The sequence below is a fragment of the Chiloscyllium plagiosum genome, unplaced genomic scaffold (genome assembly GCF_037043375.1).
Source record: "Chiloscyllium plagiosum isolate Xiang-an unplaced genomic scaffold, Cpla_swu_hap1 HiC_scaffold_16, whole genome shotgun sequence".
NCBI lineage: Eukaryota > Metazoa > Chordata > Chondrichthyes > Orectolobiformes > Hemiscylliidae > Chiloscyllium > Chiloscyllium plagiosum.
In genome coordinates this window covers 16,472,120-16,533,067 of record NW_028270154.1, presented here as the reverse complement: position 1 = coordinate 16,533,067, position 60,948 = coordinate 16,472,120, and the positions used below count along the sequence as shown (strand labels likewise).

The 60,948-nt window shown below is 43.2% G+C and overlaps 3 protein-coding genes across 3 annotated transcripts in view; all 3 read left to right on the top strand.

The window, feature by feature from the left end:
* Positions 1-291: 291 nt before the first annotated feature.
* On the top strand, positions 292-13,673 carry LOC148147488 (15-hydroxyprostaglandin dehydrogenase [NAD(+)]-like). Its single transcript, XM_087995551.1, has 7 exons — positions 292-390; positions 2,633-2,756; positions 3,846-3,952; positions 7,407-7,503; positions 9,696-9,772; positions 12,756-12,904; positions 13,586-13,673. Exons 1-7 carry the CDS (start codon positions 292-294, stop codon positions 13,671-13,673), a joined length of 741 nt encoding a protein of 246 aa, XP_087851677.1.
* Positions 13,674-16,874: 3,201 nt separating this feature from the next.
* Positions 16,875-35,911, top strand: LOC148147487 (15-hydroxyprostaglandin dehydrogenase [NAD(+)]-like). Its single transcript, XM_087995153.1, has 7 exons — positions 16,875-16,987; positions 25,102-25,225; positions 26,645-26,751; positions 30,244-30,340; positions 32,618-32,694; positions 35,138-35,286; positions 35,674-35,911. The coding sequence occupies exons 1-7, from the start codon at positions 16,895-16,897 to the stop codon at positions 35,813-35,815; spliced, it is 789 nt and encodes a 262-aa protein (XP_087851279.1). The 5' UTR covers positions 16,875-16,894; the 3' UTR covers positions 35,816-35,911.
* Positions 35,912-57,275: 21,364 nt separating this feature from the next.
* The window catches only part of LOC148147486 (uncharacterized), a 5,531-nt gene continuing 1,858 nt past the window's right edge, over positions 57,276-60,948 (top strand). The window contains exon 1 of the mRNA XM_087995550.1: positions 57,276-57,899. Coding sequence (XP_087851676.1) covers positions 57,276-57,899 — 624 coding nt within the window. The remainder of the gene's footprint in view (positions 57,900-60,948) is intronic.

Below are 60,948 nucleotides of genomic sequence, written 5' to 3'. Positions count from 1 at the left end.
ACTGCCCCATGATAGGATCCTTATTGAATATGTTGGAGATGTCCTCAGCTGCTTCATAATGACCAATGACCACCCCTCTATCATAAGGTCAGAAATTGACATGTTCTCCGAAGGTGAACTGGCTTAGGACTGATGAACTGTATTTGACAAATGGCTTTCTATTTTTCTTATTCGATAAACAAAAAAAAAAGGCGCAGAATCATGGTATCAGGAGAAAACATTTTCACTATATTTTACTCTTTCTGACCATAAAGTAACGTGAGATTACATCCATTCATTCATGATTGCACAATGTTCAGCATCAATCGAGACTCCTCAAATACTAACGCAGTCTATGTTCTAAGGCAAACAAAGCTGGATGAGATCCAGGCTTGGATTAACAACGGGCAAGTAACATTGGTGCCACAAAAATGCTAGACTATGACCATTATGGGGAGGCAATGGCCTAGTGGTGGAATCGCTGGACTGCTCAACCAGAGACCTACATAATATTCTGGGGACCCAGGTTCAAAACACGCCACAGCAGTTGGTAGAGTTTGAATTCAATAAATATCTGAAATTAAGAATCTAATGATGACCATGAATCCATTGTTGATTGTTGGCAAAGCCCATCTGGGTCACTAATGTCCTTTAGGGAAGGAAACTACCATCCTTACCTGGTCTGGCCTACATTTGACTCCAGATCCACAGAACTGTGATTGACGCTTATCTGCCCTTCGGACAATTAGGGATGGGCAATAAATCCTGGCTTGGGCAGTGATAATCTCTTCACATGAATGAAGACCATCACTGATAATTTACAATCTAACTACCACCCCTTGATTTCTGTGGTGTCACTATCACTGAATCCCCCACTATCTTTAAGGTTAACATTGACCAGAAACTCAACTGGACCTGAGGCATAAACACAATGCCATGGTAAGAATATAGTGATGAGTAACTCACCCCTTGGATCCCCAAAGCATGACCATTATCTACAAGGCACAAATCAGGAATGTGATGGAATACTCCCAACTAGCCTGGATGGGTGCAGCTCCAACAACACTCAAGAACCTTGACACCTTTCAGGACAAAACAGCCCACTTGATTGGCACCACAACCACAAGCATTGACTCCTTCCACCACTGATGCTCAGAAGCAGCAGTGTGTGCTAAAAATAAAATGCACTGCAGCAGTTCACCAAGCATCCTTGAACAGCACCTTCCAAATCTTTGATAACTTCTATCTCAAAGGATAAGGGCAGCAGATATATGGGAACACTAAATGTGAAAGTTGCCCTCCAAGCTACTCACATGCTGACTTGGAAAGATATCACTGTTCCGTCTTTGGATCAAAACCCTGCAGCTCCCTTCCCAATGGCATTGTGGGTTAAACCACAGACGGGTGCACAGTAGTGGTTCAAGAAAGCTGCTCACCACCACCTCCTCAAGGGCAAAGAGGACCAGGCATTAAATGGTGGTCTAGCCAGCAACACCTACATCTCCAGAAAAAGCTTGGATTTCATGCCGCTGAGTTTCGTTGTGTCACAATACATGTCTAGATAATTACCCCGGAAATGTCTGACAGTAAAGTCTTTCACCTCCAGGAGAACAATACAACTGAACCCCAATCATTCACGTTGACCACCCAACCAAGCTTCCCCTTGACATCCAACAACTAGCCTGTCACCACGACTACCAAAATTACCTCAGTAGTCAACTAATCCTCTGGCACAACTCCTGACCTATTTACCTTGCTACCATCCTACCTCTTAATCTGTATATTTCACTCACCCTTCCCCAAATACCACTTATACATTACACACTTGCTTACTTATCACAGAATCATAGATTCACACTGAACAGAAGAGGCCCTTAGACTCATCAGGTCTCCTCTGATAAAAACTACATTAAACCTACAGTTACCCCACTCTCCAGCACTTGGCCCATAGCCTTCAATATTATACCATTTCAAGAGCTCATTCAAGTACTTATTAAAAGTTGCGAGATTTTGCGTATCAACCAACCTCCAGCACATGCAGACTGCATCTCCACCATGCTCTTGGTGAAAACAAAAACCTTCCTCAAATCTCCTCTAAATCTTCTGCATTTCATTTTAACAGAATGCCCCTTATTACTGACCCTTCAACTAAGAGGAACAGATACTTGATGTCCATCCAGTCCATGCCTCTCATAAGCTATGACACCTCCAACAGGTCACCTCTCAACTTTAAAACACCACCAGCTCACTAGGTGCCATTTGAACCCAAATCCCTTGAGAATTACACTGCTCCCCTGGGTTAATAACACAATGATGTTACACCTACACACCTTCTTCATCCACTGTTGCTTTTGAAGAAGCTTTGAGTCAACTGAACTCTTTACTCATTCTAATCCAGCAGCTAATGCCACAGTAAGGAAAAATCTCTGCACTATGTCCTCTGAGGAATGCTGCAACAAATCAGTGCTGAAGGATCGTCCATCAGGGGTGCATTCAGAAAATATCAGTATAGTTTGAGTGTGTAGTTTCCAATTGTCTGGTCAGAGTTGGAAAGTGAGTTTGAAATGAGCCATTGACTGACCCAAGCTCTCCTCAGACACATTGACCAACCCACATGTTTACTTTAGGACTCAACCATGTTTTCTTCCTTTAGGTGAGTCTCTTGGATATCAGTGTATCCAGAGGGGAAGCTACCAAAGCTGCCTTTGGACCGACCTATGGAGCTGAGAATATTTTGTTCCTTCCATGTGATGTAACATCTGAGAATCAGCTGAAAGGTACCAATTCAAACATTAATTTTATCAACATGCCACTGACTTGTTCAATCTGACTGACTGGTTTCTTAATAGACACTTTGCTGCAACCAGTGGGTGTAATAATTAGCTGGAGTGAGTGTGAATGGGAGTTACATTGTTGGCATTAGTAAGCTTATACACTGCAATATGATTAAATATAATCAGTACAGCATTGAGGATAACCTTCCATGTGCTGAAAAGGAGCACAAGAATGCATTTACAATTAAAAACTGTGCCCTCAGAACAGGGAGCAAATATCTACATAGAAATGGGATGCTTCATTGGGAGCACAGATTCCAGAATTCAATACTCAGTCTGTGCTCAGACACCAATTGATACTGCTCAGCTTTTCATCTTCCTCGGTGTGAGGGTCTCAGTGTTCCTGGTCGAGGATCTCAGTCCAGGTGATCCTTCTTTAGACCCTTGTCGTTTAATAACATGCCTCTAGTGTAGGTCTTGGTTCATATGGTCCTGGTTTAGTGTCCGAGTAGTGAGTACATGTTCTACTTTAGTGTCTTAGTTCTATATATATATTTCCTCAGTGATATATTTCCTCAGATGGGATTATTTTCCCTGCAGCAGAGATGTTTGAGGGCTGATCTGAATTAGGTACACAAACCTTTGGAGGCAACAACAGAGAAACCATGAAATCTTCCTCCCCATCACAGATATATCTCAGACCAAAGGTCGAAAGCATATTGTGAGAAGTAGGTGATTTCCAGAAGACCTGAGGAATGACATTCCTCTCAGACGCTGATGGAAATATGGAATTCACTGGTTGAGAGGATGATGGAGTCAGGTGGTCTTAAAATATTTAAGAAGCATCTGAATGAGCACTTGAAAAGCCAGAGCAAAGCAAGTTATGGACCAAGTGCAGGTCAATAGGTTTAACATAGTTTGGCGTTTGTTGGTCAGCATAGATATGGTGGACTGAAGGGCTTGTTTCTATGCTGCATCTCACTGTGACTCAGTGACTGAATGAGTCATTCTGAGGAATGTGCTTAGTGTTGTTATGCTTGGTCAAAGACATTGCAAACTTTGGTAATCAATTCCATTTTCTGTCTTTTCCAGATTGTTTCAACAAAACTCTTGAAAAATTTCAGAGATTGGATATAGTATGCAACAATGCAGGGATCTTTGATGAGCAAAACTGGGAGAACTGCCTCAGTATAAACCTGGTTTGTGTCAATTGTACTTTGTTTATATTTATTGGGATTTGTGTGAGCACATTAATTAACACTTCTTGAAACTGGGATGCGGTTGAGTTTGAAGATGAAAGTTTTTAAGGCCTCATTCTGTAAATCAATGTAATAGTCAGCAATGGATGGTTCCAATAACATCCTTGACTCAGTAGATTGCAACAGTATGCACTCCTCTGGCTGGTTGCTGAGGCTTAGGTTACATCCTCAGTCCCTCACTACCAGAAGTATCTCTATCTGACAACGATGGTGGCACAACACAGTCTCTTGTCAGTGATGGAGACACTCATGTGAAACCCCAAGGTTCTAACTAACACTAACCAATGATGGATAGGGAAGTCTTTACCCAGAATGTTCGGAAGCTTTCGGTTCCTCAGAACAAGATATCTTTATCATGAATGTGCTGCCATCTGAGAGTGTTGGGAGAATGGGATGTGGGAGAGAGAGATATAATACAGAAGGATGGGAGCTGGTAACCAGCAATACTTTCCCTTGATTTGTTGAGCTCACATCATGACCATTTTTTAATTTACTCATGATTTGTGGGTGTAGGTGTCTATGGACATTTGAGAAGGTGGTGAAGAGCTCCTTATTACATTGTGCAGTTGATGATCTTTAGGTCCATCCACAACGCCAATAGAGCAGGAATTCCAGGATTTAGACCCAGCAACACTGAAGAAACAGTGATATATTTCCAAGTCAGGACAGCAGTGGCTTGGAGTAGACGTTGCAGGTTGTGGTATTTCCATTGATTTGGAAGATTTTAACTGTTCTTATAGAACAGCAGAAGACATTTGTTCAGCTGATGGCATATGTCTGCTTATAGTTTTTATGTTCTTGTGACATTTCCCACAACATGAAGAAATTCTGAAGGGTAGGCTTGGGTTCTGTGAATTTATCTGTTGCGCCATGAAGGAAATACCCATGAAGGTGTCGGAGGAATGTGGTCTGTTAATGGATAGTTATGGTTCAGTACTTACAACTTCCTGGCACATTCCTGAACAATCTACTTTTGACAATTATGATCTCCTTCATATGCTGCAGCATCAAAACTGCAACTAAGAAAATTTAGTGAACAATTCAGTCCCTTTCAGTCTATTATAGAGGTAAGTTAAGTATCCATATACAGCAAGGCTTGAACTACATCCAGACTTGGTCTGATATGTGGCAAGTAACATTTAAAACATGCAAGTACAAGGCAGTGATCATCTCAAACATGAGAAAATCTTACCCTCACATTCTGATATGCAATGGTATTGCCATCACTGAATTCTGCACTGTCAATTCCCTGGGTTATTCTTTCTCAAAGATGTTAGGAATTGGCAATAAGTAATGACCTGTTCAGCAATGCCCACATCCTACAAACAAATTAAAAGTGGAATGTTTCTATGTTTCTAAAGAGACCAGTCAACATGTTGATCCTGTTTCACAACTCAGTTAGATTAGAGATAATCTCTACATTGATTGCATTTGAATGATTTTGCTTCTTATTATCAGATAACCTCACCCAGCAACAAATTATCTTTCTCTTCAAAGGTCAAAATTGTTCCCCTCAGCATTAGTTGTTTGGAAGAAAGAATAAAATTTTAATTAATACTTGCATGAAGAAATGTTTTTATTTTTGTTCCACAAAGGTCTTGCTCTCATTTTAAATTATTCCCTGCCAGTGGGAAGAATTTCTCCATATCTACCTAACCTAACCAAATCATTTTCAAAATTCAAAACCTTAAGGGGAAGAGGAGCATTGCGGGAATGTTACTAGACTAGTAAACTAATGACCCACGCTTAATGTCCGAATGCCAGTTGTACAAATCTGACCATTATAACTTGGCAAAACGCAGCTCAAATGAATGGAGATCATGAAAATACCAGATAGTCATAAAAACCAGTCTACTTCTCTTGCGTTCCACAGGAAAGGAAATCTGGTGGGAAATCTGATGATCTTACCCGGTCTGCCTGTGTATGATTCTACACCCACGGCATTGTGGTTGACTCTAAAATGGCCTCCCACAGCATATAGCTGCACAAAGCTCCACAGCAAAGATGAATAAAAGGGAATGGTGAAGGTCCTTCTGACATCACCTTAAGTATCAAAAATGACAAAAACAGCAAACTTAATACAGCAAAGTCCTCCTCAGGACTATCAACTCGGGATGTGTGCCAAAATTGAGAGAGGTGTCACACACGCTGTTCAAGCACCAGCCTCACATAAATATACTCACCGCTTTTGTGTGTTAATTATGACGTCACTAAATAGTAGCCACTAAGGCTTAATGTTCTGGAGACCTGGGTTCAAGTCCTATCAGGGCACATGGTGACATTTAAATTCAACAAAACAAAATCTGGAATTAAAAGCTGGTATAATTCTTACCATGAACTTTTTGTCAATTGTTGAAAAAATCCATCTGGTTCACTAACATCCTTTAGGGGTAAAAGTCCAATGCCTTTCTATATTCTGGCCGATGTGTGATTCCAGGGCCAAATTGTTCAGTGATTAACTGCATTCTGAGCAATTAGGAATGGGCAATAGATACTGGCGAGGCCAGCGATGCCCACATTTCATGAATGAATAAATAATAAAAGGAAATCTTACCTCTATCACTTTCTCAAAGGAAATGAGGACAGGCAATCAAAGTTGACCTGGGCGAAGACCACTCCATCCAGGAATGAATAAAAACCCAACTCATTGCTAAGTGCGATGAATAGCTGAAGCTTGAGACCAGTCGCTGCAAAACACCATCACCAATCACATATTGCACACCAGACCGTGTGCTTCTTATCTCTGCTCTCTGTCAGCTGTCTGCTAATCAATTTCCTGTTGATTCAGTGGACTACTACCACACCCCATTTAACATAATCAACTCGGAGAAAATGAGGACTGCAGATGCTGCAGATAAGAGTCAAAAAGTGTGGTGCTTGAATACCCAGTACACTTTGGTCATTATATTTCTTCATAAACAGATTTGCTCAAAACTCACCACATTAATGTGAATCTGGACTGTAAATCCATTCCATTAACCAAGTCACTGGTTGATCTCTTTCATTTTACGAACTGTTGATCCACCCACTGACCAATCTTCACATCACAGTAACCAATTTGCTCATTCCACTAAATATCCTCTTCATTTATGGATCAATCGTTTTTTCAAGTAACCAGGTTGCCAACCCCGAGTTGGTCCATCCTGTTTAATAGACTGCCAAGTCCACAAATAATCCTGCATCTTTCCAGTGTTTTACTGTTTATTGTCCTACAAGCACCTGAATTTTTCTGTGTTCTGCTAATGCTTGAATGTACTCTTGTTGGGTGAATTTGAATGTAGCTTGCTATCCATTTGCATCTCTCTGCATTTTGCAACTGTCTGTATATGTCAGTATTTTCACATTAACTGAATGGGCCTGCTCCCTGATGATTCCTATGATGCTTGTATTGCAGGTCAGTGTAATTAAAGGAACCTATCTGGGAATACAGCACATGAGTAAAGGGACTGGAGGGAAAGGAGGAGTGATTGTTAATATCGCCTCCATTGCAGGTAAGTCAGCAAAGTAACAATAGTTTATCAATGAAAATTCGAAGTGCTGCCTGAGGATTTTGGAAAGCATCCACATTTTGGAAAGCAAGTACAATTTCGGTGGAAGCTCACTTTTCACATAATGTACAGCAAGCTTCCACACAAGCTGCCGGTCATCTGATTCAACTCACAACATCATTCAACTTCTTTAACTTCCCTTCAAGTGTCATTCACCTCAAGCCATTTTCTCACAATCTCAAGATGATTACATTTGAATCACTTCGGGTTTTTCCTTTGTTCCTCATTGGATTTGGTGGTGACAGTTTCATAGTCCATAGAATCACATAGAACAGGAGAGGCTCATCGGGTCTGTACTGCCGTAAATATACTGAATCTACACTAGCCTCACTTTCCACGACAAGTCCGATCAGAGGCCCACCACAGTTATTGCACGTCTCTGGGAGACAACAGGATATACATAGACAAAGATATAACAGAGACACTTACAGCTCTAAAAATTGCAATTAATTTATAAAAGACATAAACAAATAACACACGCTGCCTGGGATGGAATTCCTCTCACTGTCTTCACCACACCTCCTGACCACGGGTAGCTCTTGTAGAATTATTTTTTAAAGTCTTGCTAAATATGAAGGACTTCCTGGGCTGATTCATAAAGAGATCTGTGTCAAGTATATGCCTTACTTTGAATTTTCTGTGTACCTGATCAAACCTGAATGTTTTGTCCTTATTTGAAAGTAACAGTCGTCAATGATTAGCAGACATGCATGAATCAGCATAATTACATTCACATAACAGCCCATTGTCAAGCTTCCGATCAGTTCCTGGTATCTTCAGCCTTATCCAACACAGTTGACGTCTATTCCACAGCCTTCTCTTTCCTAAAAATATGAGCCAAGCCTAACTTTTCATCCCAACAATTTGCACTGACACTTCAGCTTAGCAATAAGGGAGTGTGGATCAGCTATTAGTCGCTGAGATGTTAAAATGAGACTATGCCTGCCCACTCAGGGATAGGAACATTACCATTGCTACCATTGCTACTGTTTCAAAGAAGATCGGGGATAGTGTCCTGACTAGCATTTATCTAGACTATCCTTTTGTAGCACATAAATACTTTGTATAGCTGAATAACAACCCGTTTTGTCTTACACTCATCAGGACAAGTCTCAATGAAAACCAAAGTAAGGGAAAAATTATATTTATACCATATGTGAGGAATGTGCAGATTGGGTGACAAGAGAACCGTCTTCATAGAATCCATACAGTGTGAACGCATGCCATTTGGCCCAGGGAGTCCCCACCGACCCTCTGAAGAGCATCTCACCCAAATTCACCCTAACCTTGTAACCCTCCATTGCGAATGGCTAATCCATCCAGTCTACACATTTCTGAACATTTTAGCATTTGCCAATCCAACTAACCTGCATATTCTTGGAACTGTGGAAGGAAACCAACATGTCCGGACGAGGTCCACGCAGAGAAGGAGAGAATGCACAAATGCCACACAGACAATCGCCTGAGGCTGGAATCGAACCCAGGTCCCTGGCGCTGTGAGATAGCAGTGCTAATCACTGAGCCTTCATGCCACCCTCTGGGTAGAAGCGTTGCAATGGAGAGGTTAATTATGGAGAATCCACATACATTCCTTCCATTTCTTTAGCTTTGCTTGTTACATTCTCTGTCACCAAGTCCTTTGTCCCCGCATCCCTCTTCAGTGGGACTGCCTGCTCTTTCCGGTCTGGCACTTAGACACACCATTGTTCTGCCGATCTCACATTCTGATCGCTTTATCTGAACTATCAAATTCCTTTCCCCGCCAGGCTCTCCACACCCCAAACCCCACAATATAGCATAAATGCTGCCTCCTTCACAGTTCACACTTCACTTAAGCTCTCGACTCAAAATGTTAGCCTGATCTCTCACCAAGCCCACTGCCTCTTGCTCTAATGACCAGCACTTTTTGTTTTCAGAAAAGTTATTTATGACTGACAGTTTCTTGCTTAGCTTTCCTTTACATTTTAAATTCAATTAATACTGGCAAATGTAATCAGGACTATTTCTTCATGTAAGGGATAAATGTTGACATGAATTAGGTGACCTGTTTCCATGCTAATGCATTTCCATATATTCACAAGTTTCTGTTTGATGGAGTGTTTGTTGCTAATACTTTGCTATTTCATGGTGAACAGGTCTGATTCCTTTCTTCCGTGGACCAGTTTATGCAGCCTCAAAGTATGGAGTTGTGGGATTCACTGCATCATTGTCTGTGAGTGCTATACTATCATGCAAAGCGTAAAGGTTATCTCGATAAATAATGCACTAATACCTTGTCAGAATCTCAGAACAAGCAGCAGCTGTAGAACAAGTAACAGGCCACATGGTCCCTCAAGCTTGCTCTGCTCTCAGTAAGATGAGAGCTCAGTTAGCACCTTGACTTAATTTTCTCACCCTCCCTCTTGATTACCTTAGTGCCCCAAACTCTGTCAATGTTGACCTTGAATGTCATCAGTAACTGAGGATCCACAGTTTCACATAGTGGGCAGGGTGGATAATACCATATTCTGGATTAGCGGTGCTGGACCGAAACGTCGATTTTACTGCTTCTCGGATGCTGCCTGAACTGCTGTGCTCTTCCAGCACCAATAATCCAGAATCTGGTTTCCAGCATCTGCAGTCATTGTTTTTACCTGGATAATGCCATACATTGGCACAGAGGTTACAAAAGCAATTGTGCTGCCTGTGCAAGCCAAATTGGGATCTGCAAGAATGGTACTGCCGGCCCATGGACTGAGCTTGTTTCAAACTCCATGGCTTTGTTTCTTCTGCAATCCCAGCAGCTGCTCCCAAGTGGCACTGCTGGTTTATGGAATCGGAGATTTTGTTGAATTATGTTTGTGCCTAAACCAGAACAATCATGACTGGTTTTGGGCTTCTACATCACTTTCCTGCCTTATCCTCATATCCAGTGATTCTGAGGGACCAAAGACCTATCTCATCCTGAAATGTATTCAACAATGGAACTGTCATCTTCAGGGATGGAGAGCTCCAAAGATTCACTAACCTTTGACAGAATTTCCTCAATTCTCCTCATTTCAGGCCAAAATGATTGACCCTCATGCTCACTGTGTTATAGATTCCTAAGGCAGGTGAAACAATCTCGATATCTACTCTTGATGTAGATCTGCTGGTATTGAACTGGTTTAGGCAAAGTCAGAAGTCACACAACACCAGGTTATAGACCTACAGGTTTGTCTGAAATCACAAGCTTTTGGAGCATTGCTCCACTACACCTGACCAATGAACTGTGCCCCAAAAGCTTGTCTGATTTCGCATAAACCTGATGGATAACCTGGTGTCGTATGCAACGTCTGATTCGATGTCTACTCTGACAAGCTCTGTCAGAAATTTGCAAAGATCAATTAGACCACCTCTCATTTTTCTAAAGATAGGAGAATGTCATACAGGGACCTCACCTATCACTAGGAGAACCATTAAGACCCTGGCATTGCTTCTCTACTGGAGGCCCAACACAATGTCCTGGTATTCAGGCACTCCTCTGAACAGCTTCATGCCTTCCAATTCATTAATGGAAAGATGGTCATTGTCAATACTCCATGTGGGTGTGGAGGAGGGTGGATCCCTAGATAGAGGTGAGTGTTGATGAGATGCAGCTTGTGGGGTGGGGGTTGGTAGGAAGTTGGAAGTAATTTGTGTGTAGTGGCATTCAAAACTACAGTCCCAACTACAGCCCCAACTACAGGGGGTTTACAAGATGATTAGGGGGTTAGATAGGGTTGACAGTGTGAACCTTTTCCCGCGTATGGAGTCGGGTATTACAAGGGGGCATAGCTTTAAATTAAGGGGGGTATAAATAGGACTGAAGTTAGGGGTAGGTTCTTCACTCAGCGAGTCGTAAGTTCATGGAATGCCCTGCCAGTAGCAGTGGTGGACTCCCCCTCTTTATGGGCATTTAAGCGGGCATTGGATAGGTATATGGAGGATAGTGGGTTAGTATAGGTTAGGTGGGCTTGGATCGGCGCAACATCGAGGGCCAAAGGGCCTGTACTGCGCTGTATTCTTCTATGTTCTATGTTCTATGTAACTCCCTGATACAGGATCCTTTAGTCAAACACAATGTGGATATGAGCGATGCTTCCACCAATGATTTCCTCATTCCTATAATCTAATCTCCTTGCAATCAAGGTCAACACGCTGTTTGCCTTCCTGATTGTTTGCTGGGAAGAGAGCTTGGTGCTGGGAAAGCACAGCAGGTCAGGCAGTATCTGAGGGCAGGAGAATCGATATTTTGGGCATAAGCCCTTCACCAGGACCTACATGCGAACCTCCATCACTTTGTTATACAATTTTATTTAACCTGCTTAAGCATTATTGCAATTGCTTTATGACCTCCTCACAGCTGCCATTTTTATCTAGCTTTGAATGGATAGCAAATGTATATATAATATTCTGTCTCTTTGATAAATTCATTAACATTGAGTGCAAATAGCTGAGGCCCCAGCATTGATCATTGTGGCCGTCCTAATGACATAGTCTGTCAACTCAAAAATGAACATCTTCCTTCCTAATTGTTTATGCATGTTAATATATTAACCACAATCCCATGAACTCTTCTGATAGCTTTACAGTGAAATCCAAATATACTATATTGCTTGGTTCTCATTTATCGACACTGGCAGTTAGATCGAGGGTGTAGTGCTGGAAAAGCACAACAGGTCAGGCAGCATCCGAGGAACAGGAGAATCGACGTTCCGGGCATAAGCCCTTCACATTACACTCTTGAGTCAGATCTCCAGCGTCTCCATTCCTCACTTTCTTCACTGGTGGTTAGATCATCATACATGGGGCAGGAGACACACCACAAATTGATTATTGGTAAAAGGCTGTGGGGCTATGTTCAGGTCGACTTGCTCCAAGCGTTTCATATCACCCAACTAAAGATGAACACAGGGTATGGGTTTGAGAGGCAAGTCTAATCAGATTGAATGTGTTAATGACCCTAATAGTTGTGCGTGTTTGAATTGTGCTGCCTCTCAGGTGAACCTCACACAAAGCACAAACACTTTCCAGGAACTTGGACTGGATTCCTGATTTCCCCAGTCTGCTGCAGTCAGGATGGGCCCTCATCACAAAACTCCACATAAACTAACATCTGAGAGCTTCCTGTCAGGAAGTTGTAAAGTTCTATAAAACTCAAAGAGTATGAGACATTACAAGGTTTCTGCTTTCAGCTGACCTGCCTTGAGAAGCATGGGGTTCGATTACAAGCGCTGTGTCCTGTTTTTGTTGACACTAAGCTTCTGACAGATCTGAAATCAGTGAAGGCTCCAGACCACAAGGAGAAGCTTGAGATGATGATAGCCAACCTTGGAGTTCTGAAGTGAGTTTGAACATAATCAGGAAGTGGGGTGAGAATTGATAGGGTGAAAATGTGTTCAGCATGTCTACATGGAGCATTTGTAGAGGAATATTTTACAGAAATAACTGGTGTGATATCCACAAAATATCACAGCTTGAATTCTGAATCTTCAGCATTAACCTGAGAATTTGCATGTTTGATTTGATGAGTCTGCAGAATGATGAGAGAGTCGATACGCAAACTACCCTGGAATGTCTATTGGAAATCAATGATGTTGGCTGTTTCTCCTTCATCAGTCCTGCTAGTTAGATCTCCCAGATTGGGTAGAAAGCCCAGTGGTGTGTTGCCTTAACACACTGGAAGGATTTGTGTTCTGATGGTGGGATATTTTAAACTAACTGGGTGATTGCTCATGATTACCATCTGACTTTTACAGGACCTCACACATTGCAGAGGGATTCTTGTAGCTCGTCATGGATCAGACCAGGAATGGAGCATCGCTGAAGGTGTTGGAAAATGGCAAGCTTGAGTATGAAGCCATACCGACGATTCTTCCAGAAAATCCAAAATCAATTTAGGGACCTTAATGTATTCAAGCAACAGGTCACTGAGAACAATGGAAAATTTAAACCTGTTCAAATATTAAATGATAAACATTTTAATTGTTGGTGATGCTTTTGGTGTTTTCATATTAAATTGTAGTTATAAATCAGAACTGATCAAAGCTATGTTACACTCTCATAAGAAGCATGCTGATGATACTATTGTGGCATGTAACCTGAGGGTATAAAGATCTCAATTCCATCTGACCACAGATCGCTTGAGACATGGCTTGAGACTCGAAAACAGAGGATTGATTAACCCTGCCCCAGCTACTTACGTGGCTGAGGAAAGTAACAATTGTTCACAATAGTTAGCTGCATAAATATCAGTTGGATTGTTTAATACAGTCAACCATGCCCAATATCTTACGTTACAGGAGAGACACACATTTCAGAATAGTCCCAGCTTTCAACTGCTGAAGGGAAGATAAATCCGTTTCATTTATTTGTTTCTTTTTAATTTTCTCGCCCCCCCCCCCCACACTACCGCCTAACAGCCATAGTGCTTATATTTTCCCCAGCACCCATGTTGTTTGTGTGAAGCTGTGAGACATAGTGAAAGACAATTGGTGTACAAATCTTTATTCACTTCCCACCACCAGGAAGAAAGGAAACACCAGAGTGGCCAGTGACAAGCAGTGCCCTTTTCCTCAAAGGGCAATACTGTGTCATCAAAAAAGTGACAGGGAGTGCAGGGATTGAATCAAAACAGAGTTGGAGGGGGAAATAAAACGCTCAACTCCCTGTGGTGCCCACCTGTCCCTGAGCAGCTCAAGGGTGTTGGGAGACACCACGTGTTCTTTCAGAGACTCCCAGGCTTAAACATAGAAATTAGTTTTATTCATGTAAAGCCTGAAGAAGGGCCTGTGCCCGAAACGTCGAATCTCCTGTTCCCTGGATGCTGTCTGACCTGCTGTGCTGTTCCAGCAATAAAGTTTCAACTTTTATGGCAGAGAACAGAGTGATCTCCTGATCTGGTGAATGTCTGATGTCTTCTCCCTCCATTGTTCACAGCCACAAGCTACTCACATAGCTGAGAATAATTCCCATAATTGTTAGCAGCAAAAGAGTTCTGTTATCATTAAATGGTTACTAGTCCACAGACCAATCAGTTATGTATTGGAGGTATTATGGACTAGACTAAACCCCCTTCAAATATAACATGGAGGTAGCTAGACCCTAACATCTTTCTTCTTCAAAGGCAAGTGTAAGATGCTGTATTCCACATGAAATCAAATTGGTTGTGCTTTTGGCTATAAGCCAAATCCACTTTATCCTTATGCTGTAGTTAAAATACAAACAAGAGAAAGAAGAATTGGAATAAATTAACTGTATTGGAAAATTTAACAAATTATTGACTAACTAACAACAATTAATCCAAATATAGTACCATCCAACATACATGCCTTTGGCAAAGGCAAATTCAGCAAAATAGATTATCTCACACACAGTTCTTTCAGTTCAGTTCAGAAGTCCAGCTCTGTGAAAGAGAGAAAAAAAATAACAAACTCCACATACAGTTTCATGACTCAAGCAACTGCTGAATGTTGAACAATAACCCTGGTTCTATGGGAGCCTGATTCCACCCAATCATGCTGCTTCTATTGGTACAACTTTGAAAAAAGCCCAAGGCATCACAAGCTGTTGACTTGGAACAGGACACTTGACGCCTTTGTTTCAACCTCTGATCTCAAAAAAAAGGACAGAATTCACCTTTTCAAGCCATAGCATTGTCACAGAGGCTGAATCTCCAGTTGCAGCCACAACAGCTGCAGCTCATCTGCAAACTGCACTTCAACTGGACCAGCAACTGTGCAAAAAGAACTGACAATGAGTGTCAGGTAGTTGATTTTAAAACATGCAATGATCTTTCAGCATTTCTTGGTTTTAAAACAATTTCTTGGTCCACAATCAGAAGTATATTTTACAACAGAATATACATTTTACATACATCTATCAAGTCGCCCTCAGCCTTCCATCCTCTTGCAAAACAATCTAAGTTTGTCCAACCCTTCCTTTGAACTAATAAACTACAATCCAGGAAATGTCCTGGTCAGCTTCTTCTGCATCCACTCCAAAGTGTCCAGATCTTTACTATTGTGTGGCTACCAGAACTGACCTCCCATAATACATCATCTCACACTTGTCCAGATTAAGTTCTATCTGTCATTTCTCAGCCCAACTTTCCAACCGATCTGGATTCTGCTCTGTAGTTTGACAACCTTCCACAAATCCATTAATTTTTGTGTCTTCAGCAAAATTACTAATCACACTATCCACACTTTCAATCAAATCATTTATATAAATTACAAATAACAGCGTTCCCAGCACCAATCCCAGCAGAAAACCCATTGTTACAGACCTCAGTCAGTAAAACAACCCTCAAAAACACTTTGACAAGGTTCCTCATGGGTGACAGGCTAGCAAGGTTAGATCTTCTAAGAGAAAGTGAGGACTGCAGATGCTGGAGATCAGAGCTGAAAATGTGTTGCTGGAAAAGCGCAGCAGGTCAGGCAGCATCCAAGGAGCAGGAGAATCGACGTTTCAGGCATGAGCCCTGAAGAAGGGCTCATGCCTGAAACGTCGATTCTCCTGCTCCTTGGATGCTGCTTGACCTGCTGTGCTTTTCCAGCAACACATTTTTAGCAAGGTTAGATCTCATGGAATACAGGTAGAACTAGTGGTTTTGATGCAGAAATGGCTCAGACGTAGAAAACAGAGAGTGTTGGTGGAGGGTTGCTTTTCAACTGGAGGCCTGTGACCAGTGGTGTGCCACAGGGATCAGTGATGGGTCCACTCCTTTTCTCATTTGCATAAAGGATTTGGATGAGAACATAGGAGTGAGCACCCAGGGCATACTGGGCATCTTTTGGGAGCACATTTGGGCATAAGGCAATCACCACAGCAAGGGTGAGCTACCCTCGAAGAAATGGGCCATGGTAATTGACAATATATTCACCCTGAACAAGCCCTCTTACATCCCCACCATCCTTCTCCCAAATCCATGTTTCTTAGTTCTTCAAATTGAAGGGGATGGGACTTGTTATGACAGCTCACTGCCTGGGTACTGGGCAGAGGCTAAAGGCAGAGTGAACTCAGATATGACAGCCCTTTCTCTAATCCAACGCTGCTTGGTTTAAAGGCTGAGGAACTATTCCAATATATAATATGGATGCTGGCCATGAACTAGAAATGTGAGGGCATGAGAAAGTGGGAGGGTGATGGATTTTCAGATTGGAGCAAAACCACAAAGGAATGGGGCGGAGACTGATTAGACTTTGGACTTTATCCTCTTTCTTTGTGTAGGTAAATGCCAACAGCTCATGCAAATATTTATTTATGACAAGTTAATTGCAAACATTTAATAAATTCCAGGGGCAAATCACTGAAGTCCACCGTCAGTGCTACAATGGAGCTCCAGGGGAAAGTTGCGCTGGTGACTGGTGCTGCCCAAGGCATTGGGAAAGCAATTGCTGAAATCCTCCTGAAGAACGGCGCTAAGGTAACAATTCTGCTTGAATCGGTTTCTGTTAATTACGCCATATAAAGAAAGGTGACGATTGCCCGCGCAGTGTTTTCAGAAATGCAGCTGTTTGTGTTAACCTGATGATTGATCTGGAGCAAGTGGTGTGCAAAAGTTCGGTTGAATAATAAGATTTTAATTTGGAACTGAACTGCAGGGAAAACAATAATCCAGCAATTTACAGGAATTACCTGCAATGGCAGAAGATGTAACACCTGCCCATCTACCTACCCCCTCCTCACTATCCAACGCAAATTCCAGGTGATGCAGCACTTTCCCTGCACTTCACTCCATTTAGTCTACTGTATTCACTGCTCACAATGTGGCCTCCTCTACACTAGGGAAACAAAGTGCAGACTGGGTAACTGCTTTGGAGAACACCTACATTCTGTCAGCAAAAATTACCATTGTAAAGTCACAGACTTATACAGCATAGAAACTGACTCTTCAGTCAAATCACTCCCTGCCAACCAGACATTCCAATTTGACCTCAGCCCACTTGCCAGTATTTACACCATATTGTTCTAAACCTTCCTGTTTCATGGACCTGTCCAACTGTCTTTAAAATGATATAATTGTACCTCTTTCATCACCTTCTCTGGCAGCTCGTTCCATACAAACACCACCCTCCATATGAAAAGGTTGCCCCTTAGGTCATTGTTAAATCTTTCCCCCTCACCTTAAACATTTCTCCTCTAGTTTTGGACTACCCCATCCTCAGAAAATGATCTTGAATATTCATCCTATCCACACCCCTTATGATTTTATAAACCTCTAAAAGGTCACCCCTCAGTCTCCCAAGCTCCAGGGAAAAAAGCACGAGCCCATTCAGCCTCTCCATATCCTACTCAAACCTCCCAGTCCTGGCAACATACTAGTCAATCTTTTCTGCTCCCTTTCAAGTTTAACAGCTTCTTTCCTTGAGCAGGGAAACAAGAACTGAACACAGCATTCCAAACGTGGCCTAACTAATGTACAGCCGCAATGTGCCATCCCATGTAACAACGCTATCACTTTAATAAGGCTATCTTGTCCTGGGGTATTTTTCTGAAGAGGTTATAAAGGTTAAGGTGCAAAACTAGGTACTGGCGAGAGCCCAAGTGAACAACTTAGGAAGACTTGAGGTTTTTTTTTGAAATATTGGAACAATGGAAGCAGTTTGAATGGGAGTGGCCAGTTCTCATACAACAGGCTTTCTAGTTAATTTTAGCTGCAATAGTCAGAAGCTGTTTGTTGTCCCAGAAAAGTTGGAAGCTTCCGTGAATGATTTGCGTGCCTGGGTCTAAGCCATGTTCATCAGATGTACTCTGATCTCATGCTTCTCTCAGCTTGTTATGCTGTAAGAGGACACAGCTCTGCAAGACGGAGCCTGAAAACTTTATAAGTACAGGCCACATGCAGTTACAGTGCTGACATCATATGCATATTCTTTAAAGGCATATTCTTTTATGATACATCATCTACAAGACATGATACAACATCTCCCATTTTCGAAAAAACCCCAACCCCAAACAGATAATTGTACAGAGGCACATGTTGTCAATTCAGTAATTATATGCACATTTAACATAACTGTTAACAAAATTAATAATTCAACTATGATATAACGTCTTGGAGCTTTGACAACTTGTCCCAAACTGGTGATTATATGGTCCCATGGAGAGGTATCTTCTTGTCTTGGTTCCTTTTTATTGATAACTTGGTTGTTTGTTGATCGCTACTGTCACTCAGCATCATCACACAATCAGCATTGTTTTCTTCCTCTCCATATAAAATTGCTTTGTCGTATTAAGAATAAATAACTGCAATGTCAAGAGAAATAATACTAGCTCATAGATTTAATCAGATGTCACACAACACCAGGTTATAGTCCAAAATGTTTATTTGAAATCACAAACTTTCAGAGCAGTGCTCCTTCATCAGGTGAACTAACCTGGTATTGTGTGACTTCTGACTATGTCCACACCAGTTCAACACCAGCACCAACACATCATAGATTTAATGTCAGCAAACAATCATACAGAATACATGACTGAATATCTTGCACAGATTTTTCCCAATCGAACTGTTCACAGATGTTATTACACACCTCAAAAGTACGTGCAACTTGAGCCCAGGTTCCTTGGTTCAGGGCTGGAAGTACAATGAGTACCCCACGAGAGGACCCTGATTGAATATGTTGGAGATGTCCTCGACCAAACATCTTCAGCTGCTTCATGATGACCTTCCCTCTGTCATTAGGTCAGAAATGGGGATTTTCTCTGAAAATGAGCTGACTCAGGACTGATGGTGTCTCTTTGCCCATCATAAAATAGCTTTCTATTTTTCTTATTCTTAAAACTGTAACACATAGCGCAGGATCATGGTATCAGCAGAAAATCATTTCACTATATTTTACTGTCTTTCTTACTGTAAAATACACATGACATTAAAACCATTTATTCATGATTGCACAATGTTCAGCGTCATTCGTGACTCCTCAGATAGTAATGCAGTCCATGTTCAAAGGCAAATAAAGCTGGATGAGATCCAGACTTGGATTAACAAGTGGCAAGTAACATTGGTGCCACACAAATGCTAGATTCTGACCATTTATCGTGGAGGCAATGGCCGAGTGACATTATCGCTGGACTGCTAATACAGAGATCCTGATAATATTCTGGGGACTCAGATTCAAATCTCGCCACAGCAGTTGGTAGAGTTTGAATTCAACAAATATCTGGAATTAAGAATCTCATGATGACCATGAATCCAATATCAATAGTCAGTAAAACCTATCTGGGTCAATAATGTCCTTTAGGGAAGGAAACTGCCATTCTTCCCTTGTCTGTCCTGCATGTGACTCCAGACCCAGGAAAGTCATAGAGATGTACAGCATGGAAAAAGACTCTTCAGTCCAACGCATCCAGACATCCCAACCCAATTAAGTCCCACCATCCAGCACCCACCCCATATCCCTCCAAACCCTTCCTATTCATATACCCATCCAAATGACTTCAAAATGTTGCAATTGTACCAGCCTCCACCACTTCTTCTGGCAGCTCAATCCATACACATACTACCCTCTGTGTGGAAAAGTTGCCCCTTAGGTCGCTTTTATATCTTTTCTCTCTCACTCTAAACTATGCCCTCTAGTTCTGGATGCACCCACCCCGGGGAAGAGACTTTGACTATTTATCCTATCCATGCCCCTCATGATTTTATAAGCCTCTATAAGGTCACCCCTCAGCCTCCAACACTCCAGGGAAAACAGCCCCAGCCTATTCAATCTCTCCCTATAGCTCACCAGTCTCTAGTTCCCTGGCTTGTCCTTACTACCTTTCTTAAATAGTGGCACCACGTTAGGCAACCTCCAGTCTTCCGGCACCTCACCTGTGATTATCTATGATAAAATATCTCAGTAAGAGGCCCAGCAATCACTTCCCTCGCATCCCACAGAATTCTAGGATACATCTGATCAGGTCCTTGGGATTTCTTGTGTTTCAATACATTCAGCACTTCCTCCTCTGTAATATGGACATTTTTCAACATGTCACCATCTATTTCCCTACATTCTATATATTTCAAGTCCTTTTCCACAGTAAATACTGATGCAAAATACTCATTTAGTATCTCCTCCATCTCCTGCAGCTCTACACAAAAGGCCGCCCTGCTGAACTTTGAGGGGCCCTATTGTCTCCTTAATTACCCTTTTATCCTTAATGTATTAGTAAAAACCCTTTGGATTCTCCTTAACTCTATTCGCCAAAGCAGTCTCATGTCCCCTTTTGCCCACCTGATTTCCCTCTTAAGTATACTCCTACTGCATTTATACACTTCTAAGGATTCATTTGATCTATCTTGACACATGCTTCCTTCTTTTTCTTAAGCAAACTTTCAATTTCTTCAGTCATCCAGCATTCCCTATATCTACCAGCCTTTCCTTTCACCCTAACAGAAATATACTGTCTCTCGACTCTTGTTATCTCATTTCTGAAGGATTCCCATTTTCCAGCCATCCCTTTACCTGCGAACATCTGCATCCAATCAGCTTTTGAAAGTTCTTGCCTAATACCATCAAAATTAGCCTTCTTCCAATTTAGAACTTCAACTTTTAAATCTAGTCTATCCTTTTCCATCACTTTTTAAAAACAAACAGAATTATGGTCGCTGGCCCCCAAGTGCTCCCCCACTGACACCTCAGTCACCTGCCCTGCCTTATTTCCCAGGTGTAGGTCAAGTTTTGCACCTCTTCTAGTAGGTACATCCACATACTGAATCAGAAAGTTTTCTTGTACACACTTAACAAATTCCTCTCTATCCAAACCCTTAACACTATGACAGTCCCAATCTATGTTTGGAAGGTTAAAATCCTTTTCCATAACCACCCTATTATTGTTACAGATAACTGAGATCTCCTTACAAATTTGTTTCTCAATTTGTCTCTGACTATTAGGGGGTTTATAATACAATCCCAGTAAGGTAATCATCCCTTTCTTATATTTCAGTTCAACCCAAATAACTTCCTTGGATGTATTTCTGGGAATGTCCTCCCTCAGCACAGCTGTAATGCTATCCCTTATTAAAAATGCCACTCCCACTCCTCTCTTGCCTCCCTTTCTGTCTTTCTTGTAGCATTTGTATCCTGGAACATTAAGCTGCCAGTCCTGTCCATCTCTGAGCCACGTTTCTGTAATTGCTATGATATTCCAGTCCCATGTTCCTAACCATGCCCTGAGTTCATTTACCTTCCCCGTTCGGCCCCTTGCATTGAAATAAATTCAATTTAATTTATCAGTCCTACCTTGTTCTCTGCTTTGTCCCTGCCTACTCTTACTGCTGGACTTGCTTCTTTTCTCAATTGTACCAGTCTCAGATTGATCTCTTTCCTCACTATCTCCCTGGGTCCCACCCATCCACCTTACTAGTTTAAATCTCCCTGCCAGTATATTAGTCCCTTTCCAATTCAGGTGCAATCCATCTTTCTTGTACAAGTCACTGCTACCCCAGAAGAGATTCAAGTGATCAAAAAATGTGAATCCTTCTCCCATACACCAGTTCCTCAGCCATGCATTCATCTGCTCCATTCTCCTATTCCTACCCTCAATAGCTCACAGCACCGAGAGTAATCCAGATATTACCACTCTCGAGGACCTCCTTTTTAAATACCTGCCTAACTCTCTATATTCTCCCTTCAGAATATCATCCTTTTCCCTTCTTATGTCATTGGTTCCAATGTGTACAATGATCTCCTGCTGGTCCCTCTCTCCCTTGAGAACATTCTGCACCCTCTCTGAGACATCCTTGATCCTGGCACCAGGGGGACAACACACCATTCTGATTTTTCACTGCTGGCCACAGAAATGTCTGTCTGTGCCTCGGACCAGAGAGTCCCCTAACACAAATGACCTCTTGGAAGCCGATGTACCCCTCATTGCATTAGAACCAATCTTGATACCAGAAACGTGGCTGTTCATGCTACATTCCCCTAAGAATCCATCACCTCCTACATTTTCCAAAACAGCAAACTTGTTTGAAATGGGGATAACCATAGGAGACTCCTGCACTAACTGCCTACCTCTCTTACCTTTCCTAGAGTTAACCCATCTTTGTGACTGCACCTGCAACTTTTCTCCCTTCCGATAACTGCCATCCATCACATCCCCTTGCTCTTGTAAATTCCTCATTGCCTCTAACTGTCTCTCCATCCGATCCATTTGATCTGATAGGATTCACAACCAATGGCATTTATTGCAGATATAATCCTCAGTAACACGTAAGGTCTCCCTAAACTCCCACATTCGACAAGAAGAGCATATCACTCTACTAAAGGTCATTTTTGCTTCTTTCAATGAACAGACCCAGAAAATAGCACAGTCTTGCTCCTCTACAAAACACTGATCCAGGCTAACTTACTACTTATGGTTTATGTTTTTAAGTTTAATCAAGAGACATAACTCAATAAAACATATAATCAAGAAAGAACCCACTCTATTCATTACTGTAGACTTACTGTAAGGCCACGTGCAAAAATATTTACTTATCTGTCTCTGTGCTGTGACCTCTCCCAAACAGGTTCCTCCAAGATGAGTTGTGAATTTCACTGTTTGTTAATTTTTCCAGACGCACTCCGATGTCTAACAATACATGAATTCAAACAGCAAAGGCAGTAACTACGCAGGTTAAATGCTTTATCAGTCAGCAGGGTGTGTTTCTTTCTCTCTCTGGGCAATTAGGGATGGGCAATAAATGCTGGTTTGGCCATTGATAACCTCTTTTCATGAATGAATAAAGACGACCACAAACAAAAAACAATCTAACTGCCGTCACTTGACTTTCTGTGGTATCTTGGAAATATATCGTCCTTCCTTCACTATCTTTGAATCAAAACCCTGCAGTTCCTTCCCTAATGACATTGTGGGTTAAACCACAGAAGGTGCATGGTAGCGGTTCAATAAAGCTGCTCACCACCGACTTTTCAAGGGCAAATAGGACCAGGCTCTGATTTCCTGCTGCATAGTTTGGTTGTGTCACATTACATGTTTAGATAATTACCCTTAAAATTCAAGGAGAACAACACAGCTGAACCCTAATTATTCACATTGACCACCCAACCACCGTGGGCGGCACGGTGGCACAGTGGTTAGCACTGCTGCCTCACAGCGCTAGAGACCCGGGTTCAATTCCCGCCTCAGGCGACTGACTGTGTGGAGTTTGCATGTTCTCCCCGTGTCTGCGTGGGTTTCCTTCGGGTGCTCTGGTTTCCTCCCACAGTCACAAAGATGTGCAGGGTCAGGTGAATTGGCCATACTAAATTGCCCGTAGTGTTAGGTAAGGGGTAAATGTAGGGGGTATGGGTGGGTTTCGCTTCGGCGGGTCAGTGTGGACCTGTTGGGCCGAAGGGCCTGTTTCCACACTGTAATGTAATCTAAAAAAAAACAAAAAAAACCAAGCTTCCTCTTGATGTCCACCTACCGGCCTGTCACCTCCACTCTCAATATGACCTGATTAGCCCCCATTAGTCAACTAACCCTCTGGCACATTAGCTGACAAGCCCTCTATCCTACCAGACTTGCTCCAATGACCTGTCCCAACCCCAATTTCCAACTCATTCCCTCCCATTCAGTATCATCATTCCTGACCCAAGTCCTCCCCCATGCTCCCAAACCTGACTCAGCACTATCACCTGACTTGGCTTCTTACGCCCACCCCAACAACTCCTGACCTATCTACGTTGCTGCCATCCTACCTCTTAACCTGTATATTTCACCCACCTTTCCCCATGACCACTTGTGCATTACCCACTTGCATTTCCTATGACCCAACACAGAAGAGGCCCTTAGACCCATGGGGTCTCCCTGTTAAAAACTACACTAAATCAACGCTCATGCCACTTTCCAGCACTTAACCTATAGCCTTGAATGTTTTATTACTTCAGAGCTCATTTACATGTTTGTTAAAGGTTGTGAAGTTTCTTATTTCAACTACCCTCTCAATCAATTCAGCCTGGATCCCCACCATCCTCAGCATAAAAAAAAACCTTCTGCAAATCCCCTCTAAACCTTCTGTGATTCATTTTAAAAGAATGTCCCCTTATTATTGACAATTCAATTGTCAAGAACAAGTGCTTGACATCCATCTGGTCCATGCACCACATAACCTATGACACCTCCAACAGGTCCTCTCTCAGCTTTAAAACACCACCAGCTCTCTTGGTGTCATTTGAACCCACATCCCTTGAGCAATAAGTTGGCCCCCTGGGTTCATAACACAATTAGGTTACACGTACACACCTTCATCATCCACCATCGCTTTTGAGAGGCTTTGGATCAACTGAACTCTTTACTCATTTTAATCCAGCAGCTCATGCTCCAGAAAGGGGAATCTCCGCACAATGTCCTCCGAGGAACGCAGCAACAAATCAGTGCTGACGAATCGTCCATCTGAAGTGCATTCAGAAAATATCAGAATACGTTGAGTGTGTAGTTTTCAATTGCCTGGTCAGAGTTGGAAAGAGGATTTGAAATGGGCCATTGACTGACCCAAGCTCTCCTCAGATACATTGACCAACCCACATGTTTGCTTTAGGACTCAACCATGTTTTCTTCCTTTAGGTGAGTCTGTTGGATATCAGTGTATCCAGAGGGGAAGCCACCAAAGCTGCTTTTGGACAAATCTATGGAGCTGAGAATATTTTGTTCCTTCCATGTGATGTAACATCTGAGAATCAGCTGAAAGGTACCAATTCAAACACTAATTTTAACGACTTGTTTCATCTGACTGACTGGTTTCTAAACAGACACTTTGCTGCAACCAATGGGAGTGAGTGTGAATGGGAGTTACATTGTTGGCGTTAATAAGTTTATACACTGCAATATAATGCATATGATCAGTACCGCATTGAGGATCACCTTCCATGTGCTAAAAAAGAGAGCACAAGGATGCATTTACACTTAAAAACTGTGCCCTCAGAGCAGCGTGTAAATATCCAGCCAGAAATGGGATGCTTCATTGGGAGCACAGATTGCAGAATTCAGTACTCAGTTTGTGCTCAGGCACCAATTGATACTGTTCAGCTTTTCCATCTTCCTCAGTTTCAGAGTCTCAGTATTCCTGGTCGAGGATCTCAGTCCAAGTTTTCCTTGTTTAGATCCCTGTGGTCTCAGTACATGCTTCTTTTGTAGGTCTTGGCTCACATGGCCCTGGTTTAGTGTCCCAGGTGTGAGTACATGTTCTACTTTAGTGTCTCAGTTCTCCTGACAATGGTTCTCAGAGTCAGTCCAGTTCTGGTCAAAGAATTAAGGCCTGTTGCCTCTTGCTAGGAAACAAAATGGTTTGATGTTACACACCATTACCATCTTCTGGGTGTATGGATTGAAGAGGCGAGGTGATTTTTGCAAATCTACAGCTTGCTTTCCTTTCAGGATTTGGAGATGCCGGTGTTGGACTGGGGTGTACAAAGTTAACAACCACGCAACACCAGATTATAGTTCAACAGGTTTAATTGGAAGCACTAGCTTTCGGAGTACTGCTCCTTCATCAGGTGGTTGTAGAGTACATGATTGTTTGCATGTAAAGGTCATCCTTGATAATAAAATATTTGACAACTGAGATGGAAAGTCTTATTATAAGGAGAGATTGGATAGGATGGGATAATTTCCCTGCAGCAGTGAAGGTTAGGGGGTGATCTGAATTAGGTATACAAACCTATGGAGGCAAAAATAGGGGAGACAGTGAAATTCTCTTCCCCATCACAGATGCATCTAAGATCAAAGGCCTAAAGTTTAAAGTGAGGAGTAAATGTTTTCCAGAAGACCTGAGGAATGAAATTTCCTCTCAGAGAATGGTGGAAATATGGAATGCACTGACTGAGAGGATGATGGAGTCAGGTGTATTTGAAATATTTAAGAAGCAGCTGAACGAGCACTTAAAATGCCAGAGCAAAGCAAGTTATGGACCAAGTGCAGGTCAATGGGATTAGCATCATTTGGCATTTGTTGGTCAGCGTACGTATGACTGAAGGGCCTGTTTCTCTGCTGCATCTCACTATGACTCAGTAACTGAATGCGTCATTTTGAGGAATGTATTTAGTCTTGGCATGCTTAGTCGTAGACATTGCAAACTTTGATAATCAACTTAATTCACTGTCTTTTCCAGATTGTTTCAGCAAAACTGTTGAAAAATTTCAGAGATTGGACATTGTATGCAACAATGCAGGGATCTTTGATGAGCAAAACTGGGAGAACTGCCTCAGTATAAACCTGGTATGTGTCAATTGTACTTTGTTTATTTTAATTGGGTTTCGTATGAGCTCATTTTTTAACACTTAATGAAACTGGGATGTGGTTGAGTTTGGAGATGAATGCTTTGAAGGCTTCTTTCTGTAAATCAATGTAAAAGTCAGCAAAGAATGATTCTACTAATATTCTTGACCCAATAGATTGCAACAGTATGTACTTCTCTGGTAGGTTGCTGAGGCTGAGGATAATTAGGTTATATCCTCGGTCTCTCACTACCAGAGGCATCTCTATCTGACATTTATGACTTTTAGAATCTGGCGGAGTCAGACAATGAAGGTGGCACTGCACTTGCTCTTGCCAATGATGGTGACACTCTTGTGAAATCCCATATTTCTAAGCACCACTAACCAATGATAGACATGGAAGTCCCTACCCAGAATGTTCAGAAGCTTTCTGTTCCTCAGATCAAGTAACCTTTATCATGGATGTGTTGTGATCTGAGATTGTCAGAAGAATCGGATGGGGGAGAGAGTTATGTAATACAGAAGGATGGGAGCTGGTAACCAGCAATAATGTCCTTGATTTTATTGACTTCACACTATGACAATTTTTTAACTTACTCATGAGTTGTGGGTGCAGGTGCCTGTGGACATTTGAGAAGGTGGTGGAGGACTTCCACTCACTCTGTGCAATTGATGATCTATAGGTCCATCCACAAAGCTATTAGAGCAGGAATTCCAGGATTTAGATCCAGCAACACTGAAGGAACAGTGATATATTTCCAAGTCAGGACAGTCAGTGGCTTGGAGCGGACCTTGCAGGTAGTGGCATTTCCATTGATTTGGAAGATTTTAACTGTTCTTATAGAACAGCAGAAGACATTTGTTCAGCTGCTGGCATATGTCTGCTTGTTGTTTTTATGTTCTTGTGACATTCCCCACAACATGAACAAATTCCGAAGTGTAGGCTTGGGTTCTGTGAAGTCATCTGTTCTGCCAGTGAATCAGGAAGTGCCCATAAAGGTGGGAGAGGACTGTGGGTCTGTTAACGGATAGTTATGGTTCAGTTACTACAAATTCCTGGTACATTCCTGAACAATCTATTTTTGATAATTATGATCTCCTTCATGTGCTGCAGCATCAAAACTGTACATCAAAGAAAGTTAGTGGTCAATTCAGTCCCTTTCAGTCCATTACAGAAAAAAATTCAATATCCATATACAGCATGGCTTGAACAACATCCAGGCTTAGGCTGATATGTGACAAGTAACATTCACAACATGCAAGTGCAAGGCAGTGATCATCTCAAACATGAAAGAATCTTACCCTCACATTCTGATCGTCAATGGCATTGCCATCACTGAATTCTGGCACTATCAATATCCTGGGTTATCGTTTCTCAAGGACAGTTAGGAATGGGCAATAAGTAATGGTCTGTTCAGCAATGCCCACATCCCACAGACAAATTAAAAAATGGAATGTTTCTATGTTTCTAAAGAGACAAGTCAGCATGTTGAACCTGTTTCACTACTCAGTTAGATCATAGATAATCTCTACATTATTTCCATTTGAATGCTTTTGCATCTTATCATCAGACAACCTTACCCAGCAACAAATTATCTTTCTCTTCAAAGATCCAATTGTTCCCCTCAGCAATAGTTGTTTGGAAGAAAGAATAAAATTTCAATTAATATTTGCATGGAGAAATGCTTCTATTTCTATTCCACAAAGGTTTTGCTCTCATTTTAAATTATTCCCCTCCAGTGGGAAGACATTTTCCATATCTACCTAATCTAACCAAATCCTTTTCAAAATTCAAAACATTCAGGCAAAGGGAATGTTACTAGACTAGTAATCCAATGGCCCATGCTTAATGCCTTAATGCCAGTCATATAAATCTGCCACAATAACTCAGCAAAAGGCAGGTCACTGAATGGAGATCATGAAGCTCCTAAATAGTCATAAAAACCTGTCTACTTCTCTTGCATTCTTCAGGGTAGGAAATCTGATACGAAATCTGATGATCTTACCCAGTCTGCCTGTGTATGATGCTACACCCATCGCATTGTGGTTGACTCTAAAATGGTCTAGCACAGGATATAGCTGCACAAAAATACCACAGGAAAGATGAATAAGAAAGAAAGGTGAAGGACTATCTGACATCATCTTAAGCATCAGAATTGACAAAATCAGCAAACTCAATACAGCAAAGTCCTCCTCAGGACAATCAACTCAAGATGTGCTCCAAAATTCAGAGAGATGACCCACATGCTGTTCAAGCACCAGCCTCACATAGATATGCTCACTGCTTTTGTGAGATAATTATGATGTCACTATAATAGTAGCCAGTAGGCCCGAATGTTCTGCAGAAATGAGTTCAAATCCTAAGATGGCACGTGGTGACATTTAAACTAATCAAAACAAAATCTGGAATTAGAAACTGGGATTATTGTTACCATGAACTATTGCTGATTGTTGGAAAATTCCATCTGGATCACTAACGTCCTTTAGGGAAGAAAATCTACTGCCCTTCCATGTTCTGGCTGATGTGTGATTCAAGATCCACATTGTTAGGTGATTAACTGCATTCTGAACAATTAGGAATGGGCAATAAATACTTGCCCAGCCAGCGATGCCCATTTTCCATGAATGAATAAATATTAATGAAAATTTTACTTCAATCATTTTCTCAAGGAAAATGAGGACAGGCAATCAAAGTTGATCTGGGCGATGACCATTCCATCCAGGAATGAATAAAAACCCAACTCATTGCAAAGTGCAATGAATAGTTGAAGCTTGAGACCAATTGCTGATAAACACCATCACCATTCACATATTGCTCACTAGAGCATGTGTTCCTTATGCATGCTCTCTGTCAGCATCCTGCTAATCAATTTCATGTGGATACTAGTTGGCTACTACCACACCCCATTTAATATAATCAACTCGGAGAAAGTGAGGATTACAGATGTGGGAAATCAGTCAAAAAGTATGGCGCTGGAAACCCAGTACACTTTGGTCATTATACTTATTCATAAACAGATTAGTTCAAAACTCATCACATTGATATGTATCTGGTCCTAAATCCATCTCACTAACCAAGTCACTGATTGATCTGTTCCATTTTACCAACCTATTGATCCATCTATTGACCAATCTTCACATCACAGTAGCCAGTTTGCTCATTCCACTGAATATTCTCTTCATCCATGGATTAATCGGTTTATTCCAGTAACCAGGTTGCCAACCCCGAGTTTGTCCATCCTGTTTAATAGACTGCCGATTCCACAAATCATTCTGCATCTTTCCACAGTGTTTTACTGTTTATCGTTCTACTGGCACCTGCATTTTTCTGTGATATGCTAATACTTGAATGTACTCTTGCTGGGTGAATTTGAATGTAGCTTGCTGTCCATATGCATCTCTCTGCATTTTGCAACTGTCTGTACATGTCAGTATTTTAATATTATCTGAATGGGCCTGCTGCCTGATGATTCCTATGATACTTGTATTGCAGGTCAGTGTAATTAAAGGAACCTATCTGGGAATACAGCACATGAGTAAAGGGACTGGAGGGAAAGGAGGAGTGATTGTTAATATCGCCTCCATAGCAGGTAAGTCAGCAGAGTAACAATAGCTTATCAATGTATATTCTAAGTGTTGCCTGAGGATTCTGGAAAACATCCACAGTGGATAAATTACATTTTCAGGGGAAGCCCATTTTACACATAATATACAATGAAGTAAAAGATATTTACCTCCACACAAGCTGCCGGTCATCTGAACATCATTCAACTTCTGTAACTACCCTTCAAGTGTCATTCACCTCAAGCCATTCTCTCACAATCACAAGGTGATGGTATTCTAATCACTTCTGATTTTTCTTACTGAATTTGGTAGTGACTGTCTAATAGTCCATAGAATCACACAGAATAGGAGAGGCTCTTTGGCCCATCGCGTCTGTACTGCCAAAAAAGTACTGTATCAACACTCGTCTTACTTTCCAGCACAAGACCCATCAAAGGTCCATTACAGTTATTGCCAGTCTCTGGAAGACAATAAATATATACAGAGACAAAGATATAATGGAGACACATAGAGCTCCAAAAAAAATGCAATTAATTTATGAAAGATTTAAACAAATAACGCACGCTGGCTAGGATGGAATTCCTCTCACTGTCTTCACCACACCTCCTGACCACGGGTGCCTCTTGCAGAGGTATTTTTTAAAGAGTTGCTGAAAATCAAGGATTTCCTGGGCTGCTTCAGAAACAGATCTGTGCCAAAGTATGCCTTACTTCGAATTATCTGTGTACACAACCAAACCTGAGTGTTTTATCCTTATTTGAAAATGACAGTAGTTAATATCTGCAATCTTAGCAGACCTGAACGTCTCAGCATAATTACATTCACATAACAGCCCATTGTAAAGCCTCCTATCAATTCCTGTTATCTTCAGCCTTATCCGACACAGTTGACTTCTAGTTTTGGATTGCAACACAAGTCAAAACATTAGTTTTGAAGTCTCTTCTATTGTAACCCCTTTGTCTATTCCTGTCTTTCCTAAAAATATGAGCCAAGCTTAACTCTTCATCCCAACAATTTACACTGACACTTCAGCTTAACAATAAGGGAATATTGCTTTGCTATAAGTCACTGAGATGTTAAAATGAGACTATGTCTGCCCCTCAGGAGATATAAATGTTACCATTGCTACTGTTTAAAAGATGATCATGGAATATGTCCAGTGTCCTCACCAACATTTATCCAAACCATCCTTTTGTGGCACATAGATACAGTGTACTGTTGAAAATCAACTTGTTTTGTCTAACACTCATCAGGACAAGTCTCAAGGAAAACCAAAGTAAGGGAAAAATTACATCTATACCAAATGTGAGGAATGTGCAGATTAGTTGATCAGAGAACCCTTTTCATAGATTCCATACAGTGTGAACTCAGGCCATTTGGCCCATGGAGTCCACACCGACCCTCTGAAAAGCATCTCAACTAAATTCACCCCAACCCTGTAACCCTGCATTGCCCATGGCTAATCCACCCAGCGTGCACATTTTTGGACAATTCAGCATAGCCAATCCACCAAACGTGCATAACGTTGAACTGTGGAAGGAAATCAGCTTGCCCAGAGGGAACCCACACAGTCAAGGACAGAATGCGCAAACGCCATACTGACAATCGCCTGAGGCTGAAATCAAACCAAGGTCTCTGGCGCTGTGAGGTAGCAGTGCTAACCACTGAGCCACCATGCCACCCGCCGGTAGAAGCATTGCCAAGGAGAGGTTAATTATGAGGAACCTGCTCCCATTCCTTCCATTTCTTTAGCTTTGCTTGTTACATATCTGTTACCATGTTCTTTCTCCCCTCATCTCACTCCAGTGGGACTGTCTGTCCTTTCTGGTCTGGCACTTACACACACCATTGTTCTGCCATTCTCACATTCCATTCATTTTATCTGAACTATCAACATCCTTCCCCCACCCCACTCCCCCAGCGCTCCACACCCCACCCCCACACTATAACATAAATGCTGCCCCCCTCTCAGTTCACACTTCACATCAGCTCTGTTGAAGAGTCATCGAGACTCGAAATGTTAGCTTACTCTCTCGTCATGTCTACTGCCTGTCGCTGTGATCTCTAGCATTTTTTGTTTTCAGATAAGTTATTTATGACTGACAGTTTCCTGCTTAGCTTTCCTTTACATTTTAAATTTAATGAATGCTGGCAAATGTGATCAGGACTATTTCTTCATGTTAGGGGTAAATGCTGACTTGAATTAGGTGACCTGTTTCCATGCTAATGCATTTCCATATATTCACAAGTTTCTGTTTGATGGAGTGTTTGTTGCTAATACTTTGCTGTTTCGTGGTGAACAGGTCTGATTCCTTTCTTCCTTGGACCAGTTTATGCAGCCTCAAAGTATGGAGTAGTAGGATTCACTGCATCATTGTCTGTGAGTGCTATATTATAATGCAAAGAGTAAAAGTTTTCTCTATAAATAATGCACTAATACCTTGTCAGAATCTAAGAACAAGCACCAGCTATACAGCAAGTAACAGGCCACATGGTCCCTCAAGCTTGCCCTGCTCCTCAGTAAGATGAGAGCTCAGTTAGCACCTTGATTTAATTTTCTCACCCTGCCTCTTAATTACCTTAGTGCCCAAAACTCTGTCAATGTTGACCTTGAGTGTTGTCAGTAACTGAGGATCCACAGTCTCACATAGTGGGATTGAGCAAGTAATGCCATACATTGACATGAAGGGTGCCAAAGTTATTGCGCTGCCCGTGCAAACCTGTTTCCACCACCCAGCTGGGATCTGCACGATTGGCTTCTGCTGGTCCATGGACTGAGCTTGTTTCGAACAACATGGCTTCATGTCGTCTGCAATCCCAACAGCTGCCCCTAAGTGGCACTGCTGGTACTTATGAAATAGGAGTTTAGTTGACCATTTTTGTGCTGAAATCAGTACATTCATAAATGGTTTTGCGGTTCAATACCTCTTTCCTGCCTTATCCTTATACCCAGTGATCCTGAGGGACCAAAGATCTATCTCAGCAATGGAAGTGTCATCTTCTGGGTTGGAGAGCTCCAAAGATTCACTAACCTTTGACAGAATTTCCTCAATTCTCCTCATCTCAGGCCAAAATGTGCTCACTGTGTTTTAGATTCCCAAGCCAGGTGAAACAATCTCTGCATCTATGCTTGATGAAGACTGTGTTGAACTGGGGTAGGAAAAGTCAGAAGTCACACAACACCAGGTTATAGTCCAACAGGTTTATTTGAAATCACAAGCTTTTGGAGCACTGTTCCACTACACCTGACAAATGAGCTGCACTCCGAAAGCTTGTCTGATTTCAAATAAGCCTGGTGAACTATAACCTGGTGTTGTGTGCAACTTCTGACTCAATGTCTACTCTGACAAGCCCTGTCAGAATTTTGCAAAGATCAATTAGACCACCTCTCATTCTTCTAAAGATAGGAGAATGTCATACAGGGACCTCACCTATCACGAGGAGAACTGTGAAGAGCCTGGCATTGCTTCTCTCCTGGAGGCCCAACACAATGTCCTGGTATTCAGGCACTCCTCTGAACAGCTTCAGGCCTTCAGGAATGGTGGGCATTGTCAATACTACATGTTGGTGTGGAGGAGGATGGATCCCTAGATAGTGGTGAGTGTTGATGAGATCCAGCCTTTGGGGAAGTTCGAAGTCAGGCATGTGCAGTGGCTTTCAAAACACCAGCTCCCACTTCCGGACGCAGGGTCTTTCAGTCAAACACAATGTGAATGTGAGCTATGCCTCCACCAATGACTTCCTCATTCTGTATTCTAATCTCTTTACAATCAAGATCAACATGCCGTTTGCCTTCCAAATTATTTGCTGGGAAGAGAGTGCAGTGCTGGAAAAGCACAGCAAGCCAGGCAGCATCCGAAGAGCAGGAGAATCGATGTTTGGCCCATAAGCCCTTCATCAGGGCTTATACATGCTGGAGCTACATGCGAACATTGCTTTCCTTTTATAAGTACACACAAATCTCTCTGAATGTCAACCTTTACAAATTTGATGCCTTTTATAATATACTGCTTGACTACAAAAATGAATGAAGTGAAGAAGTGCAGACTTATAAAATGACAATTCATCCATTACTTTGTTAAACAATTTTATTTAACCTGCTTAAGCATGATGTCAACCGCTTTATGATCTCCTCATAGCTACTATTTTTGTCCACCTTGGAATGGAATCAAACTTACGTATAATACTCTGTCTCTTTGCCAAATTTATTAACATAGATTGCAAATAGCTGAGGCCCCAGCACTGATCATTGTGGTCCTCCAAATGACACAGTCTGCCAACTTGAAAATGAACTTTTACCTTCCTAATTGTTTATGCATGTTAATATATTACCCACAACCCCATGAACTCTTATGTTACTTTTTTAGTGAAATCCAAATGTACTACATTGGCTGCTTCTCCTTTATCAACATTGTTAGTTAGATCATCATACATGGGGCAGGAGACACACCTCAAACTGACTAATGGCTAAAAGGCTGTGGGGCTATGTGGAGGTTGATATGCTCAAATATTTAATATCCTGAAGTAAAAATGAGACCGAGGTATGGGGATTGAGAGATAAATCTAATCAGATTGAAAACATTGATGACCCTAATAGTTATGTGTGTTTGAATCGTGCTGCCACTCAGGTGAACCTCGCGCAAAGCACAAACACTTTCCAGGGAACTTGGGCTGGATTCCTGATTCCCTCAGTCTGCTGCAGTCAGGATGGGCCCTCACCACAAAACTCCACATAAACTGAGATCTGAGAGCTTCCTGTCAGGAAGTTGTAAAGTTCTATAAAGCTCAAAGAATATGAGGCAATACAATGTTTTTGCTTTCAGCTGACCTGCCTTGAGAAGCATGGGGTGCGATTGCAAGCGCTGTGTCCTGTTTTTGTTGACACTAAGCTTCTGACTGATCTGAAATCAGTGAAGACTCCAGACGAGAAGGAGAAGCTTGAGATGATGATCGCCAACCTTGGAGTTCTGAAGTGAGTTTGAACATAATCAGGAAGTGGGGTGGGAATTGATAGGATGAAAACATGTTCAAATATCGACATGGAGTATTTGTAAAGTAATGTCTTACAGAAATGAATGGTGTGGTATCCACAAAATGACAGATTGAATTCTGAATCTTCGGCATTAACCTGAGAATTTGCTGTTTGATTTGATTAGACTACAGTATGATGAGAGAGTAGATATGCAAGTTACCCTGCAATGTTGATTGGAAATCAATGATGTTCTCCTTTCTCGACCCTGCTAGTTAGAACCTCCCAGATTGGGTAGATCTGTCCAAGTGGTGTGCTGCCTGTGTTCTGATGGTGGGATATTTCAAACTAACTGGATGAATGCTCATGATCACCATCTGACTTTTACAGGACCTCACACATTGCAGAGGGATTCTTGCAGCTCGTCATGGATCAGACCAGGAATGGGGCATCGCTGAAGGTGTTGGAAAATGGCAAGCTTGAGTATGAAGCCATACCGGCAATTCTTCCAGAAAATCCAAAATCTATTTAGGGACCTCAATGTATTCAAGCAACAGGTCACTGAGAATGATGGAAAATTTAAACCTGTTCAAATATAAAATGATTAACATTTTAATTGTTGGTGATGCTTTTGGTGTTTTCATATTAAATTGTTGGTGATAAATCAGCACTGATCCAGGCTATGTTACACCCTCATAAGACACATGCTAATGATACTATTATGGCATCATAGCATGTAACCTGAGGGTATATAGATCTCAAACTCTACCTTACACAAATAACTTGAAGCATAGCACTCGACAACAGAGGATTGCGTAACCCTGCCCCAGCTACTTATGTGGCTGAGGAAAGTAACAATTGTTCACAATAGTTCACTGCATAAATATCAGTTGGATTCATTAATACCGATAAATATGCCCAATTTCTTATGATACAGGAGCGACACAGGTTTCAGAATAGCCACAGCTTTCAACTGCTGAATGGAAGATAAACCAGTTTCATTCCTGTGTAAAGTGGCTTTTACATCAGAGAACAGAAAGATGTCCTGATCTGGTGAATGTCTGAAGTCTTCTTCCTCTGTTGTTCACAACCACAAGCTGCTCACATAGCTGAGAATAATTCACAAAATTGTTAGCAGCAGAAGACACTTGTTATCATTAAATGGTTACTAGTCCACAGACCAATCAGTTACATGTTGGAGGTGTTATGGACTAGACCAAACCCCCTTCAAACATAACATGGAGGTAGCCCAGACCCTAACATCTCTCTTCTTCAAAGGCAAGTGTAAGATGCTGTGTTCCAGATAAAATTAAATTGGTTACACTACTTGGTTTTAAGCCAAATACACTTTCTTTTGTGTGTATTTTAACTACAAGGTAAGAATAAAGATAAAAATTACACAACACCAGGTTATAGTCCAATAGGTTTAAGAGGGAGCACTAGCTTTCAGAGCGCTTTTCCTTCATCACGTGGTTGTGGAATATAAGATTGTAAGATACCTGTATCTTATAATCTTATACTCCACAACCACTGATGAAGGAGCAGTGCTCCGAAAGCTAGTGCTCCCAATTAAACCTATTAGATGTAACCTGATGTTGTGTGATTTTTAACTTTGTACACCCCAGTGCAACACCGGCATCTCCAAATCACAAAAGAAAGAAGAAATGGAATAAATTAACTCAGTTGGAAAACTTAATAGAATAACAGATTATTTAACTAGCAAAAAACAACTAATCCAAATACAATACCATCCAATAAACATGCTTTTGACAAAGGCAAATTCAATAAAATAGATTATCTCATTCACAATTCTGGCAGCAATCTGAACTCCAGCTTTTAGCTGTGACAGGGAGAGGAATAACAGCTTCCACATAGAGCTTCATGACTCAAGCAACTGCTGAAAGCTGAACAAAAACCCCTGGTTCTGTGGGAGCCTGACTCCACCCATTCATGCTGCTCTTATTGGTCCAACTTTGAAAAAAAACCCAAGGCATCACAAGCTGTTTATTTAATTGGCTTGGAACACATCGCTTGGTGCCTCTGTTTCAACGTCTGTTCTTAAAAAAGGACAGAATTCACCTTTTCATGCCACAGCACCATCACAGAGGCTGAATCTCCAGTTGCAGCCACAACAGCTGCAGCTCATCTGCAAACTGCACTTCACCTGAACCAGCAATTATGCAAAGAGAACTGACAATGAGTGTCAGGTTAGTTGTTTTCAAAACATGCATTGATCCTTCAGCAATTCTTGGTTTTGAAACAATTTCTTGGTCCACAATCAAAAATACATTAAACAGTACAACACAGGAGCAGGTCCTTTAGTCCACCATGCTCTTCATGTTGCCGTTGTAAACTAATCCCGTCTGCCTGCATATGGTTTATTTCCCTCTATTCCCCACCTCTCCGTGTGTCTGTCTAAATCACTCTGAAACATTGCTGCCTTTTTCTACCAGTGGTCCCTAGCAGCGCATTCCAGGCATAAAACATTTGCCTCAAACACCTCCTTTAAACATTCCCCTACTCGTCTTAAATCTGTGCCCCCTCATATTTGACATTTCCATCTTGGTAAAGAGATGCTAACTATCCACCCTATCCATGCCTTTCTAAATTTTTCAGACATCTATCAAGTCGCCCTCAGTCTCCCACGTTCTTGCAAAAACAATCTAAGTTTGTCCAACCCTTCCTTTCAACTATTAAACTACACTCCAGGCAATATTCTGGTCAACTTTGTTTGCACCCACTCCAAAGAGTCCAGATCTTTTCCACCAGAACTGCACACAACACTTCAAATGTGGCCAAATGAAAGTTTCACACAGCTGCAACATGACTTGCCAATTTTTATACATGAAGCCCCGATCAATAAAGGAAAGTATGCTGTATGCCTGCTTTACCACCTTATCCACCAGTGTTGCCCCCTTCAGGGAGCTGACCTCCCATAATACATCATCTCACACTTGTCCAAATTAAATTCCGTCTGCCATTTCTCTGCACAACTTTTCAGCTGATCTATATCCTGCTGTGTGTCCTTTGGTAACTTTCCACAATGTCATTAATTTTCATGTCATCTGCAAATTTACTATTCAGACAATCTACACTTTCATTCAAACCATTTATATAAATTACAAATATCAGATGTCCCAGCATTATTCCCTGCAGAAATCCTCCTGTCCCAGACCTCAGTCAGTAAAACAACCCTCAATAACACCTCAACAACGTTCTTCATGGGAGACAGGTTAGCAAGGTTACATCTCTTGGAATCCTGGGAGAACTAGCCATTTAGATACAGGATTGGCTCAAACATAGAAGACAAAGGGTGCTGGTGGATGGTTACTTTTCAGACTGGAGGTCTGTGACCAGTAGTGTGCCACAAAGATCGATGCTGGGTCCACTATGTTTCTTCATTTATATAAATGATTTGGATGTGAACATAGGAATGAGCATCCAATACATACTGGCTTTTGTTTGGGAGCACATTTGATCATCACGCACTCACCACAGCAAGGATTAGCACTGCCTGAGGACAGCTCCCCTCAAAGAAATGGGCCACAGTAACTGACAATTTGTTCACGCTGACCAAGCCCTCCAGGAGTCCCACCCACCATCCTTCTCCCAAATCCACGTTCCTTAGTTCTTCAAAGTGAAGGGGGTGGATCTTGTTGTGTCAGCTCTCTGTTTGGGTACTGGGCAAGGGGTACAGGCAGAGTGAACTCAGATATCGCAGCCCTTCCTCCGGTAAAACGCTGCTTGGTTTAAAGGGTAAGGAACTATTCCAATCTATAGTTTGGAAACTGGCCATGAATTAGAAATGAGGGCAGGAGAAAGTGGCAGGGTGACGGCATTTCAGATTGGTGCAAAAACAAGAAGGAATGGGGAGGACACTGATCAGATCAGGAGGATGGACAGTGGTCTTTTTGTCTTTCTCTGTGTATACAAGGGTATCAGCAACTCATGCAAATATTTACTCGTGACAAGTTAACTGCAAACACTTCATAAAGTCCGGGGGCCAAAATACTAAAGTCCACCGCCAGTGCTACGATGGAGCTCCAGGGGAAAGTTGTGTTGGTGACTGGCACTGCCCAAGGCATCGGGAAAGCAATTGCTGAAATCCTCCTGAAGAATAGCGCTAAGGTCACGGTTCTGCTGGAAGCGGTTTCTGTTAATTCCCCGTGCAAAGAAAGGCAGCAATTGCCTGCCCAGTGTGTTCAGAAATGCAGCTGTTTGTGTTAACCTGACGATTGATCTGGAGCAAGCAGTGCATAACAGCTAGGTTGAATAATAAGAATTTGAAATTGGAACTGAACTGCAGGGAAAACTATATTCCATACATACACACCCTGTGTATGAAAAGGTTGCCCCTGAGGTCCTTTTCTTAAATCTTGCCTCTCTCACCTTAACCTCTATCCCCTAGTTTTTAACTCCCACACCCTATAAAAAAGACCTTGACTATTCACCCTATCCATGCCCCTCATGATTTTATAAACCTCTGGAATGCTGCCCCTCAGCCTCCCATGCTCCAGGAAAAAAAAGCCCCAACCTATTCACCCTCTCCCTCGAACTCAAGCCTTCCAATCCTGGCAACCACATTGTTAATTTAATACCATCTGCCTTTGAGCAGGGAGACCAGAATCGAACACAGCATTCCAAATGTGGTCTCACCAATGTCCTGTACAGCTGCAATATGCCATCCACGTGATGATGCTGTCACTTTAAAGAGGTTATTCTATCCCGGGGTTTTTTGAAAGGAGGTTGTAAAGGCTGGCTACTGGCGAGAGCCTAAGTAAACAACTTAGGAGGCCTTTAGGTTCTTTTTTACAAAAGGTTGGATCAATGGAAGCAGCTTGAATGGGAGTGGCCAGTTCTCTTACACCAGGCCATCTCGTTAATTTTAGCTGTAGCGGTCAGAAGCGGTTTGTTGTCCCAGAAAGGTTGGAAGCCTCAGTGAATGATTTGTGTGGGGACTGGGCCTAAGCAAAGTCTGTCAGATGTATTTTGATCTAATGCTTCACTCAGCTTGTTATGCTGTAAGAGGACAGACCTCTGCAAGATGGAGCCTGAGATCTTTACATCAAAAGGCCACATGCAAAAACAGTGCTGAGATCACGAGCATGTCCTTTAAAGGTATATTCCATATCTGCTGCAAGACTTGACCCAAAATCTCCCATTTTCCAAAGAAATCCAACCCCAAATAGAATCGAGAGTGTGGTGCTGGAAAAGCACAGTCGGTCAGGCAGCATCCGAGGAGCAGCAGACTCGACGTTTCGGGCATAAACCCTTCATCAGGAATGAGGCTTGTGGGCCAGGGAGGCTGAGAGATAAGTGGGAGGGTAGTGGGGCTGGGATGAAGGTAGCTGAGAATGCAATAGGTAATTGAAAGTGGGGGTGGAGAAAGTGATAGGTTGGAGAGGAGGGGTTGGTTGTTGCAGGTGTCCCAGAGATGTTCTCGAAAATGGTCTGCAAGTTGGTGTCCTGTCTCCCCGGTGGAGAGGAGACCACGTTGGGTGCAACGGATTTAGTAGATGACATTGGTGGAGATACAGGTAAATCACTGTCAGATGTAGAAGGACCCTTGGGGCATAGGATGGAGGAGAGGGGGAGGTGTGGGTGCAGGTTTTGCGATTCTTGTAGTGGCAGGGGAAGGTGCTGGGAGTGGGGTGTGGGCTGATAGGGGGCGGGCTGATGGGGGGCATGGATCTGACAAGGGGGTCGTGGAGGGAATGGTCTCTCCGAAACGCTAATAGGGGTGGGAAGGAAACATATTCCTAGTGGTGGGGTCTGTTTTTAGGTGGCAGAAGAGGCGGAGGGTGATGTGATGTGTATGGAGGTCCCATCCCCGACCTTTTACTCTGCTATATCGATGACTGTATCAGTGCTACCTCGTGCTCCCACGAGGAGGTTGAACAGTTCATCAACTTCACTAACACCTTTCACCCAGACCTCAAATTCAGCTCATCTCGGACATCTCCCTCCCCTTCCTGGACCTCTCCATCTCCATCTACGGTGACCGACTAACTTCTACAAGCCCACCGACTCCCACAGCCATCTGGACTACACCTCCTCCCACCCTACCTCCTGTAAACACGCCATTCCTTATTCCCAATTCTTCTGCCTCTGCCGCAAATGTTCCCAGGATGACCAAATCCACCATAGAAAATCACACATGGCCTTCTTCAAAGGCAGCAATTTCCCCTCCCACATGGTCGACAATGCCCTCCAGTGCATCTCCTCCACTCCCTGCACCTCTGCCCTTGAACCCCACTCCTCCCAACGCAACAAGGACAGAACACCCCTGGTCCTCACTTTTCACCCAACCAATCTCCATATGCATCGTATCATCCTATGCCACATCCGCCACCTACAAACAGACCCCACTATTAGGGATATATTTCCCTCCCACCCCAATTGCGTTTCAGACAGACCATTCCCTCTACAACTGCCTTGTCAGATCCATGTCCCGACCAGCCCACACCCCACTCCCGGCACCTTCCCCTGTCACTGCAAGAATTGCAAAACCTGCGGACACACCGGCCCCTCACCTCTGTCTAAGGTCCCAAAGGATCCTTCTACATCCGACAGAAATTTACCTGTGCCTCCACAAATGTCATCTACTGTATCCATTGCGCCTGATGTGTTCTCCTCTACATCGGGGAGACAGAATGTCAACTTGTGGATCATTTTAGAGAACATCTCTGGGACATGCACACCCACCAACCCCACCGTCCCATGACTGAACACTTCAACTTCCCCTATGAATCCATCAAGGATGTGCAGGTCCTGGGCCTCCTCCATCGCCAAACCCTAACCACCCAATACCTGGAGGAGGAACACCTCATCCTCTGCCTTGGGACCCTGCAACCACATGGGATTAATGTGAATTTCACCAGTTTCCTCATTTCCCCTCCGCCCACCTTATCCCAGTCCCAAGCCTCTAACTCAACACTGCCCTCTTGAACTTTCCATTAACATTCCAACCCATCCATTCCACCCTCCTCTCAGACCTATCACCTTCCCCCCACCTTCATCTCCCTATTGCATTCTCAGCTGCCTTCCCACCAGCTCCACCGCCCTCCCATTATCTGTCAGCCTCCCTGGCCCACAAGCCTGATTCCTGATGAAGGGCATATGCGTGAAATGTCAATTGTCCTGCTCCTTGGATGCTGCCAGATCTGCTGCGCTTTTCCAGCACCACACACACAACTCTGATCTACAGCATTGCAGTCCTCTCTTTCTCCCAATCCCAAACAGATAATCACACAGACTCACATATATTCAATTCAGCAATTATATGCACATTTAAAATAATTGTTAACAAAATTAAGAATTCAACTTTGATATAATGTTCCCAAAGTGGTGATCATATGATCACGTCAGGAGGAATGTTCTTATCTCAGTTCTTTTTTTATTGAAAGCTTGGTTGGTTTGCTGCTAGTCGCTGTCACTCATCATCATCACACAATTATCATAGTTTTCTTCCTCTCTATATAACATTGCTTTGTCATATTAAGAATAAATAACTATGAAAAGCAACAGCAGAAGAAATAATGCTAGTTCATAGATTTAATCAGATGTCACTCAACATTGGGTTATAGTCCAAAAGGTTTATATGAAATCACAAACTTTCAGAGTGATGCTCCTTCGTCAGGTGAACTAATCTGGTATTGTGTGATTTCTGACTTTGTCCACACCAGTTCAACACCAGCACCAACACATCGTAGATTTAATGTCAGCAAACAATCATACAGAATACATGCTTTAATATCTTGCTCCCAATTTCCCCAATCAAACTGTTCACAGATGTTATGACACACCTTTAAAGCAGCTGGGACTTTAACCTGGGTTCTCGGTTCAGGAGAAGAAATACAATCACTGCACCACAAGAGGACCCTTATTGAACATGTTGGAGATGTTCTAGCCCAACCATCGTCAGCTGCTTCATATTGGCCTTCCCTCTGTGATAAGGTCAGAAATGGGGATGTTCTTTGAAGATGAGCTGGCTCAGTACTGATATATAGCTTTCTATTTTTCTTATTCTGAAAACTGTAAAAATGGTGCAGGATCATGGTGATAGTGGAAAAGCTTTTCACTGGATTTTATTGTCTTTCTTGCCAGAAAATACATGTGACATTAAAACCATTCATTCATGATTGCACAACGTTCAGTGCCATTCAAGACACCTCAGATATTAAAGCAGTCCATCTGTAAATGCAATAAGAGCTGGATGATATCCAGGCTTGGATTGACAAGTGGCAAGTAATGAATTCAGGAACCCTGCACCGCCCGATTGTACCTCCTACCCAAGATCCACAAGCCTGACTACCCCGGCCAACCCATCATCTCAGCCTGCTCCTGCACCACCAAATTCATCTCCATCTACCTCAATACTGTCCTATCCCCCCCACCCTGGTCCAGGAACTCCCCACATACATTTGGGACACCACCCACGCCCTCCACCTCCTCCAAGACTTCCATTTCCCTGGCCCCAAATGCCTCATCTTCACCATGGACATCCAGTCCCTGTGCACCTCCATCCACCATGACCAGGGCCTCCACTAATTTCCTCCGTTTCCTCCTCCATTTCTTCCTCTCCCAATGTCCCCACCTGTACCCTTCCATTAACACACTTATTCGTTTGGCTGAACTGGTCCTCGCCCTCAAAAATGTTTCCTTCCAATCCTCTCACTTCCTTCAGATGAAAGGGGTAGCCACGGGCACCCGCATGGGCCCCAGCTATGTCTGTCTCTTTGTCCCCTTCATGGACCTTTCCATCTCCATCAACGATGACTGACTCAACACTGACATTTTTTACAAACCCACCGACTCCCAGAGCTACCTGGATTACACCTCCTCCCACCCTGCCTCCTGTAAAAATGTTATCCTAGAATCCCAATTCCTCCACCTCCACAGCATCTGCTCCCAGGAGGACCAGTTCCACCACAGAGCACACCAGATGGCCTCCTTCTTTAAAGACCACAATTTCTCCTCGCACATAGTTGAAGATTTCCTCCAATGCATCTCATCCATGTCCCGCACCACCACCCTCGAACCCCAACCCCTCTAACCGCAACAAGGATAGAACCCCCCCAGGTCCTCACCATCTACCCCACCAACCTCCGCATAAATCACATCATCCGCTGACATTTCCGCCACCTTCAAATGGACTCTACCACCAGGGATATGTTTCCCTCACCACCCCTATCCACTTTCAGCAAACACCGTTCCCTCCGCGACTACCTGGTAAGGTCCACATCCTCCAACAAACCATCTTCCCTCCTGCCACCTTGTCGATTTTCCTGCTTCTGACCTGCTGTGCTTTTCCAGCACCACTCTAATCTTGACTCTAATTTCCAGCATCTGCAATACCCACTTCCGCCGAAGCCGGAAGTAATGTTTGTGCCACACAAATGCTACATTATGACCGTCACTGAGAACAAACTGCTCCTTGACTTTCTGTCGTGTTACCATCACTGAATCCCCCCACTATCGTTGGGATTAACATTGACCAGAAAGTCAACTGGACCTGCTACTTAAACACAATGCCGACAAGAGCAGATCAGAAGTTATGAATACTATGGTGAGTAACTCACCTCTTGAATCCCCGAAGCATCTACAAGGCACAAATCAGGAGTGTGATGGAATACTCCCAACTGGCCTGGATGGGTGCAGCTCCAGCAACACTCAAGAAGCTCGACACCATCCAGGACAAAGCAGCCCATTGATTGGCAGCACATCCACAAGCATCAACTCCACCCACCACCAATGCTCAGAAGCAGCTGTGTGTGCTACAAATAAGATACACTGCAGAAGTTCATCAAAGATCCTTCTAAACCTATAAACCTAGAAGGATAAGGGCAGCAGATACATGGGAACACCGCACTTGAAATTTGCCCTCTAAGACACTCACATGCTGATTTGAAAATATATCACCATTCCTTCACTATCTTTGATTCAAAATCCTGCAATGCACTCCCTAATGCCATTGTGGGTTAAACCACAGAAGGTGCATGACAGCGATTCAAGAAAGGAGGGCAGCAAGATAGGTCACTCACCACTACCTTCTCAAGCACAAATAGAAGCAGGCTGGCCTAGCTAGCAGTACTCACATACCCACAAAAAGCTCTGATTTCAAGCTGGAGAGTTTGGTTCTGGCAAATTACATGATTGGATGGTTACCCAGGAAATGTTTGACAGCAAAAAGTCTTAAAACTCCAGGAGAAAAATACAACTAAACCCCAATCATTCACAGTGACCACCCAACCAACATCCCCCTTGACATCCAACTACAAGCCTGGCAGTCCTACTCCCAACACGACCTGAGTAGTCCTCAACAATCAACTAACACTCTGGCATATTGACTGATAAACCCTCTACCCAACGTTTCTCGCTCCAATAACCTGTTCCAATCCCAAATTCCAACGTATTCCTTCCCATTGAGCTTCTTCACTCCTCATCCAAATCATTCCCCATGCTTCCAAACCAGACTCAGTGCTATCACCTGACTTGGCTTCTGATCCCCACCCCGAACAACTCCTGACCTATCTTGCTGCCCTCCTACCTTTTAATCTGTATATTTCACCCATCCTTCCCATGACCACTTGCTTTCCTATGACAGAATCACAGATTCACACAGTACAGAAGATGCCCTTAGGCCCATCAGATCTCCCCTGATAAAAATTACTCTAAGTCTACACTCATCCCACTTTCCAGCACTTGTCTCATAACTTGTTCTAATACTTTAAAAGCTCATTCATGTACTTGTTCAATGTTGTGAGATTTCTCATCTCAACTACCTTCCCAGGCAGTGCAACCTGGATCCCCACCATCCTCTGGGTGAACAAAAAAACCTTCTTTAAATCCCCTCTAAACCTTCTCACAGCTTTCAAACACCACCAATAACCTTGATGCAATTTGAACCCGCATGCATGAAGCATTAAGCTGTGCTCCTGGTTTACTAAAACAATGATGTTACACCTACACATCTTCTTCATCTACTGTTGCTTTTGAAAGAAGCTTTGGGTCAACTGAATTCTTTACTCATTTTAATCCAGGAGCTCATGCCCCAGAAAGGGGAATCTCTGCACTGTGCCCTCTGAGGTCCGGATGAACTGGATCGTCCATCAAGTGCATTCAGTAAATATCAGAAGAAGTTCAGTGTGTAGTTTCATTTGTTTGGTCAGAGTTGGAAGTAGGCTTTGAAATGGGACCCAAGCTCCCCTCAGATGCATTGACCAATCTGTATGTCTACTTTAGGATCCTTTGGGACTGAACTATGCTTTACTCCTTTAGGTGAGTCTGTTGAATATCAGTGTACCCAGAGGGGAAGCCACAAAACCTTCCTTTGGAAAGATTATGGAGCTGAAAATGCTTTGTTCCTTCCATGTGATGTTACGTCTGAAAAATCAGCTGAAAGGTACCAATTCACACACTAATTTTAACAACATGCCACAATCTGACTGACTGGTTCAATCTGACTGGTTTCTAAACAGACACTTTTACTGCAACCAGTGGGAGTAACAATCAGGTGGAGTGAGTGTGAATGGGAGTTACTTTGTTGGCATTAGTAAGTATATTTAATCATATTGCAGTACATAAAATCAGTACAGCATTGAGGATCACCTTCCATGTACTGAGAAAGGAGCACAAGGACACAATTTGCACTTAGAAACCATGCCTTCAGAGCAAATATCAACCCTGAAATGAGATACTCAGTCTGTGCACAGCACCAAATAATACTGATTTTCCGTCTTCCTCGGTTTCAGAGTTTCAGTTTTCCTGGTGGAGGATTTCAGTCCAAGTGTTCCTTGTTTAGACCCTTGTGGTCTCAGACGCTGCTTCTTGTGTAGGTCTTGGATCACATGGTACTAGTTTAGTGCTCCAGGAGTGAGTACATGTCCTAGTTTAGTGTCTCAGTTCTCCTGATGATGGCTGTCACAGTCTGTCCAGTTCTGGTCAAAAGATTAAGGCCTGTTGCCTCTTGCTGGGAAACAAGGATGTTCCCTAATGGTTTGACATTGCACACCATTTCCATCTTCCAGTTGTATGCATGGAGGAGAGGAGGCGATTTTTACAAATCTACAGGTGGCTTTTATTTCAGGATTTTGATGGTTGTTGATTGTGGGAAACAGGAAGCATCCTGGGAGCATTTTCCCCACTCCACGCACCACCAATAGAAGGGTTCCTATGAGAATCTCCAAAAATTCTGATTCAGTATTGTGAGGATTTGGTGAAAAGGTTCTGTCTATGCCTTGGTCAACCACATTTCCCAAGGCAAAGATCAGAGAAAATTCATCAATTGTTTGCATGTCTAGGTCATCCTCGATAATGAAACATCTGACAACTGGGATAGAAAATCTCATTATAAGGAGAGATTGATTATAATGGGAATATTTTCCCTGCAGCAGGGAAGGCTAAGGATAGTGATCTGATTTAGGAGGCAAAAACAGGGCAGATCATGAAATTCTCTTCCCCATGGCAGATGTGTCCAGGGCCAGGGTGTAGATTTGCTCGCTGAGCTGTAGGTTTGATATCTAGGATCAAAGGCCTAAAATTTAAATTGTTTTACAGAATACCTGAGGAATGAAAGTTCCACTCAGAGGGTGGTGGAAATATGAAATGCACTGGCTGAGAGGGTGATGGAGTCAAGTTCTCTTGCAATATTTAAGAAGCATCTGAATGAGCATTTAACATGCCAGAGCAAAGCAAGTTATGGACCAAGTGCAGGTAAATGGGATTTAACATAGTTTGGTATTTGTTGGTCAGCAGAGATATGATGGACTGAAGGGTCTGTATCTCTGCTGCATCTCTCTTGGACTCAGTAACTGAATGAGTCATTCTGAGGAACATATTTAGTGTTGGTATGCTTGGTCGAAGACTTTGCAAACTTTGCTAATCAACTCCATTCACTGTCTTTTCCATAATGTTTCAGCAGTACTCTTGAAAACCTTCAGAGATTGGACATAGTATGTAACAATGCAGGATATTTGATGAGCAAAACTGGGAGAACTGCCTCAGTATAAACCTGGTATGTGTCAATTGTATATTGTTTATTTTAATTAGGTTTCATGTGAGCACATTAATTAACACTTATTGAAACTGGGATTGTGGTTGAGTTTGGAGATGAATGTTTTTAAGGCCTTATTATGTAAATCAAAGTAAGACTCTGCAAAGATTGGTTCTAATAATATCCTTGACCCAATAGATTGCAACAGTGAGTGCTCCTGTGGTAGATTGCTGAGGCTGAGGATAATTAGGTTATATCCTTGGTACCTCCATCTTTGATCTGAGATTGTTGGGAGAATGGGAATGGGGGAAAGAGATATATAAGAGAAGGATGTCAGATGATGACAAGCAATAATTTCCCTTAATTTTATTGATCTCACACCATGACAACTTTTTAACTTGCTCATTGGATTTGGGCATAGTTGCCTAGGGACATTTGAGAAGGTTTAGTGAGCTCCTTCTTAAACTCCGCAGTCAATGATCTTTACGTCAACCCTCAAAGCCACTTGAGAAGGAATTCGAGGATTTAGACTCAGCGACACTGAAGGAACAGTGATATATTTCCAAATCAGGATGGTGAGTAGCTTAGAGTGAAACATGCAGGTGGTGGTATTTCCATTGATTTAGAAGATTTTCACTGTTTATATTGAACAGCAGAACATGTCTGTTAAGCAGATGGCACATGTCTCCTTGATGTTTTTATGTTCTTATGATATTTCACACAGCAGGAACAAATATTGAAGTACAGGCTCAGGTTCTGTAAAGGCATCTGTTGGGCCATTGGAACAGAAAATGTGCATGAAGGTGAGAGAGGACTACGGTCTGTTAACTGATCGTTACGGTTAAGTTATTACAAATTCTTGGTACCTTCCTGAACAATCTACTTTTGATAATGATGATCTCCTTCATGTTTTGGAGCATCAAAATTGCACATAAGAAAAATTAGTGGACAATTCAGTCCATTACGGTCTAGTATAGAGGAAACTTCAATATCCATATACAGCAAGGCTTGAACAACATCCAGAGTTAGGCTGCTGTGAGGCAAATAACACTCACAACACTGCTGAATTTGCACTATCAATACCGTCGGTTATCCTTTCTCAAAGACATTGGCAACATGTAATGGTCTGTTCAGTGATGCCAACATCCCACACTTACATTAAATAACAGAATGCTTCAATGTTTGTAAAGAGATCAGTCAGCATGCCGAACCTGTTTCACTACTCAGTTAGATCATAGATAATCTCAACATTAATTTCATTGAAATGCTTTTGCATCTCATCATCAGACAACCTCACCCAGCAACAAATTATCTTTCTCTTCAAAAATCCAATTGTTCACCATCAGCTACAGTTGTTTGGAATAAAAAATAAAATTTCAAATAATATTTGCCCGAAGAAATATTTTTAAACTGTATTCCAAAAAGGTTTTGCTCTGTTTTTAAATAATTCCCCTGCAGAGGGAAAAATTTCTCCATATCTACTCAATTTAACAAATCCTTTTCAAAATTCAAAACCTAAACAATAGTTTATCAATGAATATTTTAAGTGTTGCCTGAGGATTCTGGAAAACATCCATGGTGGGCAAATTACATTTTCAGGGGAAGCTCATTTTACACATAATATACAGTAAAGGAAAAGATATTTAACCTCCACAAAAGCTACTGGTCAGCTGATTCAGCTCACAACATTATTCAACTTCTGTAACTTCCCTTCAAATATCATTCACCTCAAGCCATTCTCTCGCCGTCACAAGATGACTACATTCTAATCACTCTTGGTTTTTCCTGTGTTCCTCACTGGATTTGCTAGTGACTGTTTAACAATCCATAGAATTACTCAGAACAGGAGAGACTCTTCAGCCAATCAAGTCTGTACTGCCAAAAATATACTTTAAAAAAAGTTTCAACTGGTGTTGCAATCCAAAACTCAAGGTCAACTATGCTGGTCAAGGCTGAAGGTAACAGGAACTGATATGAGGTTTTACAATGGGCTGTTATGTCAACGATTTGTGAACGTAATTATGCTGAGACATTCAGGTCTGCTGAGACCTAAGATTGTAGGAAATCAGTTACTACTGTTGCTTTCAAATATTGACAAAACATTCAGGATTGGTTATATACACAGATAATTTGAAATAAGGCACACACTTGGATAAGATCTCTGTGTGAAGCAGCCGAGGAAATCATTCATTTTCAGCAATACTTCAAAGAATGGGTCAGGAGCTGTGGTGAAGGCATTGAGAGGTGTTCCATCCCAGCCAGCTGGCGTTATGTGTTTATGTCCTTAACAAGTTAATTGCATTTTACAGAGCTCTAAGTGTCTCCATTATAGCTATGTCTATATATGTACAGCTGTTTCCCAGAGACCGGAAATAACTGTACTGGGCCTCTGATGGGTTTTGTGCTGGAAACAAAGCCTTGTGTAATCTTTGAAGTCTTGCTGAAAATCAATGATTTCCTAGACTGCTTCATTCAGAGACCTGCTCCAAGTGTATGCCTTAATTCGTATAATTTGTGTACATGACCAATCCTGAATGTCTTGTCCATATGTGAAAGCAACAGTAGTTACAGATTTCCTGCAATGTTAGCTCTTAGCAGACCTGAATGTCTCAGCACAATTACGTTCACAAAACATTTACATAACAGCCCATTGTAAAGTTCCTGTTATCTCCAGTTATCCTCATTGTCCAGCACAGTTAGCTTGAGTTTTAGATTACAATACAAGTCGAAACATTTTTTTTGAAGTTTCCTCTGTTATAACCCCTTCACCTACTCCACAGCCTTCTCTTTTCTGAAAATATGAGCCAAGCCTAACTCTTCATCCTAACAATTTACGCTGTCACTTCAGCTTAGCAATAAGAGCAGGTTGTTCTGCTATCAGTAACTGAGATGTTAAAATGAGACTCTGCCTGCCCCCTCAGTGGATATAAACATTAGCATTGCTACTGTTTTAAAGATGATCACGGGATAACTCCTGTGCACTGACTAGCGTTTATCTGAACAGTCCTTTTGTAGCACGTAAATACAGAGAATAGCTGAATAACAACACATTTTGTTTCACACTCATCAGGACAAGTCCCAAGGAAAAACAAAGAAAAGGAAAAACTACATTTATACCAAATGCGAAGAATGTGCAGATTGGTTGACAAGTGGACCCTCTTCATAGAATCCCTACAGTGTGAGCCCAATTGGCCCATCAAGTCCACACTGACCCTCTGAAGAGCATCACACGCAAACTCACCCCATCCCTGTAATCCTGCATTGCAATTGACCAATCCACCTAACCTGTACATCTTTGAACTGAGGAAGGAAACTAGTGCCACCTGCAGAAACACACAGAGATAAGGGGAGAATGAGCAAAAGCCGCACAGCGGGTCGCCTGAGGCTGGAATCAAACCCAGGTCTCTGGCGCTGTGCGGTAGCAATGCTAATCACTGAGACACCATGCCTCCCTCTTGGTAGAAGCATTGCCATGGAGAGGTTAATTATGGAGAACCTACTCCCATTCCTTCCCTTTCTTTAGCTTTGCTTGTTACATTCACTGCCACCATGTCCTTTCTCCCCTCATCCAACTCCAATGGGACTGATCAACCGGTCTGGCACTTATACTCACTCACATTCCGATCACTTTACCTGAACTATCAACATCCTTTCTCCTTCAAGCACTCCCCTCCCCCACGCTATAACATAAATGCTGCCCCTTCACAGCTCACACTTCACTTCAGCTCTGGTGAACAGTCATCTAGACTCAAAATGTTGGCTTGCTCTCTCTCCATGCCTGCTACCTGTCGGTGTGATTGCCAGCATTTTTTGCTTTCAGAGAGGTTATTTATGACTGATAGTTTCTTGCTTAGTTTTCTGTTACATTTTAAACTTAATAAATGCTGCCAAATGTAATCAGGACTATTTCTTCATATAAGTGGTAAATATTGATGTGAATTAGACAACCTGTTTCCATGCCAATGCGTTTCCATATTTTCACATGTTTCTGTTTAATGGAGTGTTTGATGCTAATTCTCTGCTGTTTCGCGGTGAACAGGTCTGATTCCTTTCTTCCTTGGATCAGTTTATGCATCCTCAAAGTATGGAGTAGTAGGGTCCACTACATCACTGTGAATGCTATATTATATTGCAATACTAAAAGTTTTCTGTATAAGTAATGAACTAATACAGTGTAAGAATCAAAGATTGGTTTCCTTTTATGAGTACACACCATTTCTCTGAACATTAACCTTTACAAATTTCATGCCTTTTAAAATATTCTGCTTGTCTACAATAATGAAAAAAGTGAACAAGTGCATACTTATAAATTGATAATTTATCTGTCACTTTGTTACACAACATTATTTAACCTGCTTAAGCATCTCATTTTGCTTAATCATTATTACAATCACTTTGTGACCTCCTCACAGCTGACATTTTTGTCTAGCTTTGAATAGCTAGCAAATGTAAATATAATTATCTGTCTCTTTGCCAAATCCATTAGCACAGATTGCAAATAGCTGAGGCCCTAGAACTGATCATTGTGGCCCCCCAAAATAACACAAACTATCAACTTGAAAATGAACTTTTTCCTTCCGAATCATCAACCAATTGTTTATGCATGTTAAAGTATTGCCCACAATCCCACAAACTCTTATGTTACCTTTACAGTGAAATGTAAATATACTACATTGGCTGCTTCTCCTTTCTTGACTCTATTAATTAGATCCTCCCACATTGGGTGGAAGTCCTAGTGGTGTGCTGCCTTAACACACTGGATGGATTTGTGTTCTGATGGTGGGATATTTTAAACTAACAGAATGAATGCTCACGATAACCATCTGACTTTTACAGGACCTCACACATTGCAGAGGGATTCTTGCAGCTCGTCATGGATCAGACCAGGAATGGGGCATCGCTGAAGGTGTTGGAAAAAGGCAAGCTTGAGTATGAAGCCCTACCTGTGGTTCTTCCTGAAAATACGATATCTATTTAGAAACCTAATGTATCCAGCAACAGGTCACTGAGAATGATGGAAAGTTTAAACCTGTTCAAATACAAAATGAATAACATTTTAATTAATGGTACTTCATTAGTGCTTTCATATTAAGTTGTTGGTTATAAATCAGAACTGATTGAGCTGTGTTATGTTCTAATAAGAAGAATGCTGATGATACCATGGCAGCATCTTAGCATATGACCAGAGGGTATTAAGATCTCAAACATCATCTTACATCAGATCACTTGAAGCATGGCACTCTACAACAGATGATGGCTTAACTCTGCCACAGCCACTTATGTGGCTAAGGAAAATACCGATTTTTCACAGTAGTTAGCTGCTCAAATATCGCTAGTTTCTTTAATACCAATAACCATGCCCCGTTTCTTACATTACTGGAGAAACACAGGTTTCAGAATAGTCACAGCTTTCAACTGCTGAGGGGAAGATAAGTCAATTTTATTCCCATGCAAAATGGCTTTTACGGCAGAGAACATAGATCTCCTGATCTGGTGAAAGTCTGATGACTTCTCCCTCAACAGCCACAAGCTGTTCACATAGCTGAGAACGAATCACATAATTCTTAGCAGCAGAAGACTTTTGTTCTGATTAAATGGATACTAGTCCACAGACCAATCTGTTATATAGATTTTTTTTTTTAGATTAGATTACATTACAGTGTGGAAACAGGCCCTTCGGCCCAACAAGTCCACACCGACCCGCCGAAGCGCAACCCACCCATACCCCTACATTTACCCCTTACCTAACACTACGGGCAATTTAGCATGGCCAATTCACCTGACCTGCACATCTTTGGACTGTGGGAGGAAACCGGAGCACCCGGAGGAAACCCACACAGACACGGGGAGAACGTGCAAACTCCACACAGTCAGTCGCCTGAGGCGGGAATTGAACCCGGATCTCTGGCGCTGTGAGGCAGCAGTGCTAACCACTGTTGGAGGTGTTATGGACTAGACCAAACCCCCTTCAAATATAACATGAACGTAGCCTAGACCCTAACGTTTCTCTTACATAAAAGCAAGTGGAAGATGCTGTGTTCCAGATGAAATTAAATTGGTTACACTACTTGGCTTTAAGTAAAATACACTTTATTCTTACCCTGTAGTTAAAACACAAACAAAAGGACGAGGAATTCGAATAAATTAACTCTATTGGAAAACTTAATAGAATACCAGATTATTCAACTACCAAACAGCAACTAATGCAAATGTAGTAACATCCCATAAACATATCTTTGGCAAAGGCAAATTCAATAAAATAGCTTATCTCATATACAATTCTGGCATCAGCGCAAACTCCACTTATAGCTGTGACAGAGAGAAAACATAACAGCTTTCACATACAACTTCAAGACCCAAGAAACTGCTGGAAGCTAAACAAAAACCCTGGATCTGTGGGAGCCTGACTCCACCCATTCATGCTGTTTCTATTGGTCCAACTTTGAAAAGAACCCAAGTCATCACATGCTGTTTACTTAATTGGCTTGGAGCAGATCGCTTGGTGCCATTGTTTCAATGTCTGGTCCTAATAAAAGGATAGAATTTACTTTTTCAAGCCATAGCATCATCACAGAGACTGAATCTCCAGTTGCAACCACAACAGCTGCAGCTCATCTGCAAACTGCACTTCAACTGAACCTGCGATTGTGCAAAGAGAACTGACAATGTATCGAGTTAATTGATTTCAAAACATGCAATGATCTTTCAGCAATTCTTAGTTTTAAAACAATTTCTTGGTCCACAATCAAAAATATATCGAACACATGAGCATGTCCTTTGGACAACCATGTCTGTGCTCATCATGTTGCCATTCTAAACTAATCTCATCTGCCTACATTTGACTTATATCCCACCATTCCCTACCTGTCCAAATGTCTGTCTAATACACTCTGAAACATTGTTAAATTTTTCTAAAACATCCCCTAGCAACGCATTCCAGACATTGATCACCTTCTGCATAAAACATTTGCCTCTCACACTTCCTTTAACCATTCCCCTTCTCCTCTTAAATCTATGTCCCCAAATATTTGACATTTCCATCCTGGTAAGGAGATACTGAATATCTATGCCTCTCTAAATTTTACATACATCTATCAAGTCGCCCTCAGCCTCTGACGCTCTTGCAAAAACAATCTATGTTTGTCCAACCCTTCCTTTCAACTATTAAACTACAATCCAGGCAATATCCTGTTCAGCTTCTTTTGCTCCAAAGTGTCCAGATCTTTTCTATAGTGTGGCAACGAGAACTGCACACGATACTTCAAATGTGGCCGAATGAAAGTCTCACACAGCTGCAACATAACTTGCCAATTGTTATATACAAAGCTCCAATCAATGAAGGAAAGTATGCTGTATGCCTTCTTTACCACCTTATCCACCGGTGTTGCCCCTCCAGGATGCTGAGCTCCCATAATACCTCATCTCACACTTATCCAGATCAAATTCCATCAGCCATTTCTCTGCCCAATTTTCCAAGTGATCTAATCCTGCTTTGTCCTTTAACAACTCCATTAATTTTCGTGTCATCAGCAAAATTACTAATCACACTATACACACCTTCAATCAAATCATTTGTATAAATTACAAATATCAGAGGTCCCAGCACCAATCCTTGTGGCAAACCCTTTGTCACAGGCTTCCGTCAGTAAAACACCCCTCAACAACACTTTGACAAGGTTCTTCAAGGGGAACTGGTTAGCAAGGTTAGATCTAATGGAATGTAGGTAGAACCCACGATTTTAATACACACCTGGCTCAGATGTAGAAGATGAGGATGGTGGTGGAAGGCTGATTTTCAGACTGGAGGCATGTGACCAGTGGTTTTCCACAAAGATCAGAGCTGGGTCCACTATTTTTCATCATTTAAATGAATGATTTGAATGTGAACATAAGTGTGAGCACCCAGTACATTCTGGGTTTTGTTTGGGAGCATATTTGAGCATAAGGCAATTGCAACAGCCAGGGTCACCGCTACCTGTGAACAGCTCCCCTTGAAGAAAGGGCCATGGTAATTGACAATATGTTCACCCCTTCGCCCACCTCCAACACACTGCATCCACCTGGACACCCCGTGCTGGCCTATTACCTGCCCTCGACCTCTTGTGGGCGGCACGGTGGCACAGTGGTTAGCACTGCTGCCTCGCAGCGCCAGAGACCCGGGTTCAATTCCCGACGCAGGCGATTGACTGTGTGGAGTTTGCACGTTCTCCCCGTGTCTGCGTGGGTTTCCTCCGGGGGCTCCGGTTTCCTCCCACAGTCACAAAGATGTGCAAGTCAGGTGAATTGGCCATGCTAAATTGCCCGTAGTGTTAGGTAAAGAGGTAAATGTAGGGGTATGGGTGGGTTACGCTTCGGCGGGTCGGTGTGGACTTGTTGGGCCGAAGGGCCTGTTTCCACACTGTAAGTAATCTAATCTCATCTAATCTAATCTAATCTTCATTTCCAACTGCCACCGGGACATTAACCGCCTCAACCTGTCGACCCCCCTCCCCCACTCCAACCTCTCACCCTCACAACGCGCAGCCCTCCAATCCCTCTGCTCCAATCCTGACCTCACCATCAAGCCAGCGGACAAAGGGGGCGCAGTGGTAGTCTGGCGCACTGACCTCTACATCGCTGAAGCCAAACGCCAACTCAAGGACACCTCTTCCTACCGCCCCCTTGACCATGACCCCACCCCCCATCACCAAACCATCATCTCCCAGACCATACAGAACCTCATCACCTCAGGAGATCTCCCATCCACAGCTTCCAACCTCATAGTACGGGAACCCCGCACTGCCCGGTTCTACCTCCTTCCCAAGATCCACAAGCCTGACCACCCTGGCTGACCCATTGTCTCAGCATGCTCCTGCCCCACTGAACTCATCTCTACCTACCTCGACACTGTCCTATCCCCCCTAGTCCAGGAACTCCCCACATACGTTCGAGACACCACCCACGTCTCCACCTCCTCCAAGATTTCCGTTTCCCCGGCCCCCAACGCCTCATCTTCACCATGGATATCCAATCCCTCTACACCTCCATCCGCCATGACCAGGGCCTCCAAGCCCTCTGTTTTTTCCTCTCCAGACGTTCCCAACAGTACCCCTCCACCGACACTCTCATTCGTTTGGCCGAACTGGTCCTCACCCTTAACAATTTCTCCTTTGAATCCTCCCACTTCCTCCAGACCAAAGGGGTAGCCATGGGCACATGTATGGGCCCCAGCTATGCCTGTCTCTTTGTTGGCTACGTAGAGCAGTTGATCTTCCGTAATTACACCGGCACCACTCCCCACCTCTTCCTCTGCTACATTGATGACTGCATTGGCGCCACCTCGTGCTCCCGCGAGGAGGTTGAGCAATTCATCAACTTCACCAACACATTCCACCCTGACCTTAAATTTACCTGGACCATCTCTGACACCTCCCTCCCCTTCCTGGACCTCTCCATCTCCATCAGTGATGACCGACTTGACACTGATATTTTTTACAAACCCACCGACTCCCACAGCTATCTGGATTACACCTCTTCCCACCCTACCTCCTGCAAAAATGCCATCCCGTATTCCCAATTCCTCCGCCTCCGCCGGAGGACCAGTTCCACCATAGAACACACCAGATGGCCTCCTTCCCACGTGGTTAAAGATGCCCTCCAACTCATCTCATCCACATCCCGCACCTCTGCCCTCAGACCCAACCCCTCCAACCGCAACAAGGGCAAAACGCCCCTGGTGCTCACCTTCCACCCTACCAACCTTCGCATAAATCAAATCATCCGCCGACATTTCCGCCACCTCCAAACAGACCCCATCACCAGGGATATATTTCCCTCCCACCTCTCTCCGCCTTCCGCAAAGACCGTTCCCTCCGTGACTAGCTGGTCAGGTCCACGCCCCCCTACGACCCTCCCCCCCATCCCGCAGGAACTGTAAAACCTGTGCCCACACCTCCTCCCTCACCTCCATCCAAGGCCCTAAAGGAGCCTTCCACATCCATCAAAGTTTTACCTGCACATCCACTAATATAATTTATTGTATCCGTTGCTCCCGATGCGGTCTCCTCTACATTGGGGAGGCTGGGCGCCTCCTAGCAGAGCGCTTTAGGGAACATCTCCGAGACACCCGCACCAATCAACCAAACCGTCCCGTGGCTCAACATTTCAACTCCCCCTCCCACTCTGCCGAGGATATGGAGGTGCTGGGCCTCCTCCACCACCGCTCCCTCACCACCAGACGCATGGAAGAAGAACGCCTCATCTTCCGCCTCGGAACACTTCAACCCCAGGGCATCAATGTGGATTTCAACAGCTTCCTCATTTCCCCTTCCCTCACCTCATCCTAGTTTCTAACCTCCAGCAAAACTGTCCCCTTGACTTGTCCGGACTTGTCCGACCTGCCCAGCTCCTTTTCCACCTATCCACTCCACCCTCTCCTCCCTGACCTATAACCTTCATCTCCTCCCCCACTGACCTATTGTACTCTATGCTACTCTATCCCCACCCCTAACCCTCCTCGAGCTTATCTCTCCACGCTTCAGGCTCTCTGCCTTTATTCCTGATGAAGGGCTTTTGCCCGAAACGTCGATTTCGAAGCTCCTCGGATGCTGACTGAACTGCTGTGCTCTTCCAGCACCACTGATCCAGAATCTGGTTTCCAGCATCTGCAGTCATTGTTTTTACCTTGTTGATTTTAACCCTACTGCGAATCCTCTTGCAAGGATGCCTGCCTTGAAGAAGTTTTCCTCCTCTCTCTACAAGAATCTCAGGGAGTCTCTCTCCCACTGCAACTCCCAGATCATTTCCTCTCTCCTGAAGCTCTTCAACAAACCCGCTACTACAGCCACATTTGCTTCCTCAGTGCCTGCCTCCATAACCAACTCATCCCACGCGGACTCTGGACCACCTTTAAACCGGCAGCGTTTGGACCCGAACAGGACAAACAGTACAGACTACAGATTCAAAAACACCAGCAACAGTTCTCCTTCAAGATCCTCCGCTCCACACTTGCAGCAATGCGCCGGCACCTAACCTCTCTACAGTCTGCCCTGCCTCAGCTGAGGGCCACACTCTCTCAGAATTGCAAGGGACCCACTCTGTACGACATCCTCAGGAGAATCCATACTCTCAACAAACAGTATTTCAATTCCATCTCAAACATCAAAACCTGTAAATACAACAAACTTTTATCTACCCACCTCCATAACCAGCGCTCCTCGAACATTCCAGAAGATTCCCCTGGCCTCGGAAACACCATTAGCCATGCGGCTGATGCAGCTACCACCCCCACGCTGATTGATGATGTCACTTCTGCCCCCATCATGGCCACTCCCACAGCCACTTCCGGCCCTCACATCATCGCTGATGCCACACGCTCAGTGACTTCCACCACCCCTATTGCCGTGTCTGCCACCACTTCCGCCTCCACCAGCGCCACTCACCTGCATTCTGCTGACACGGCCCCCACAGACCCCACTGTCACTATCCCCACCCCCCAGAACCCCGAGGGAAACACTACCCCCGCTCATGACTCTACCCCCATTCCCCCCACCATCACACCCACTCCAGGTACTGGCTCCGACCCCACTCCCAGCTCTACACCCACACCAGCTCCCAGCTCCCAGCCCTGCCGAGTTTTCACCATCCCTCCAGACCTCCCCCTCACTGAGGACGAACGATCAGTCCTCAGCAAAGGACTCACCTTCGTCCCCCTCCATCCACGCAACAATGAATTTAATACAAGCCGGGACATCGAACAATTCTTCCGTCGCCTCCGCCTCCGAGCTTACTTTCACAATCAGGATTCCCGCCCATCTTCCGAGGACCCCTTCGCCCACCTCCAACACATTGCATCCACCTGGACACCCCGTGCTGGCCTATTACCTGCCCTCGACCTCTTCATTTCCAACTGCCGCCGGGACATTAACCGCCTCAACCTGTCGACCCCCCCTCCCCCACTCCAACCTCTCACCCTCACATCGCGCAGCCCTCCAATCCCTCTGCTCCAATCCTGACCTCACCATCAAGCAAGCGGACAAAGGGGGCGCAGTGGTAGTCTGGCGCACTGACCTCTACATCGCTGAAGCCAAACGCCAACTCAAGGACACCTCTTCCTACCGGCCCCTTGACCATGAGCCACCCCCCATCACCAAACCATCATCTCCCAGACCATACAGAACCTCATCACCTCAGGAGATCTCCCACCCACAGCTTCCAACCTCATAGTACGGGAACCCCGCACTGCCCGGTTCTACCTCCTTCCCAAGATCCACAAGCCTGACCACCCTGGCTGACCCATTGTCTCAGCATGCTCCTGCCCCACTGAACTCATCTCTACCTACCTCGACACTGTCCTATCCCCCCTAGTCCAGGAACTCCCCACATACGTTCGAGACACCACCCACGCCCTCCACCTCCTCCAAGATTTCCGTTTCCCCGGCCCCCAACGCCTCATCTTCACCATGGATATCCAATCCCTCTACACCTCCATCCGCCATGACCAGGGCCTCCAAGCCCTCCGTTTTTTCCTCTCCAGACGTTCCCAACAGTACCCCTCCACCGACACTCTCATTCGTTTGGCCGAACTGGTCCTCACCCTTAACAATTTCTCCTTTGAATCCTCCCACTTCCTCCAGACCAAAGGGGTAGCCATGGGCACACCTATGGGCCCCAGCTATGCCTGTCTCTTTGTT

Bases quoted from the DNA above. Each gene is read 5' to 3' on its own strand.
- LOC148147487 (XM_087995153.1), top strand. From the start codon at position 16,895: ATGGAGCTCCAGGGGAAAGTTGCGCTGGTGACTGGTGCTGCCCAAGGC. The intron at 25,226-26,644 runs GTACCAATTCAA...TGTCTTTTCCAG, and splicing joins ATCTGAGAATCAGCTGAAAG to ATTGTTTCAGCAAAACTGTT. The intron at 26,752-30,243 runs GTATGTGTCAAT...CTTGTATTGCAG, and splicing joins ACTGCCTCAGTATAAACCTG to GTCAGTGTAATTAAAGGAAC.
- LOC148147488 (XM_087995551.1), top strand. From the start codon at position 292: ATGTTCAGCATCAATCGAGACTCCTCAAATACTAACGCAGTCTATGTT. The intron at 9,773-12,755 runs GTGAGTGCTATA...TTCTGCTTTCAG, and splicing joins GATTCACTGCATCATTGTCT to CTGACCTGCCTTGAGAAGCA. The intron at 12,905-13,585 runs GTGAGTTTGAAC...ATTAAATTGTAG, and splicing joins GCCAACCTTGGAGTTCTGAA to TTATAAATCAGAACTGATCA.